The following is a 72089-nucleotide window of genomic DNA, read 5'->3' on the forward strand; positions in this document are numbered from 1 at the left end:
AAGTAAGTGTTTCGGCCATTGGGCAGAACATTTGTCTTGAATGACGAAATGTTGGTAGGTCTCTTCATTTTGCCTATACAGACGTTGCCTATGATGACCCACCCTAGATCCATGCGCTGAGCAAATGGGGCATCTGGGGGTCCACTGACTTGTCTGTGTACCCTGTGAACTCTTAGAATGTCTCTTCCTAACAGAAGAAGGATCTGAGCATCTTTGTCAAATCATATCTCATTTGCTATTACCTTCAGGTGAGGGTGATAGAAAGCAGCAGCTGAAGTTGGGATTTCTTCCCTGTTAGCGGGTATCTGATTGCACTCGACAAGTGTAGGTAGGGGTAATTGCAAGTTACCTTTGAGAGAAGATACCATGAGTCCATGAGCCGTTCTTCCAGAAACCTCTGTAGTTCCACTACAGGTACCCAAGGTGTAAGGATGAACTTCGCCTTTTATATCAAATAGATTAAACAGTTCTGATTTTGCAAGCGATCTATTGCTCTGATCGTCTAGGATAGCATAGGCCTTTAGAGTCTTTTCTGGTTGGTCCTTGCGGTATATGTTCACCAAGCATATTTTAGCACAGGACTTATCACAGCAGTCTTCTCCACAAACTTCAGTGCAGGATGAAGAAATTATGGTAGAATTAGGCACTTGGTCTGTATTCTCCCTGCCATGCGTTAACCTGGGAGGAGCATTAGCAGGTTGTACAGAGCTGGGCTCAAGCGGATGGAGGGCTTGCACATGCTCTTCGGAGCCACACTCTAAGCACTTGATGGACAAATTACAGTCCTTTGCAAAATGTTCGGTAGAAGCACAGCACCTAAACCATACCGTAAATGTCTTTAAAAGCTCCTTACGCTCTTCAAGAGGCTTTTTCCTAAAGCTGATTTGAGGGGGTGTGGCTTCTTGTGAATGGGACACTCTCTGTTAGGGTTTTCAGTCTTCCTACTCTGTCTGTCCGTGGCAACAATTGTGGTAGGAGTGGGAAGGATGTCAGTCTTTTTCACGGATACTGGGCCTCTACGGCTTCTATAGTTGCCCTGAAGACTGGTACTCTTAGGAAATGGTGAGAAGGGACTGTACTCACCGTAGGAAAAACTTGGATCATTCTTGGTCTCTGCGATTTTCCTGATGAAGTTGCAGAAGAAAGAGAATGGAGGGAAGGAAACCTTGTTCTCTTTTTTGTATGATGATCCTAGTGCAGACCATTTCTCTTGTAAACCATACCGGAGCTTGGTGACAATTGGGTTTACCCCCTTTGCAGTGTAAAGGTAACTGAGTCCAGGTAGTTTTGGGTCTACCTTGGCTAGCTGAAGCTCAAGGAGGAGGTCACTCAGTCTCTGGAACTCCTTGTTGTCCTTACCAGATATCTTTGGGAAAGTTTCCAGGCGCATGAACAAGGCATTTTCTATAGCTTCTGGACTGCCATAACTTTGCTCTAGTCGCTCCCATGCATCTGTGAGGCCTGCTGTAGGATTGTCCATGAAAACTGATCTTAATGGCTTAACACGTGCAGCAGATAGAGGACCAAGCCATCTAATCAGCAGATCCAATTCTTGAGCCGCTGTAATGCCAAGATCGCTGATTGCAGTTCTGAAAGCACATTTCCAACTTCTGTAGTTCTCAGGTTGGTCATCAAATCTTGTAAGACCAGTCTTTGTGAGCTCTCTGCAAAGTATGTACCTCACAAACTCTGCTGTCTCAGTTGTCTCTGCCTTTATGTGAGATGTTGTTGGCTGAATGGTGCTGATTGCACTATCTTTGACATTATTGTTAAAGGACACAGGGAAATATGATGCAGCAGATGCATTCAGGTGAGTTGCTTGCTTGAAGTCGGTTGTTCCAATGGTACGTTGATTCAATGCTGTAACGACGACTGGAAATTGATGACTTGCTTGCGCCTGATGCTCTGTGACATAAGAAGGAAGGTTAGGTAGGCAGGCAGGAAATGCATTGGAGTGATTTTGCGAGCAGGAAGTTGCTTGAACCTCTTTAACTAGAAGCTGTGAAGGAGTTTCTATGTTGTCAGGAGCATTGGAGACAATGGAGTGTACACTGCAGTGGCTTAGGACATAGTCTTTAGTGCATTTGAGGGGATCTTCCATATCTGCTATGTTTAGGTTGATGCTGTCTTTCTCACTTGCACCTTCGTCTGCACTGATAGCTTGCTCTAGGACCCTTAGCTTTGCCATAGCTGCATCATGTTTACACTGTTCATTCAAGATTTCTATTGTTGCTCTTTGATGTGCTGTCTTTTCTGAGTATGCGACCTGCACCTTGCTGGCTTCCACTTTGGCACGGGCATTAATAAGTCGCTCAATGAGTGTTGAGTATCTTGAACTATGACTTCTAGAAGACCTTTCGGAATGTCTGATGTGAACAGATCTGTGAGATGCAGTGTCCTGCCTGTAGAAGCTCTATCTTTGCTTCTGCTTTTAATTTGGTTTGCTGGATAAAACTGTCTCTTTCCAGATTAAGGGCCTTGAAATTCTTTAATTCCTCGGGTGAAAGTTCTGTCTTCATATTTTGTAAGACATTAAAGCGGGGGTCCACCCACACCGCCAAAAAAAAAAAAAATATTAAAAGCCAGCAGCTACAAATACTGCAGCTGCTGACTTTTAATACATGGCCACTTACCTGTCCCAGGGTCCAGCGATGTCGGCAGGCGACGCCGAGAACCCGCCATCCTAGGTGAGGGAATCAGGAAGTGAAGCGTTGCGGCTTCACTTCCCGGTTCCCTAATGCGCATGCGCGAGTCGCACTGCGCATCGTAAGTGATCCCCGCTCTCTCCTGGGAGCTGTGCGTTTCCCAGGAGATAGCGCGAAGGGACGGGAAAAGGCATAGACTCCCATGGGAGTCTATGCCGGAAGTGGGTGCAAATACCTGTCTTAGACTGGTATCTGCACCCCCCGAAAGGTGCCAAATGTGACACCGAAGGGGGGGAGGGTTCCGAAAAGCGTGAGTTCCATTTTTGTGCGGAACTCCGCTTTAATGAACTTGTCACTTGTAAGCTGATAGAGCTCATAAGAGATAGAGAGTTGTTTAATGGCGCCCTCTAGTGTCAGTAATTCACGTTCAACAGACACTGTATTTGATTCAGAAGTAATCTTTTCCCAAAAGAGCTTCAAGCTATTAAACAATTCAGTTCTTAAGGCTTCATAATTCTCCATCACTTTCCAGGTGGGTTTGACTGAGCATTTGGGTAAGTCAGTTGGCTCAGTTTCTTGTGCTGGAGTGGCTGTGTATTCACATTGAGAGCTGTGGTGACTCATGGCTGACACAGGCAGACAATGTCTGGAGTGATAAGCAGGCAGAATCTGTATGCTGTAATATGACACTCTGCGGCCTGGTCTCAGGTTATGAAGATTCCATTTGCTGCTGATTCATTCTTTCTTGCAATGGGGGCAGTAAATCTTGTCTGTATCAGTACTGTCATGCAGAAATCTTGCAATTAGGCTGTGGAACTCCCTTTTTCTACTGTTCTGACTCAACTACAAGGCAATAACTATCTTCAGCTTCAGATAGAGCTTACATGACCTGGTGATCTATTTATCCCTTGCATCAATTCAGACAGCTTAACTCAATGGATAACTCATTGTATGGAAAGACAGACGATGAATCCTCTCAAATGTTCGATTTAATGATGGGTATCCATAGGTAGAAAAACGTTGAAGTTGTAAGCCACATGTAAAGATGTTACAGCAATGAGGTATACTGTGCACAATGAATCAGAGAGAGGAAGGGGAGGAGAATATACATAATTACGATGAGAGAGAGTTCAGATAGACAGAGGGAACAAATCTTAAAGACACAGAGCATTATAAATCACATAGTGTAACACAACAAGGACCACCTTACAAGTAAGGGCTGTTGTGCGGGGGGGGGGGGCTGTGTGTGTGACTGTGTACATTTCTCTGTGTATGTGCATATCATATATACACACACACGTGAATGGTGCTGGGAGTGTGCGTGGGGGGGGGGGGGGGGGGCGCTAAGAACATACAGGTGTGAGGCGGCTGAGGCACTGAAGGACTTGGTGGGACTGCCAGTGGGTGGGACCCTGGGGCATATTGGTGGTCAGGCTCGGGGGGGGGGGGCCCAGGCCTAAATCTGTATAAGGGGCCCCACAATTTCTGATGGCTGCCTTGGGGGAGTGCATATATTATTGATATCTATACAATGAGTGCTATTCCCTATATTTAACACTGGTATCTGTACACTGAGTGGAACCAATATCAGTGTTAAATATAGGTAATAGCACTCAGTGTATAGAGATCAGTGTTATGTATAGGTTATAACACCTAATGCATGAGCAGTCACTGTCACACTGAGCCCGTTATACAATAATGCGCACACTAAGCTGCTGGCAATCACTGACCTGCACACAAGGCGGACTGCTGCTCCACACACTCTGCCACTTCCGGCTCTCTTCTTGGCACTGACTTGCTGTTCCCCACAGCAGAGATGTGGACTGTGGCCCCGCCCCTCCACTGACCACAGAGTGGGACAGTAGGCAGATTGTGTCCCTATGTAGAACCACTCAGGAAGAGATGTAAGAGGAACAGCTGCCCTCATTTGTATGGCTCCGCCATCCCTCTCATCCAAGCCAGCACAAGTCCTTCCCCCCCCCCCCCAGGGCCACTGCCTCAACCGCCAACAGGAACCTCTCACTGACCACTAAATGCAGTGTATGCACCATAGGTGTGCGCAGCCTCGTGCATTAGGGTGTGCACCCCAAAGCTGAAATACATACGTATATGTACTGATGGTGTCAGTAGGGCAGTGACAGTGTAATTTTGTTAATTTTCTTTTCCCAAAAATTTTTGGCTTGTGTAACATTTTTGGGGGGATGAAATATCAGAGGTCTAAACAGGGGGGAATATGCAGCACACAAGGCAATTAGGGTGTGCCCAGGCATACCTGGCACGCCTATGGTATGCACTTAGTGACAGGCGCAGCCACGGACATCTTTAATTTTTAAGAAAGGAAGGCACGTGGTCTAGTGCATGAATACTTAGCGAGTTTATTTAAAACAGAATGTATAGAATGAAAGTACTACCTATTTATAGATACAATAATGAGAAACTACCCATAACGGGGCTAAAGAGTGAATGGTTAGCTACCCATACAAGGGATAAATAATGGGTAATTGGCTAATGTGTTTTGAAGATTTTCCTCGTCCTCAGAGCCTAAAAAGTATTATAAAACCAGGTCTGGTCTGCTTGCTAGAATCAGTAAGATGAATGGTGTAGCACTTGATAAGTGGTTTTGACCATAGGAATATTCCTACAACAAAGGAGAATCCGCCCCTATGGTCAAAACCACTTATCAAGTGCTACACCATCCATCCTACTGATTCTAGCAAGCAGACCAGACCTGGTTTTATAATACTTTTCAGGCTCTGAGGAAGAGGAAAATCCTTGAAACGCGTTAGCCAATTATCCATTATATGGGCAACTAAGCATTCACGCGCTTGCTTTTATCTTTTCTACATATTTCAGACTTCCTAGTCAGCATAGGCAGCGGGATGTGCATGACCAACTATACAATACCACCAGGAAAAATACTACCACCTTCATTGAGGCTCACCGCACGAGAGAATTCTGTCTATACACACACCCATCCTTTTTAATATTGATTGGACCCTGGACAAACATTTTATTGGGCCCCTAAGCAATTTTGCTTCCCGATCATTATACCGGACCCCCTCCACCATACTGCCCCCATTATTAAACAGTTTCACCCGCCTCCATACTAACCCCCATCATTAAACACAGGGGTTATGGATAAGGGTGGAAAGGTGGGTTATTGTAGAGAAGGGGTTAATTGTTTAGGGTGGAGAGGGAAGCCTGGCTCAGTAAATGACACATTACTCACTAGGCAGAGCAGTCACCTAGCAGCCGCCCTCAGAGGAGCCCAAGGAAGGGGAGACACATTGCTGGGAGGGGGCGTGGCCATCATAGGAGGGGTCAGGTCCAGTAGAGAGGACACAGCTGTAGCACCTGCCATCTATGCAGTGTTCACAGTGGGGGCCCACCCAAATAGTGCTGTGGGAGGAATTTCACCATCAACACTGACTGGAGAGAGGTTGTTTGAGACCCTTGAATTATGTATGACTTGCCTTCCTGCAACCATAGGTAGATTGCTTAGGCAAGTCACTTGATTTCCCCATAAGCACATTGTCTTGATGGGGGAATCCTCCCCGCTGCACTTATGCAGGGCTGGTGCAAGGATTTTTGACACCATAGGTGAAACCTCATTTTGCTGACCCCTGACTCCACCCCCTGTGCCCTGCCCATGTATACCCCCACCTTTTTAATGAAGCGCCCATCAATGAATGTTTGCTTTCGTTCAGGAGTTGGAACACAGACACAGTCCGCCTCTGACACTATGTGCGAATGGAGTGGCAGCTGCCTGCTGATTCTGAGACTTAGTTGCTTGCTGCAGCGAGAAGAGTAGGAACACCAGTGGTTGGGCGCCCTAGGTGGCTGCCTAGTTGTAGCACCAGCCCTGCACTAATGTATTCTGACAGTGTATTAGAATACATTGATCACTGCTGCCAGCAGTAACAGTATGAAAAAAAAAAACTGGTTGTACAGAAGTCAGTCATCCCATAGATGGATAAAATGTCATCCAAAAATCAACAGGATCTAGCCAAAATTTCAATCAATTTATGGCTGGCTTTAGAAGTGCCTCTTTTAGCTTTCATTCTTGCTGCCTATAATTCAAGAGGTTCTGGGGACATTATGTAAACTAGGGAAAAGCTGGGGACTCTTTGGAGCCAATCTAGAAACGCCGATGTGGGTGGTTTTGGGATCCCTGATGTAAGGGAAGGACTCCAATGTAGAGGGGGAAATAGATGGACACAAAATTGTTAAATCACATGGCAGCAACTCAATGCATTTAAGCATCTAGAAGTGGTGAAGACAAACTTTCTGAAGTTCAAACCGAGGATAAAGAATGATGGCGGAGAAGACAAAAAAAAAAAAAAAAAAAAAGAAAAAAAAAAAAGGAGGGGAGGGGGGGGGGAATTCAAGTGACTTTATATGTGACATGGTTTTGTGCCAGATAGCCCAGTCTGTATTTAAAAACTGCTAATTTACTGGGATTGCCACACCATCTCTAGGGTTTACAGAGAATGGTCCAAAAAAGAAAATATCCAGTGAGTGGCAGTGTGGATGAAAATGCCTTGTTGATGGCAAAGGAGAATGGGCAGACTGGTTTAATATGATAGAAAGGCAACAGAAACTCATTACAACCAAGGTATGCAAAATACCATCTCTGAACGCACACCACATTGAACTGAAGCAAATGGGCTACAGCAGCAGGAGACCACACCAGATGCCACTCCTGTCAGCCAAGAATAGGAAACTGAAGCTACAATGTGCACAGGCTCACTGAAATCGGTCAATAGAAGATTGGGAAAAAAAAAAAAATTGCCTGACAAGTAGATTTCAGCTGCAACATTCAGATGGTAGGGTAAGAATTTGGCATAAGCATGGCTCTATCCTGCCTTGTATCAATGGCTCAAGCTGGTAGTGTAATGGTGTGGGGGATATTTTGACACACTTTGGGCCCCTTAGTACCAATTGAGCCTTGTTTAAACACCACAACCTGAGTATCGTTGCTGACCATGTCCATCCCCTTTATGGCTGCAGTGTATCCATTTTCTGGTGACTTCCAGCAGTATAATGCACCGTGTCACAAAGCTCAGATCTCAAAACTGGTTTCTTGAACATGACAATGAGTTCACTGTACTGCAATGGCCTCCAGTCACCAGATCTTAATCCAATAGAGCACCTTTGGGATGTGATGGAACGGAAGATTTGTATCGCGATGTACAGCCAACACATCAGCAGCAACTGCGTGATGCTATAATGTCAATATGGACTAAGATCTGAGTAATATTTAACACTTTGTTGAATCTATGCCACAAAGAATTAAGGCAGTTCTGAAGGCAATGGGGGGGGGGGGCGTCCAACCCAGTACTAGCAAGGTGCACCTAATAAAGTGGCTGGTGAGTAGAAACAGCCAGGAGTTGCTGCAGGGGTGGAAAGGCAGGGCACACCACACAAGTATTTTGATTATGTTTTTGGACATGTGTGTTATGCCAAGTCATAACACACGTAGCTATAGACATGTTTACATTAACAGTTCTAAAAAAAACTGGTTTTAAATTGCATTTTATTTGCCAAGTTCCAACACAATTGAAAAGATGCCAGAGATGACAAAAAAAAAAAAAAAAAAAAAAGTGCAAAAACTCCAAAGTGTTCAGATAACAGTTATACATGCATCATTCACTTCATTACACAAAGTGCAGCATTTACTGGGTGTTTAGGCATTGTGTTCCCTGTACGTTAGCAGCCACCATACTTTCTATATTGCAGTAAAACTTCCATAGTGCCGACTGAAAGCCAAAAATGTTTACTATCATGTTACAGTATCTTGCATCAAGTCTCTTGTAGTTGGAGGCAGTTGTATTGATCCTGAACTCCCTCTGGCTTGGCATAAAGTTTGTCATCCAGCTTAACAGCTGAGTTTTGAAGCAGGCATATACCCGGCCTCACCAAGCATTCTTAGAGTTACATGACCATTGTGGTGTATCACAAGTTCAGTAATGCTGCCATGATTTAGATCCATGCGTAGCCAAGCTTCAGGAGGAAACTGAAGAGCCCTATGGGAAAGAAGACGACAAAAAAAAAAAAGTTTAGTCATTTTCTAATGAGCAAATTTAAGCACTTTTGGGTCTAGGCAGATTAGTCTGCAGCAGAGAAAGGTGGGACAGCAGTGGAGCATATATTGTCAGACATCAATGCAAATATGCACTGATATGTAAAGAGAAGAAGCACACGACTAAGATTGAAATTGTGATATGAAAAACACCTGATGTTTAAACAAATTGATCACTTTATGACATTATGATTTTAGTTTAATTGTTGAGTTTGTTCTTTGTTGTGCTGCACTTTTGGGGTTTTGTGACCATAGACAAGACCATTTTACATTAGCCCATGCGGCATATACACTCAAATGTATAAATAGATGTCAGTCAGTACCAGTTTAACTTTGTTATGCTTAGCTGAATACAAAAAGCAAGCACTATAAAAGCCAACCTTCACCACACCTGTATTTAAAAGACAACATGGTCTTGCACACATGCCTAGGCATCATTGCACAACAACCTGCATTTGTTGCTCTAAGGCATTTTGGAAGTTGCTGGACTGTCCTAGCAGAACACTATAAAATGATCCATAGGCGTGCGCACAGGGTGTGCCTGGGCACACCCTAATCATGCTGTGCTGCACAGATTCCCCCTGCTGTTTGGCTGCAGAAGAAGGGACTGGGAAATCTGTCTTAAAAGTGAGATATCGGGGTCTGTTTAGACCTCTGATATCAAACCAATGCCCCCTCAATGGAGCTCCTGAAAAAAAAAAAAAAAAAAAAAGGAAATATATATATATATATATATATATATATATATATATATATATATATATATATATATATATATATATATATATATATATATATATATATATATATATATATATATATATATATATATATATATATATATATACATACATACACACACACACACACTTGTGTTTGAGCTTTGGGTGCACACCCTAATGTCAGTCTGCGCACGCCTATGAAATGATCCTATTTGGGAACAATCGGCTTCAATTTGGCATAGATCAAGATGATTCCTAAAATCACCACTTGTGTCCATCCACAATTGTGCATCTTACATTGTGACTTCACTGTGCGACTTTGTTAAGACTGACCCAACGTAATCGGTGTTTGTGCTCTACAAAGTCACTAGATACGCGCAGAGTGGAAAAATTTGGTTTGATTTATTCTCAAATTCAAAATTTGCAGAAGGATTTGAAATTGAAAATTTATCGCACAATTTGAATAGTAAGGAGCGGGACAGGGAGCATGGGCCTTAAAATGAGGGGCGCTTTGCATCACTTGACCCTCCCTCCTAGATTGTAAGCGCCAACAAGCAGGGCCCCGAATCCTCCTACTGTATTGAATTTCATTGCAACTGTACTATCTGCCCTCATGTTGTAAAGTGCTGAACAACCTTGGATGCCTGGTGGTTGTGGGGTCTGGGCAGAGGGGGGCCTTATTGAAATCACTTTCACCCAAATAAGACACAAACTAAGTACTCCTATTTACATGGCAGCCTGGCATCTGGGGACCCCCACAGCTACCAGCCAGGGTTGTGGGGAAAGAGGCCCTTGTCCCCATCAACATGGGGACAGGTGCTTTGGGGCACAAGCAAGCTGGGCTGCATGTTTGGATAAGGGTCTGGTATAGATTTTGGGAGGGACCCCACATGGTTTTACCTCATTTTTCATTGCTGCCATTTTCACAAGTTGCAGATATCATGCAGGTGTGACTTGAGGGTTTACATTGAAGTCTATGGCCCCCAAGTTGCATGAAAGTGGAACCAAAGTAGTGCAGTCACTACTTTAAGATTGCACAAGTGTGAATAGGGCTTAAAAGTCAGACAGATAATCAAACCACAGGATTAACTGAAATGAACACATGGAATAGCAGCTCTTAAATGAATAGTACTCTTGTGTTATCAAAATAAGTGTATAAGACTGCCGCAAACACCAAAAATACATGGCTCCAAGTGTATAATTGATGTTGCACTGGCAACAGTAACAAAAACTAAATAACGCAATCGATACAAATATTGCTTCCGAGTGTCCATAAATATCACAAAGGGACTGATGCAATGATTAGTATAAATAGTCCCAGTGACGACAAAAAAAAAAAAAAAAAAGGGGAAGAAGAAATAACTGGTGATTGGCGTCTTATATCTGATACTTCTGTGCTCACAGGCCACTCACCTTACTGCTGTAAAGTAACAGCATTGGATAAAATAGGATTTTTATAACAGCTTACCTGTAAAATCCTTTTCTTGGAGTACATCATGGGACACAGAGCCTTAATTACTTAATGGGTTATGGGCCACCTTCAGGTGTTGACACTGGTATACCCAATACAGGAATTGGACTCCCCTATACAACCCCTCCTTCCAGGAGTACCTCAGTTTTTTGTAGCCAAGCAATATACTTAAACCCCATAAAAAGAGGGGTGGGACCTCTGTGTCCCATGATGTACTCAAGAAAAGAATTTTAAAAAGGTAAGCTGTTATAAAAATTCTTTATCCTACATCATGGGACATCCCATAGGAATGTTACTTGAGGGGAGGGAGACAACCCATAGGGCACCCCTAGACCTGAGGACTAGGGATGAGCTTCGTGTTAGTTGAACCCATGTTTGACTCGAACATAGTCTGTTCGCCGAATTGCGAACGATATGGGCCGTTCGTGCCAAATTCGTGTGGCGCGTCACAGCCCATAATTAACTGTGGCATCGCAGTGCATTGCTGGCTGATGATTGGCCAAGCATGCACTATGACCCGCATGCTTGGCCAATCACAGCGCCGTCTGTACAGAGCTGTAATTGGCCAATGCCAGGGTGGCTTTGGCCAATTATGGCTAAGGGGGTTTAGTACACGCCCCACACTACGTAAGGCCGCCTGCACGGCGGCCCTGTGTAGTGTTCCGGCGTTGAGAGACAGTCATTTGATTTAAGTTAGAGAGATTAGGCAGGACAGTCAGTCGAATTTACAGTGTATTGTATGAGAAAAATTATAATATATATATATATATGTACCACATACACACCCCAGGTGTTGTATAATATATACACACTGTATTCAGTTTAGCTAGCTAGATCCATTCCTGTCATCTTTCTACTGACAGGTGTTACAGTACAGCTCCCTGAAGAAAATTGCTGGTGTTCTTCTGATCCTATTAGTACCAGTTAGCTACACTGTTTACAGTTAGTGTAGTGCGTCCTCCTCACAGTGTTCAGCTAAAGCTACCTGTAGAAGATTGGTGGTGTTCTCATACTACAGGCAGTTGATTTTGCTAGCTTCAGTGATAGAGAGATAGATATATATATATATATATATACACACACACACACACACACACACACACACACATATACATATATCCCCCAGCTTAGTGCAGCTACATCTCACTGCAGGCCATTAGTATGTCTGGAAGGCCAACAAGGAGAGGCAGACAGTCACAAGCCAATAAAAGAGGGCAAGCAGGCTCGGAGTCTAGAGGCAACAGTGCTGGCCGTGGACACGGTGCTTCCTCGGCATGTGGCCATGGGACACGCTTGGCCTTTCAGCAGCTGGCCATGTTGAGCCGCAACATGCGGAAGACTTGGTCGAGTGGATGACCATGCCCTCCTCTTCCTCACCCATGCTCAGGGTACTTTGGCAAAGCAGCTGCCAACACGGCCTCTTCCCTCGGCTCAATGGCATCAGTGACTCCTTCCCTAGCCCCACCATGTCCTCCTGAGAAGTCCCTCAAACTGTTTGACCAGTGTTGGGTACAGGCTCCTGGAGGATGCCCAGTGTTTAGAAGGCTCTGAAGATTATACTGAGCTAGATGAAGGCAGTAACATGAGCACGAACAGAGGGGGTGCCCAAAGAGGACAGCAATCTGGCAGTCATGCTCCCCCTGCTGCAGCATACTGCCAGGTTTGCTCCAGTGGAGGAGGGAGGGGATGATAAGGTCACTGACTCAACATGGGTGCCGGAGGAGGCACAATCACCAATGAGGCAGGATGCTCTCCAGGGGCCAGCCTAAGGGCAGCACACTGACTGCATCACACCGCAAAGCTCCGCATGTGCAGGGTGCTGCTGTCTCTGCTCGATATTCCAAAAGTTTTGGTGTGGGGCTTTGAGACGAGTTCATCAGATCGCACCGCTGCCATTTGCAACATATGTCTCAAGTGTATCTCGCGTGGCCAAAACATCTCCCGCTTGGGCACCACATGCTTGACCAGACATATGTTGACCTGCCATGCAGTTCGTTGGCAAGCGTATCTAAAAGACCCACACCAAAGAACAAAGAGGACCTCTCCTTGCTCCTCATCAGCTGAGATCTCCAACCCCAATATACCTTCAGTCCCCTCTGAGACCTGCACTGAGAGGAATGAAGGTGTAGAATTAGGTGTGTCACAGCCAAGTACTTGCGGGCAATCTGCTTTTGGTACACTGACGTCAGATTGTAACAGGCAAATTTCCCTGCCCCAGCTGCTGCACCGCTGAAAGAAGTTCACTCCCAGCCATCCACATGCCCAGCGGTTGAATGCTAGCTTGGCAAAATTGCTAGCACTTCAACTACTACCTTTTCAGTTGGTAGACTCTGCCCCCTTCCGTGAGTTTGTCAAATGTGCCGTTCCTCAGTGGCAGGTACCCAAATGCCACTTTCTCACGGAAGGTGATTCCGGCTCTCTACCGGCATGTGGAAGGCAATGTCCATGCCTCACTGGACAGGGCGGTCAGGTGCATATTATCACTGACTGATGGTCCAGCAGGCATGGACAGGGATGTTACCAAAGTTTCACGGCACATTGGGTGGCTCTGGCAGTTGGAAAGGATGCAGGACAAGGTGCAGTAGCGTTGGTTCTGCCAGCACACCTCCAAAAAGCCACTACTAATGATTCTGACACCTCTCTCCTCCACCCCCTCTTCTTCCTCCATGGCCTCTTCCTGTGCTTTGTCCTTGGAACCAGCGGTGCTCTGTAGGCGTTCAAGGGGCTACCCAAGTATGCAGGCCAAAAGATGCCATGCGGTGCTTAAACTGGTGTGCTTGGGGGACAGGAGCCACACTGGGGCAGAGGTTCTGTCAGCTCTGCAGGGGCAGGTTCGGTGGTGGTTGACGCCACGCCAACTTAAGGCAGGAATGGTGGTTTGCGACAATGGCACCAACCTCCTCTCTCTGACATGAACAAATGACCCATGTGCCCTGTTTGGCTCACGTCCTTAACCTGGTGGTGCAGCGGTTCTTGGGCAGGTACACGGGCTTACAGGATGTCCTGAGGTAGGCCAGGATAGTCCGTGTGCATTTCTGCCAGTCATAATGCCAGTGCTTGGGTGGCAGACCTCCAAAAAAGGAATTTAACCTGCCCAAGAACCGCCTAATCTGTGACATGCCCACCAGGTGGAACTCAAAGTTGGCCATTCTGCAGCAGCTGCACACGCAGCAGAGGGCCATCAATGAGTACCTGTGCGACTATGGCACCAGGACAGGGTCAGGGGAGCTTGTTTTTCCCCCCCACGCCAGTGGGCCATGATCAGGGATGCATGCACTGTCCTGTCACCATTTGAGGAGGCCACGAGGATGGTGAGCAGTGAGTGCATGCATCAGTGACACTGTCCCCCTTGTCCACCTGTTGGAGCACACGCTGCATGGAATAATGGACAGGGCACTTGAGGCAGAACAGAGGCAGGAAGGGGAGGACTTCCTTAGCTCTCAAGGCCCACTTTATCCAGACAGTGTTCCTGCATGCCCACCGATCACACAGGATGACGACGAGGGCTGTGTCAGTATGGAGGTGGAGCCTGGCACTCAGCATCAGCCGCAGTCTTTAAAGGGATCATTTACAGTCCCAAGAAACCCATGGACTTGTACGTGGCTGGGAGGAGGTGGCTGCGGATCATGTCGTTCTTAGTGACCCAGAGGACTCCAGATCGAATGCCTCAACAAACCTACGCTGCATGGCCTCCCTGATCCTGCAAAGCCTGCGGAAGGATCCTCGTATTCGTGGTATCAAGGAGAAGGAATACTGGCTGGCAACCCTCGATCCACGTTACAAGGGTAAAGTTGCAGACCTTATCTTGCCATCGCAGAGGGAGCAGAGGATGAAACATCTTCGGGAGGCCTTGCAGAAAGGTCTGTGCAACGCGTTCCCAGAGACTGGGAGGTTGCAAACTCCTGTTTCCGGACAGAGTGTTGCTGAGGCTTCGGTCAGTCAAAGGAGCGGTGGAGAAGGTGGCCGTCTGACCAATGCATTCAGACAATTTTTTAGTCTACGGTTCCAGCAACCATCGCCAGCGTCTGTTTTATATGGTGCAGTCAAGATCTGACTTGGACACCTTTCCCACCGAAAATCCTCATGGTTACTGGGTCTTGAGGATGGATCACTGGCCAGAGCTTGCACAGTATGCAATTGAGCTACTGGCCTGTCCTGCATCCAGCGTTCTTTCGGAACGCACATTCAGTGCTGCTGGAGGCTTTGTAACCGATCACAGGGTGTGCCTGTCCATCGACTCAGTCGATCGACTGACCTTCCTAAAAATTAATCAGTCTTGGATCACCACCAACTACCAAGCACCTGATGCAACTAAATAATTTTTTTTGAAATGTCAGATCCCTTCAAAGACTGCCTATGCTGAAGCTGAGTGACTATCCTGTTATGCTGAGTAATTATCCTCTTCCTCCTCAATGATCATGCTGATAGCTTGTAAGAACATTTTTGGTTCTGGGTGCTGCCAGTCCCACCACCAGTGGCTAAGGCCCAATTTTTCAGCCCCTGTTTAACAGGGGCGTGTAATTACAATTTTTGATGCAATTCTTTGCAGCAGTGCTAGTTCCTGCGCTCCAACTAGAGTATCTGTGAGGGCTTACAGTGTTGTGGCCACAACACCCAAGGCCCAAATTTCTGCTGAGTATATAGGGCAGGCCCCTACTTTCAAATGACTCCTACTTGTAAACAGGAGACAACAGGAAGCGAGATGAACTCTACCCCTAGGAAGGGAAATTCTCTCCTGTAAGAGTTAATATGGGAAAAACTTTTTTCCACTGATGCTTTATCGCCAATCCTTGTTTCACTAAAAAACCCAATTTTTCAAAAAACATTTGTCATTGGGACAAAACGTGAGGTGAAATCTTCTGAAGAGGAGCACAGACCGCAAAACAAATGTCACAGGGGTGATAACCCTTCCCTAGGTTTTCCAAAAAGCTTAAGAGATTTTTTGGGCTGGAGCTAAACACGTTAAAAATGTACCAGTTCAAAACTACAAACAGATTCTACTTAAACCTACAGTCCGTCTTGTTTGCACCGCCTGTATACTACTGTACAGAGTAGGGCCCACACCTCTTAATTTGGGTGCGGGGTTCCCCTTAATACCCATACAAGACCCAAAGGGCCTGGTAATGGACTTGGGGTACCCATGCCATTTGTCTCACTGATTTTCATCCATATTGCCAGGACCCGACATGACATTAAAGCCGCAAGCAGTTTTAAATGACTTTCCTTTAAAAATGACATTTTGTGCAGGGACTGTTCTAGGCACGGGAAACACATGCCACTTTACAGGCATACTATAGACACCCCCTCCCAGGTACGATATTTAAAGGAATATTTCACTTTTACTTTAAGCATCATTAAAATCACTGCTCCTGAAAAAATGGCCGTTTTAAAAAGTTTTTTTGTATTGATACATGTCCCCTGGGGCAGGACCCAGGTCCCCAAACCATTTTTAGGACAATACCATGCAAATTAGCACTTTTGATTTTGAACATTCGAGTCCCATAGACGTCAACGGGGTTCTAACGTTCGTGCAAATTTTCGGTCCGTTCGCAGGTTCTGGTGCGAACCGGGGGGGGGGGGGGGGGGGGTGGGGGGCTCTGGGGTGTTCGGCTCATCCCTACTGAGGACTTATACTGCTGCCTGCAGCACACTGCGCACAAAGGAGATATCCTCATTCCTCCTTACATCCACTTGATAAAATTGTGAATGTATGCACTGAAGACCAAGTTGCGGCCTTGCAGATCTGAGCCATGGAGGCCTGGTGACGCACTGCCCAAAAAGCAGTAACCGCTCTGGTAGAGTGCGCCTTAACTTGAAAAAGGGGGAATCTTACCCCTTAAATCATAAAAGTTTGAATTATCACTTGAAATCCACTGTCGCTAAGTGGATTCGACAACACTGCCTGTCCTTTCTTAGTCTTAGGACCCTCTGGCAGAATAAATAACACATCAGTCTTATGTATCCGAGCAGTTGCCTTTAAATATAGATTCACTGCTCTCACCACATCAAGACAATGTAGTGACTTTTCTTCCCTGGAACATGGTTTTGGAAAAATGGCAGGTTTTCACCGGAACCAAGATTGTCCTGAAACTACTTTTGGCAAAAAGCCTGGACAAGGGCATAACACCTCTGTTCTCACGAATAATCAAATATGGCCCTTTACAAAAGGGCACTTTACAAAACCCTCCTTGCTGAGGATATAGCAACCAAAAATACCAGCTTCCTTGTCAGAAGGACTAAGGGAATATGCTGTATCGGTGCAAATTGCTGCCTTTGAAACCCTGGCAAAACCAAGTTAAAGTCCCAAGGGCTTAAAGGCGATTTAACTGGCAGATTAAGCCGCATCACCCCTTGTATGTAACCCCGGATAAAGAATGTGTGGCAAGCAGTCTTTGAAATAAAATTGATAAGGCTGAGAGTAGGCCCTTAATAGTACTCAGGGCCAATTTCATCTCTACGCCCAATTGCAGAAAGGCAAGAATTCTGCCTATGATATATCTGAGGGTGCCAACCCTTGTATTCACACCAGGAAACACAAGTCTTCCAAACTCTATAATATAGTTCTGGAAGCTGGTTACCTTGCATTAATCAAATTAGAGATAACTGACCCGGAAAGCCCACATTTCTTCAGAATGTGGGTATCAATAGCCAAACCTTTAAATTTAGTGTTTATAAAGTAGGATGGAATATCAGCCCCTGTGAGAGCAGGTCTGGCCTTAGTGGGAGGGGCCACAGACCCTCCACTGCCATCTTTACAATTTCTGGATACCATGACCTTTTGGGCCATGCTGGTGCTACCAGAATTACCAGCTTTCTTTCCAGCTTGATGGGGGGGGAAAGCATCGATCAGTGAGAACTGATCCCATGGGGTTACCAGCGCTTCTGTTCCGCATGCGAGTTGATCCCTTGTCCTGGACATAAAGTTGACTAACTTAATGTTGATTCTGGTTGCTAGAAGATCTACGTACATGTTTTGGGCAAACAGCCCAAAAAATATTAGGGTGAAGAGACCATTTTCCTCCGGGAATAACTGCTGGCGACTTGCCAATTCTCTACTCCCGGAATGAAGACCGCCGATAGGCATGGAACATTCTTTTCTGCCCAAGTTAGAATATGGTTCGCCTCTGAGCGGAGAGACTCTGGTGCCCCCTTGGTGATTGATATAGGCCACAGCTGTGTCGTTGTCGGATTGGATCCTGACAGTTCTTTAAACCTGGAAGTCCAGGTTTTCAGAGCCAGATGTACTGCCCAAATCTCTAGGATGTTGATGGGCAAGGCTTTCAGTTCTTGACCACTGTCCCTGGATAGTTCTCTTTAGTACTGCTCTCCAGCCTGAAAGGCTGGCATCTGTCGAAAGGATTTTCCATTCAGCAGATTGTGTTAGTAATCAACTGAGGCTTTGGGACACTCGCATTTGCAAATCCAAAGCTTGGATAGTTTTGTTCCAAGCAGACAGGATACGGTTTTGTCTCAAATGGAACTGGGCATAGGGAACTGCTTCGAATGAAGCCACCATCTTTCCCAACAACCTCATGCAAAGGTGAATTGAGAGATTTTTTTTTAACCTGACCATCCGCACCAGCTCTTGTATGGAGCTGATCTTTGCTGGAGGCAAGAACACCCTTTTCTAGGCTGTGTCTATGATCAGCTTTTAGTGGTTTTAAGGAAGACTTCTCTAGGTTGAGAATCCAACCCAGACTTTCCAGGTAACTGGTTGTAATGCGTACACTTTGCTCCAAGCGAGCCACTGACTGGTCTATTAACAATAGATAGTCTAGGTATGCCAAGACTGTTATGCCCTGTGCCCTTAGCCTGGCTAGAGGTGGAGCCAGTACTTTTGTGAACACCCGGGGTGTTGTAGCTAGCCCAAAGGGCAAGGCTACAAATTGAAAGTGCTGTTCTACTTCAAACTGCAGAAACCTCTGGTAAGCAGGAAATATAGGGACATGCATCTGATGTCGATGGATGCCAGAGGTTCTTCCTTGTAGGAAGAAAGCCAACTTGATTGACGCCATGTGAATGGAGCAGATCTTCAGGAATGGATTTAGATTCCTTAGATCTAGAATGGGTCTGACATCCCCATTTGTTTTGGTACCGTAAACAGGTTTGAATAAAACACCAAACCTTGCTCTTCTGTGGGGATCTGTATGATCACCCCCTGAGCTAATAATCAGTCTAATGCTTGAAACAGCGATTGCCTTTTCCCTGGATCTTTGAGAACATTTGCCATCAGAAAAAAAGCTGGTGGAAACTCCCAAAATTCTAGTTTGTATCCTAGAGACACCGTGGAGAGAACCCATCTGTCCCGAATTTCCCTTTGCCAGACTTCTGAGTATTTCAGAAGTCTTCCCTCCCACTCTGGTGAGGGGGGATGCCTCTTCATGATGAGGCTTTAGCATTCTGCTGTGCAGATTTGCAGCCCCAGATCAACTGTTTCCTCCGCAGAGGAATAATCGGCTTGTTTTTCTTCTCGATCATCTGAGGGTAATACCTCATCCTGTCCCCACTGTCACCTTGGTAAGGGGTTTGAGGTGGGGAGGGGGATCTAGCCCACTTCCCATCCCCTTGGATGGAGGATGCGATTAAAGCTGCTAATCTTCCTTCTAAGCCCTGCAGGGCAGAGGAAAAATGCATCTTCAGTCATGTATACAGGGGCTGAAGTGTGAGAAGCAGTTGCACCAATCGGTTCCAAAGACTCACACTGGCTTGCCAAATCTGGCATCTCCAGAGAGGATGACAGTGTGGAGGCATGACTGGAGTTCCCAGCACCTGGGGGTGGAACTTTTGGTGCCTTAGTAGTAACCTTGGAAGCCATAGTGCTAAGCACTAAAGCAGAGGCACTCTAAGAAATGTACTATTTGCTGAGCAATAGTAAGAAAAAAAAAAAAAAAATAATAATGGCAGCATTTAAATAATGGCAGCTTAAACTGATGCCAAGTACTGTCTTTTCCTGTACTGAAAGTGCCTGTGTACACCCCTCACATGCTCCAGCGCTCCTATGTCCTGTGTCAGCTCTTCATTCAGCTGCTCTAGTAGACACATCTAGTGATAAGGGTGTCAGACTTTCTCCCCCCCAGACCTCTCAGATGTAAGCCAGATTGCCTTGCGCTTCACAAGGACGCCGAGTCTGCACATGGCGCCGACAGCTTAAGCCACGCCCCTTCATCAACCCACCCTCTTTCAAAGTAAATCTCAGCCCGGGCACACAGCATGACATCTGTCTTCTCCATGAGAAAAGGCTTCTTTGTATATAACAAAAGGCAAGTAAATGTTTCTCTAAGAAAACCGCCCCGCACCCCTCGAGGGGGGGGGGGGGGGGTTGAGGGTTGGTTCTCAGCAGTTGAGGTTATTACAAGTGTGCTGTCATACTAAGAATGTCATGAGATGAGGACTAAAGAACCCCCTCCAGCTGCTAGGACACCCACACTGTTGTAGCACAGATTGAAAGGGTATTTGTAGTCTTACTCCCTCTAGGAGACTTTAAGGCATTACAATGTTACACATTGAAAGAAAAAAGGCATAGATTGACTTTGCAGTTCCTAAGCTTCTTACCTTTTCCTCACTGCAGAATACTGCTGAAAACAGACAGATCCAAACTTCACCCATCACGGCATGCAGCGTAGTTAAACCTTCAAAGGCCAGGTCCCTTAATAGTGGTTCCACTCCTTTGACCCTGTATAGCACCCCTCAGGCCAACTTTAGGTAATGTAGCAAGACCAAAAAGTCCTGGTTCCTAGGGTCCAGCCCTCAAAGAAGCGTTACAGACAAAACTTCGTTCTTCTATGAGAGGCCCGGGTACCATCCTGTGGCCACAGTGGCGTGGATGGATCTGGTTGTGGAGGTTTTTTAAATCCAGCATGGATCTCTCCTTGAGCTCCCCAGAGCACATCTTCACTCATGACCAACATTTTAGACACTGGTGAAAAAAAAAAAAAAAAACTGGAGGTACTCCTGGAAGGAGGAGGGGTTATATAGAACTTCCTGTTGGTTATACCAGTGTCAACACCTGAAGGTGGCCCATAACCAATTACTTAAGGCTCTATGATGTACAATAAAGAGAATAATATATATATATAATCTCTTTTATGAGGGGGGGCCCCTTGTGTCTCTTAACTTTAGGGATCTCTGATGAACTCTGCCCTAGGGACTGGATGTATGGTGATACCTCCTTTGTATACCACCAAGGAGGCTAGGTGGACAACAAGAGGGGCCATTGGCCTCTGCTTTTGGTCTGAATGAAATACAGCAGGTCCTACATGGAAGGTCATGGGGTTCAATTATTTTACCGATTCCTGCAAACTTCCCTTCGTAAGACCTGTCCTCCAATCTGGTTTTCTGACGTCACCCTTGTCCGCACTCAGCTCTAGCAGATCCTAGGGACTGTACCAGGTCTGGAGAGCAGACAGGAGGAGATCTGCTAGAGCTGAGTTTGAAGCGTTGGAAAAATTTCTGTACAAATACTGTGCGACAAAAATTTGGAATGACCACCATTTGAAGCCATCTGTTTTGAGCAATTTTCTAGCAAAAAATTTGTTACATGTAGGAGAGAAGTGTCAGGATTAGCCTGGGTGTCAAGGGGTTAATTACTATAAGTAATATACAAAATTATACATTGAGAATTTACTACATTTTCAAAAACCTGTAGTCAAGCAGGTGGCTTAATGGACAAATTACTGAAGTTTGAAATTACTGGTTGGCAATTATAACTTCACAGTAAATAGATAATTTATGCTGTTATAACAAAATTGATAACAGTACCTTTTCAACAGCAGCAGATTCTTAATCCCCCCCCCCCTTATCTGAGAAACATGGAATTTTGGGTATTTGGTTTTTCCTTTTAGTTAAGAGGGCTGGACTGGAAGGGAGCATTTGTCTTTTAAAGAAATGGCTGCACTCTGTACTCGATCAAAAATTCTTTTATTCATATTGAGTACAGACTGCAGCCATTTCTTCTTTTGATTATACGCGGAGGCAAGCGAAGTTGGCACCTGTCCAGATCAGGCTTTCAAAACCTCACCTGGAGCAGCAAGTTCTCATTTGGATATTTGTCTCATACACATGCCCCCTCACATGACAGTGCAGTGAGGCGTGCCTCCACTGCAGCATTTTATTGGACAGCTTGGGCCAACGGTACTTTACCTTCAGTCCAAGACTCCAAGCTGTCCATTGAGCTCAGTGCCTATGACAAGTGAGACGGAGCTCATCCTCTCAGTTTGCTACAGAGTGTGCCAGCTTGTATGTAAACTGGCCGCTCTGTATATAGCTTCTGACAGGCTATGCAAGGAGCCCCACATCTGAAACCATAGGTCGTAGGAGCCCCAAATTTGACCAGTGGTGGGGTAGGACTTCAGCTACCTATCTGACCCCAGAACTGGTTTACGGTAATTACTAAAAGGGATGGATGGCACATGAAGTAAAAAACTCCAATGGGGAGTCATCCATATCAATATTCAGCATAGCCTTTATCTGGCCTCTGATATCTTGCCAAAAATGCCCAAGTCTTGGGCACTTCCACCATATATGCAAGTAGGTGCCCCAAAGCCTGCAGCCCCTACAACAGACATCTGAGTTTGCTGGGTAAATCCTGGCCAAGGTGGCAGGAACTCTGTACCACCAAGTCAGGCTCTGCCCATTCCAGATAAATGTAAAAAAAAAAAAAAAAAAAAAAAAAAAAAAAAAAAAAAAAAAACCTGTTTAGGGCCAAGAAGAAGAACAAAACAAAAACAAACACAACCCCCCCCCTTGACAGCACATTTATCTTCAGTATACGGACTCAACCCATCCTGGAAAAAGTGGTATGGTCCCACCTCAGTAGGTCAGCTTTGATTGTGGATAGCAAAGGGGCATAGTTGCTAGTGTATAATTGTGAAAATATGTCTGGGAGGAAAATTTTTACCTATTGCTGCTTTAATGTGATCTTATGGAAGAAATAAGTCAGGTTTCAGTTGGATGCCAACAGTTTAACAACCAGCAGGTTTGTAGAGCTTGCTAGTGCCTGTGTTGCATGACATGAGCACAGGTTTACTGTATTTTTTGCTCCATAAGACGCACCTAGGTTTTAGAGGAAAGTAAAAAAAAAAAAATAGAAATTATATATATATATATATATATATATATATATATATATATATATATATATATATATATATATATATATATATATATATATATATATATATATATATATATATATATATATATATATATAATAGCCACATCTAAAAGTTCCATGTAAAAAAAAGGTAGTTTATTGAATAAACAATGTGGTGAATTTACATAAGATCTGCCAAGCCAGTCCCTATCCACAAGTTCCAGTGGCTGTGTGACCATCCCTTTCCTCAGATGGAAAGGTCCTGGATGTGTCTCTATGACCGTCATCGTAAGTGGTGGTGCGGTAGATCCGGAGACAAAGTGGATGGATAGGGTGGGGGAGCCATGCACCATCCCAGAGATGGAGGTGGTAAACCAGGGGCTGTTGCGGATCTTCCCACAGAGACGCCGTGCAGGGGTGGTGACTCGCGATTACGTCACTCGCTGTGCTGGAGGACAGACCAGATACTGATGGAGTGGTTGGAGATGAGGCCTGCTCAATATTCACACACCTCTCCCCCCTACCCCCCCCCTCCCAATTTTTTGGGGGGAAAATATGCATCTTATGGAGCGAAAAGATACTTTATTTGTACAACAGCCATTTAGTGAATACCCTGCCCTCAACTAGCACCTCCAGTGGGGCACAAAAGCAGTCTTATCTGGGAAGAAGTGCACCCTCAGTACTGTAACCAATTTATTGCACAATGCTGTCCAGCAGTTATAGTCCAAAGTATTAGGTCTTCATGGAAGACCAGTGTAAACAGGCTGCAATGATCACTCATGATGTGCGATTACACCAAAGCAAACAGACTTCACAAGCATCTTCAAATAGAATATTTGCCATGTTTTTGCAAGAATGTAACAGAGATGGCAGATTCCCTTACCTGCATACAAGGTAGCGGATAACATTATCATGGCAAACTATGATCTCATAGCTGTTGCCTTTCTGGTCATAGTCAGCACGGTGAATGTAGCTTCTAAAAGCAGATTCTATACGTGGTCCATCTTCAAAATACTAGGTGAGAAATTTCCAGATTAGATTAAGCATTTAGCAAATGAGCAAACTAGGTTAGGAACAAAGTAGCACAAATTAGTTAAAATTCTCAAATAGATAATGCCTAGAAGGGAAGTAGTCTGTCTCTCCTTAGTCTAATGCAAGCAATACCCAGCTGGCTGTAATTTCACTGAAGCTTCAGCCTACCACCTACCTAGAGTGGGAGTCTTGTCAAATGTAGACAATCGAGGCTCACTGCAGTAAGCCACAGAACACTATGAAATCAGTGACTTCCCGCCCTGCTCTTGGGCAAAAGTGGGACAGAGAAAGGCCATACCTCAAAGACAAAGCAAGCCAATAGCCACATGCAAGAGTGTCCAATTCTTTTAAAGACAAGTGCCATCTTGCTCCCAAAATGAAGTGGTTCCATAAGCTACAAATGAGTACGGTTACAGGTCTATAGCTTCACAGTTCTGCACTGAGGTATTAAGTTCTGGGGTTAGTTTTTTTTACATGCCAAACTTATATTTACATTTGCTTTCTTCAGGTTGTCTACACGAAAAGAGTTCCTGACTCAAAGCTTACAAGTCCACAATGACTGTCACTTAAATTCAATGCAGAGAATTAAGGCTCACCACAACATCTGGTTTACAGTCAGAACTTGGATCTGGTCTAATGGGATGCCCTTCTATTAGCAAGTCAGAACCAGTTTGTGTCACACCTGTGAAAGAAAGCCAAGATTGTGATACATTTAGTACACATTACATGCATATTAGTGTACAAACCTATTGGCCAACAGCAAAATCTGGTGCATATATTCACACCACCATTTCCATCAATCACTTAATATACGTAGGGCAGCTGTACTGGAGTGTGGTTAAAGTGGTTGTAAAGTCAGGATAACTTGCATCCCCTACATTTTGTCAAGATCTAAAGTACTGTCCATTTTTTACAATTCTAATCCTAAATATCTTCTCACAGCACCGATGTGAGGTCACGTGACCTTGTTCTGCTCTCCATTGCCAATCTAAGGAACATGGAGTGAGGGGCTGAGATAAGCCTCTGTCACCCGGCCAGCAATGTCATGTGATCTCACATCAGTGCTGTGAGAAGGTATTTAGGATTAGAATTGTAAAAATTCCACAAATAAAAATACTGTTGATTTACCAGTGACGGTATTTCTAAGAGCCATTCAGCACAACCTTGGAGAGCAGCTCCACCCATTTTCCAGGAACCACATGCAGTCTTTAAATACCTCCTCTTCCACCATAGCCTCAGTTATTGCATGGTCTGACATACTGGAAAACAAAGCACAGAAAGCTACCCAACCATGACAGATACTTAAACCATTTCTAAGATAAGGGAGGGAAGCAACGTTGTCCTGAAAGGCTCTTAGAAATACTGTCACAGCTAACCAAGTCTCAAAATCGCCTTTCAGGACAACCCTGGAGAGGATAACTGAGAAACTTACCCTAGGGTGGGACCACGGCCTGCAGTACCTTCCTGCCGAAGACCTGATCTGCGGTAGACAGTAGGTCCAACCTATAATGTTGGAGCAATGTCGAGAAGTTGGACCATGTGGCAGCCTTACATATTTGTTCAGGCATAGCATCAGCTCTTTCAACCCAGGAAACTGCTGTTGATCTTGTAGAACGAGCAGCAATACCTGAGGGGGTATTTCTCCCTTAGCTTGGCAAGCCTCATTGATTGCCCAGAGTGCTTTTGGAAGCTTTCCCCTTTATGTGAACCTGAGAAACACAGCATTTGATTTTCTAAATCCTTTGATGACTAAAGCCTTGTACACACAATTGGATTTTCCGATGGGAAACGTGTGATGACAGGCTGTTGGTGGAAAATCCAACAATTTGTACACTCCATCGGACACTTGTTGGATTTTCCACAGACAAATGTTGGATGGCAGGTTTTAAAATTTTCCGCAGACAAATGTCTGTTGTCGGATTTTCCAAGCATGTGTACACAAGTTCAGACAAAAGTCCAAAGTACAAACACACATGCTCAGCAGCGGTCTTGCTAACTAGCGATCGTAATGGAGAATTAACATTCGTGATGTGGCAAATTATATAATCTCAAAATGCAGCTGCTTTCCTAGTGATACTGATGGAGTGATGGCAAATTTTCAAAGGCTTTTCCTAGTGATAAAGAAGATCTTTTTTTGGGCAAGTTACAACACCATTATCCTGTAGTTTAAGATCAAAGACAACTAATCTAGCGCTAAAATTCTCATCAGAAAGTGTATATAAGCGAGTAGAAACACAGGTGAGAAAGTCCCAAAAGGTGAAAATTCTACGATAACATGTAGTCCACCACAAAAAAAAAAAAAAAAATTGATGCTCAGAAGTGAGGTACAAAAGGCCTCAGCTGGCATGTAGAGCATCAGGGATAGTGTGTCCTCCACCCAAGATAAGGGGTATGCACTCTTACCGGAAATAGTGCAAATAGTGGACCTGTGCTTGTACCTAGAGGCTTGGCTATCATCTTACTCATCCAAATCCCTGAGGGAGGGAAAAGTACTTGTCCCCTCATCCCGAGTCAATGACCTCTGCTGTTTTAGAGGTGGGTGCCCTAGGGCTGGATGGTGGATGTTGGGGCTCAACCTGGCTTGCCGGGCTCTGGGTAAGCATAGATTTGACTGAACAACAAGTTTGTAAGCTCTTGTACTGAAGAGAGCATGTCCTTGTATTGTTGGGACATTTCCTCTTAAACCAGCTCCTGCACATTCATTTGTGGAAAAAAAAGCAGAGGGGATTCTTGCAGGAAGGGCATTTCCTCTGACCTGGTGGGTTTGAATGCTTTGTTTTTCCTAATGCTTTTTCCTGCAATAAGAATAAATGAAACTCACCTAAGGGTCCCATAACACTTTCCTGCCCTTAGTGCAAAAATAGATCAACACCAGACAGAAGGGAAAAAGGTGCCCCGAGCAGTGCAAGCCCCAGTTAGCAGCAACCACCATGTCCAAACTGCAGGGTCGGAGCAAAGTTACCTTTGACCGTGCAGCCACAGGCTCCCTGCAGGGAGGATCACACAAACAAAAGCATAAGCCCATATGGAAAAGATGATACCACCGGTTTTTAATAACCTGGTCCCTGCATCAATGAGGGCTGGAACCGGAAGTGCCGTCAACAGACCCGCCCCCTTGGCTTCTGCATGCCAGGCGATGGAACCACTTGCTGCATCACCGGATGTGACGTCACCCACCAGCCAGGACCCGGAACCGCCATGTAGGACACACCGCTGACCAGCAGCATACCACCCAGCCACCTGCAGACTCCAGGCACTCAGACACTGACACCTCCTGTGGACCATTGCTTCCCCTAAGCTGGAGAGGAGTGGGGGGTTGGGGAGGTACTGGGATGGTCACTGCACTCCAGGCAGACACCAAGTTAAGCCTTCTCCCTCCACCTTGGAGAGAACGGAGCTCCCTAGTTCCAGCATGCGCTTCCACCATGACAGAGGAAACACAATAACTGAGGCCATGGTGGAGGAGGGATTTAAAGACGCATGTGTTTCCTGGAAAATGGGCAGAGCTGTGCTCCAAGGTTGTCCTGAAGGGTGATTTTAGAAAACAGTACTCTAGATCTTGATAAAACAGACGGGATGCAAGTCATTAGGTGTTATTTTCAAGCCACTGGGAAGAGCAGCAGGAGGGGAGATGGTATCATGGATCAGCACACAGAAAAAGGCAGGATCAATCAGGCATTTTACATCACACAATGGGACAAATTACACAGCACAAGCACTGTGCTGTTTAACACGCTTTAAAAAAGGAATAGAATGTTGGGGGGGGGGGGGGGCTTTGCAGAAGCTTTAATTGTGAACTGCAGTTACTTTGGCATCCTGTAGTTATAACAAACTGCTCTAATGCTTCTTCTAAGCAAACCTGCAGGGACTTGTTGGAGTCCTTCCACACAGCGCACCCACCCCATTCTTCACTACACCCTAATCTTATATGGCAGCAGTTCTCCAGGCCCAACCTCACTCCCCCAAAACTTCCACTTCTAAACTTTTATTGGTCTATACCCAGAGGATATTCTATTTCTATATACAGGCCAATTGTTGGAGAGCTCTGAACATCACCAAAATCTGAAAGGTCTTGTACATTATGGAATTTCTTGGGGGCCTTCAGGTTCAGCATTACCAGAAGTTCCCAAAAATGGCCACCATATTGGAGGCAGTCTTCAGAAATGAAGTCGGAAGACATCTCCTCTGGACAATAAAACAAAGTGATGTCAGAAAGACTCCTGTAAACCTTCATTATGCTGCACCTGGAGAAACCTGTCATTCTGAGACAGCTGAGGAAAACAAACCATGGTATTCGTAACTGAGCATGATGCAAAAATCTAACATGTAAAAATCCAGCCATTTCACAATATACTTACCCCGAAGATGCTGGCCAATTATTTCTGAGGTCTCTTTGGCCCTTTGCAGTGTAGAGTAGGTAATCTCCTTGTATGTGTAGCCCAAATCAGCAAGGCGCTGACCAGTTAAATTGGCTTGCTCACGACCTATAGCATGAAGACAATGCAGTAAGAAACAAAGAAATTGATCCAATTGATGCATAGTTGCCAACATTGCGAAAAAATTTAGGGACACTTTTTTGGCTGTAGGCGGAGTCTTGTTATAATTAGGGGGTGGGTCATGCGTTTGTGGGCATGGCACAGGGGAAAAGTAAAAATGCGGTGCGCTAAGCATGCCGTGGCGAAAAATGGGAGTATCTTACATGAAATCATGGGAGTATCCTAAATGGATGTGGCTCAAAGGGGGTGTGGTTAGAGTCTGAGATGAATGAGGGATGAGGGACAGCAGCCCCAGATCCTACACAACAATGGAAATGTGTATTCTAGAAAGTTTAACAATCAGCAGATAAAGATACTCCAAACACCTGGTGTTAGCACTTCAATCATCCCGGCACCATGGTTGTTATGGTGTCAGGATGATTGAAGTGCATTATTTTATTGTAATATAAAATGAAATCATTCAACTCACCCTAATGCTAAATCAGTGGGATCCCTGAGCGTGTCACCTGCCATGTTGCCTGTCACCAGCAGAGTCCGTCCTTGGATCAGGTGCCCCAAGCAGAGCCCCCCTTACATCAGGTGTCCCCAGCGGATCCTGGTCTAACAGAACCCAGCTCCATCTCTCCCTGTACCATATCCAAAAGAGACCTGGGATCGCTCTGTGCAGCTGACACGGGGTGGCGGCAGATGATTACATCCTTGTGTTCAGTGGAGAGCGGGGAGGGGCCGCCAATCCCTGCAGCCAATAGGCTTCAGTGTACAATAGAATTTTCTATTTGTACATTGGAGAGAAGCCGATTGGCTGCCCCTCTCCTCTGCACTGAACACAAGGGGAAACACCTGTGGCGGCGGCCCCCCATGTTTGTGTAGCCGCTGCCTTTTTTTTTTAGCAAAAACATTCCCGATTTCCTCGGGACAAACTCAAAACCCCGGTAAAATTATCGGGACGAGGTCCCAAATTCAGGATTGTCCCGGGGGAAAATAAGCGGGACTGTTGACAACGATGTTGATGAGGGACCTGTTGGACAAGTAGGAAATCCTGTAGCCAGGTTAATACAATACAAAAAAACAACCTCAAATCTTGAGATAAGCAGCCTCTGTTCTGAAAGCATTACTTATTAGATATGTAATTCCTAGCTTTCCCAGGACCTCACTGGTGGCTCATGACCCCAACCTAGCAGAAGCTGGAGTGAAAGAACAGACCATTCCCCAATAGTAACTCAGCATCTTGCATTTAAATGGCCTGCTTTACAACCGTACTGTCACTGTCTTCTCTGCTGCTCAAGTGCAAAACCACAGTCTAAAGCTGAACTGCAGCCATCTAATCTAGCTGTCTAGCTAATCTAGCCGTTTACAGAATGGCTCCTGTATTACAGGCACAGGTCTCGGCTGCACCATGCTAATGGAGGATAAACAAATTACTGACTGGGTTTTCAAACTTACAAAAAAAAAAAAGAAAAATTGCAAGTTTTCAGTTACCAAAACACAAGAATTCATGGTTAATACATAAGGAAAAGCCAATTCGCTTGGCTCTCTGCTGGTACCATCTAGATCAATTTACCAGAATTAGAGCAGGGGAGAAAGGGATAGTGTGATTTAACCCCAGTACCTCAGCAGAAGCTTCCCCCTGTTCAAGCTTACAGGCTGACTGCTCCTACAGTCTCAAAGCCAAGATCCTATAGATCTATTGGCAGTCTGTACACAAAGGACACTCACCTGTCTTATGCACTGAAAGTAAAACCCTCCTTCAGACCCAGACAAGGGAAAAATGACCAGTTACACTTAACAGTGTTTCTGGGAAGTCTTCCAGGATGGCACCCTGAGAGATGACTGGTCCCACCTGATAGGAAACAAAGGTTAAAACACCTGCTCTTCAGTTGTGAAAAAGTATTGACCCACCTCAAATCTCCATACAAAACCAATACACCAAAAGCCTTCCTGCCATCCTGGAAGACTTCCCAGAAACACCGTTACCGGTAAGTCTAACTGGTCATTTTCTCAAGTCGTTTTCCAGGATGGCACCCTGAGAGAAGAGCAAGTAACTCAGGCCTACCTTAATGCAGGACAACAGCTTGTAGGACCTTCCTACCAGACGCCAAATCCTGAGGTGACAGCAACTCCACCCTGTAGTGTCTCAGGAAGGTGCTCTGGCTTGTCCATGTAGCTGCTCTGCATATTTGCTCCATCGATGCTCATGCCCTTCTTGCCCAAGAGGTCGCTAGAGACCAAGTGGAATGTGCCTTAAGGTTATTTTGGGCTGCCTTATCATAGGCCAAGGTAACAGTATGCTTGATCCATCTTGCTATGGATGATTTAGATGCTTGCTGACCCTTCTTCTGGACAGAAAAAAAACTAAAGTGACTGGACCTTCTAAACTCCTTTACTCTATCCAAATAAGCCAATGTTTGACATCTAAACAATGAAAAGAACTTTCTCATTCTGAGGATTGTTACAAAATGAACAAAGAACAATCTTGAGTTCTGTGGAACCTTGAGGCTACCTTTGGGAGGTACAGGGAGTCCTGCCTGAGTACAACCCTGTCAAATAGAAAAAAGGGCCTGGATGTCACCTATCCTCCCGGCTGGTGTAACCAGCAGCAGGATGGCTGTCATTATGGTAAGTAACTTAAAAGGGCTAAGAGCTAACAGCTCAAATGGTGCCCTGGTTAGGGCTTCCAAGACTAGCATTAGATCCCAAGGCAGAAACTTGCTCATCTGCAGCTGACAAAACACACACACACACACACACACACACACACACACCTTAGTTGGCAACCCCTGACCCATGCCATCCTGGATAGAGTCCAGGATGGCAGGGATCTCTTGTTGGGAAGTCCCCTTCACCTGGTACCACTGTAAGAAGACTCCCCAGACCTTGGCATAAACGTGCCTGATAACCAGCTTCCTACTCAAAAGAAGAGTGTCGATTACTCTCAGAACACGCAGAACGCCCTTTTTTGCAGGCTCTCCCTTTCAAGAGCCAACCCATCAGCCTGAAGAAGCTGGGATCTGGGTGGCAGACTGGGCCCTGGAGGAGAAGGTCCTGCCACTCTGGAAGGCGAGGGGGGACCACACACCAATTTCCCCAGGGAAGGGAACCAGGTCCTCTTGAGCCACCATGGGGCAATCAGAATCAGTCTGCCCTCTGAGAGACTCAGCTTCTGCAGTAGCCTCAGGATCAGAACCAAGGTGGGGGGGGAGGCATATGCCAAGCAGAAGTCCCAAACTTGGGCCAGCGTGTCTACCCCCTCTGAACCCCTCCGCTCGAGTGAGAAGAATCTTCAGTCTTCTGCTCCCTCTGTGGGCAAAGAGCAATCTCTGGGCTGCTGAAGTGCCGGCATACGAGGGAGAACACTTTGGGTTTCAATGCCCACTCCCCCTGGTGAATCGGCTGCCGACTGAGATAGTCCGCTTTGACATTGTATGTCCCCTTTAAATGCACTGCTGAGCGAGGGAACTTTGCTCACTCCAGGAGTTCCAGAGCCAGGGTCAGAAGAGTGAGATCTGGTGCCTCCCTGATTCAGGAAGGCCACCGCGGTTGCGTTGTTGGAAAGGATCTACACCTCCTTGCCCTTGATTCTTTCCGACTGCCAAGAGGTCCCAAAAGTTGGAGGAAGTGCCTCTGACTCTGGTTCCAGGTGCCCTGGGCGCGAAGTGCCTGTAAGTGCGCTGCCCCCCCCAACCCCAGGTGCTTGCATCTGTGGTTACCCTGAGGGGCTGGAGTTGGGCCCAAAGTTGACCCTCCTGCAACCTTTGAGGATAGAGCCACCACCCTTCCTGCCCCAGGAGGAATTGCGGGAGTCCTGGAATGGTGCTGAGCCCTTGGAACGACGGGGATACAGGATGTCAAACCGAGAACTCTCATAACCCTTCTGTAAGAGACCTTCTAATTCTAGGGAAGCTACTGCTACAATAAGGCCCTCTACCTTCCCCTGGAGCAAAACAAACTTCTGTGCTGTTGAATCCACCAGGAAGCCTAGATAGACCTTGGTCTAGGCAGGAACCAGCAAGGAATTTTTTTGGCTGATAATCCAGGGACTCCAAGGTACTCACTACCTTGTCCAGGTCGGAAAGAAGAAGATCTCGACTGGTTGTAAACCAGTATGTCGTTGAGACAGGGGATCAGTGTTACCCCTTGGAGATGGGAGGAATGCAACCACTTCTGCCAGGATCCTTGTAAACACTCTCGGACTGGCTGCCAGTCCAAAGGATAGGGCAGAGAGCTGCCAGTGCTGCACTCCCCGCTCTGAGGGGGATCGTGAACCTTAGAAAGGCCTGGTGCTCTGGAAAAATTAAAGTTACGCTTACCGGTAACGTCTTTTCCAGTAGTCTTTCAGGACAGCCACATTGAGACACCTTGGCTCCTCCTCTTCCTGGGAAACACTGCGCCAGCCCCCATAAATTTCCACCTCCCCCTGCCAGCCTCAGTTTTTTCTAGAGCACCTCCGGTTAGCTGGGGAGACACAACACGTTAATAACATACTATCACATATTACTATTGTGCCCTTTTTTAGGTCTTCCTCAAGACCCCCCAAAACTTCGGGTGGGTACTAGGGCTGTCCTGAAAGACTACTGGAAAAGTCGTTACCGGTAAGCGTAACTTTAATTTTCCCTCCCCGTCTTTCAGGACAGCCACATTGAGAGGATAGACGAGCACTTACCACTTAGGGTGGGACAACAGCTTGCAATACCTTTCGCCCAAAGGATTGCTCACTTGCTGATACCAGATCCACTCTGTAGTGTTTCACAAATGTGGTGAAACTGGACCATACGGTTGCTTTGCAAATCTGCTCTGGCGTTGCTCCAGCTCTTTCCGCCTGTGAAGCTGCCATAGCTCTAGTAGAGTGTGCTTTAATTCCCATGGGGGCCTCTACCGGCTAGCCTGTAGGCCTGACTAATAGCTATTCTGAGCCACCTGGCAATGGTGCGTCTAGACGCCTTCTGTCCCTTTCTTGCTCTGCAAAAAGAAATAAAGAGAGTCTGACTTTCTAAAACTCTTCGTCAGCTCTAAATAACGTAGGATACATCTGACGTCTAAAGTGTGAAACCTAAATTCCCTTTCACTTGAGGGATTAGGACAAAAAGTTGGCAAAATTACTTCCTATGGTACTTCGAAGCCACCTTCGGTAAAAAAGCCAGGTCAGTCTTAAAAACAACTCTATCCGAAAATACAACACAAAAGGGGGGTCTAATTGAAAGGGCCTCTATTTCACTGACCCTCCTGGCTGTGGTTACAGCCACCAAAAAAACAGCTTTATATGTTAGGTCCTTTAGAGTACACTCCTCTAAAGGTTCAAACGGGGGTTCAGTTAGAACCTGCAAGACCAGGGAAAGGTCCCACTTAGGGAAGGAAGGACCCTACACTGGTCTCTGAAAAACCTGACCACCCGGGTGTTGGTGGCCAGGGATTTCTCAAGGTATGCGCTAAGTGCTGAAACCTGGCTTTTAAGGGTACTGATGGCTAACCCCTTATCAGCCCCGCACTGCAGAAACTCCAGGACTGCTATAGGGCTCTGCACCTTAAAAGAGTTTTCTAGGCACCAAGCCTTAAAACGCCCCCAGACCTTTTGGTAGATTTGGCGCGTCTCCTCTTTTTTACTATCAAGGAGGGTAGCTACCAGTTGATCAGAAAAGCCCTTGCTTCTTAGAATCTTTTCTTCAGAAGTCAAGCGGCTAAGTGTCCCCAGGTAGCCCACTGGAAGAGAACTGCACCGTGCGACAGGAGATCCTTCCTGGACGGAAGGAGCCAGGGAGGTTCCGCCGCATACTGACCGAGAATCGAGAACCAAGCTCTCGTAGGCCAGTACGGAGCCACTAAAATTAGTGTGGCGTTTTTCTACCTGGAATTTTCTTAGAACTGCTGGCAGAAGCACCGGGAGGTGGGAAGGCGTAGCAAACTCTGAAGTGCCAACTTTGTGTCAGAGCGTCTACCCCTAACGCATTCTCCCATCTGCTGAGAGAGAAGAAGTATAGGGCCTTTGTATTGCTCCCTGAGGCAAATAGGTCTACATCTGGGAAGCCCCATTTCCTGACTAGGAGGTCGAAAACCTCCTGATTGAGTACCCAGTCTGCCTCTCTCAGCTGTGTTCGGCTAATAAAAAAATCGGCCACTACATTCTCCTTCCCTTTTAGGAACACTGCTGAAAGGGACAGAGCATTGGCTTCTACCCAGCCGAGAATTTCTGTGGCTAGGCTTAACAGAACCCCCGCTTCTCGTGCCACCTTGTTTATATAAGCAATGACCGAAGAGTTGTCGGACCGTACCTGGATATGTTGTCCCAGTAGGTCTTCCCTGAAAGTTCTGAGTGGCAGTCCCACTGCTTTTAGTTCTTTCCAGTTGGAGGACCTTCTGAGCTCCTCCTCCCTCCATGTCCCCTGCGCTAACTGAGGTCCCAGATGTGCCCCCCAGCCTCTGCCACTTGCGTCCGTAGTAATCACTCTGGACACTGGAATGATCCACAGGCGCCCCTGTGACAGATTTATCTGCTTCCTCCACCACCAGAGGGACCTTTTGACCCGAGGAGGGATAGAAAGCAGAGTGTCTAAAGACTCCTGGCTGTGGTCTCACACCTTTAGAATCAGTGCCTGCAGGGGACGGGAGTGAAGGCCTGCCCACTGGACTGCCGGGATGGCAGAAGTCAGTAGGCCGAGGGTTGACATGGCCACCCGTATTGGTACCTGCTGATTGCTCTGAAGGCATGCTACTGCTTGGTCTAGCTTCAGAATTTTCTCTGGTGGGAGAAAAATTCTCAGCCGAGTAGAATCCAGCAGGTATCCCAGATAGGAAATCTGTTGAGCTGGAATAAGGCTGGATTTTTCCAGATTTAGTAGCCACCCTAGCTCTTTCAGGGTTGTCTTTGTGAGTTCCAGATCCCTGATTAGTTGTTCTGAGGATGATGTGAAGAGAAGATCGTCTAGGTAAGCAATAATTGATACCCCCTTGATTCGCAAAAAAGCCATGGCCTCCGCCATGACTTTCGTAAATACTCGGGGTGACGAGGATAGGCCAAATGGCAGCGCCTGAAACTGCAGGTGAATAGTTTTGTCTTCTACCTTTACTGCCAGGCGCAGGAATTTTTGAAAGGCCTCCGCAATGGGGATGTGGAGGTAAGCGTCTTTCAAATCCAGTGACACCATGTAACAGTTTTGGGGAAGTAACGCCCTGACTGAATATTGATTCAATCTGAAATCTTTTGTAAACAATCACTTTGTTCAGAGGTTTCAGGTTTAGAATTAACCTGTAACTCCGAGGGTTTTCTCACCACGAAAAGGTGTGAATAAAAGCCTGTCCCTTCTTCCTTTGGAACTCTGCAAAGCACATTTTGTTGTTCTAGTTCCTTTAATGCCCCTAGGAGGGCCTCTGGTTTTGCCGAACACCTGGGGAGAAGCGTTATTAAGCTTCGACATGGAGGGGGCTTTGTAAATTCCAGACAATACCCCCTTCGTATGATCCCCAGTATAAAATGGTTGGGGGAGATTACTTCCCATAGTGGAAGGAAGGCTCCCAATCTTCCCCCCACTGTGACCCCTGAGTCACTGGGTCTTACTGGGCTGTTCAGGAGGGCGAAAAATCACTCCTCCTTTGCTCTTACCCCTTTGGCTCCAAGTCTTTTTCTCCTGTGACTTGGGAGGCCTTTTTTGTGGACGAAACCCCTTCCTGGGTTGATTTGGGGGTTTTCTTTTTACTGGGAATGCCTTCTTTTTATCGGCGGTACGGTCTAATACGGTCTCTAGACCTGGGCCGAAGAGCAGATCACCGGTCAGTGGAATGCCACACAGTTTGACCTTTGAGGCATTGTCGCCTGGCTATGTTTTGAGCCAGAGGGCTCTTCTGGCTGAGTTGGCAAGTGCCGCAGTCCTGGCTGACATGCGCACTGACTCGGCCAAAGCATCCGCTATGTATGCTACGCCTCTTAGCATAGTTGGAAAGGACGCTAAAATAGTCTCCTTTGCCGTACCTGCCTCCGGATGAGCCTGGATTTGTGTAAGCCAGTGCTCGAGGTTTCAGGCCACCACCGTGACTGCCATCTCTGGTTTCAGATTACCTAGAGTTGATTCCCAGGTCTAACAGGGAATCATTTCTCTTGTCCATGGTATCTGTCAGAGCTCCCAGATCCTCAAAGGCCAGATCTGTGTGTCTGGACACTTGTGAGAATGCTGCGTCCAATCTGGGGTTTTTGTTCCAGATTGAGGCAGGATCGTCCGAAAAAAAAGGGAATCTTTTTAGGGTCCCAGAAAAGAAGGGTTTCTGTTCGGGATCCTGCCATTCTTTTTTGACCATTTCTATTAGGACCTCATGAACAGGAAATACCTTTCTTTTAAGCCCCTGTACATCTGGTCATGGAGAGATAGGGTCTTTTTATCCTCCTTGATACCCAGGGTAGTGTGGATAGCCCCTAAGAGGTCCTCTACCTCATCAAGGGACAACTTGTACCTTGAGGGCTTCCTGCACTCCCCCTCCCTACTCTCTTCCTCCGAGTCATCCTGAGACCCGGAGGTAGCACTGTCTGGTTCCTCCCTTGTTTCCTCTCTGGAAGTGCCTGCTACTTCAGCTGAAGTGGCGGCCCCTGGTTGGGAAGATGCAGAGTCCTGTGCCAAGCGTGGGGATGTATTCTGCGATGCAGGTGAGGGTTTAAGGGGAACCTGTAACCCTTCAAACAGGGTCTGAAATAATTGGAAGGTTGAAGATAATTCCTTAACTGATGCTGCTAACCCTGACTCCTGTTCAGAAGTTCTTTCGTCAACAAGAGCATCAATACAGTTCTTACATAAGACCTTTTTCCAAGCTTCCCCTAAGGTGTCCCTACAGGAGGCACACTTTCTCTTAGAGCTATGTGGGGGCTTTTTCTCAGATTTCTGAAAAACCAATCAATATCCCCACAAAGCCTCACACAGAAATACAACCATGGGGAGATTCAAGTCCCTCCTTTAAAAATGAGGGACCTGGTCTCCCCCCCCCCCTCCTCTGCCCACCTAGATGGGGTTCCTTCCCCTCCCCCCCACTACAGGAACCATAAGGGGGGGGGGGGGGGGGAGGGAAAGCCTAGGTAGAGGGGGAACCCTTCCCCAAGGTACCCTTACCTTAGGCTGGCATCGCTGAGCGCCGTCTGAGCATCTGCTTCCGACATGCAGATGGGCGGCCTGTGGAGTCTTCACACTGCCTGTGCAGTGAACAAACTCCTCTCCAGCCTGTGCCCGGCCCTCTATCAGTGCCGCACGACCCAGAACCGGAAGTCGCGGGTCAAAGGACACACTCCCCCCCGCCAGAAATGACGTCACCCGCCGTCCGGCCCGTTCGGCTCCACTGCGGCCTGTAGGGGGGGGGGGGACAGAGATGCCTCCTGCAAACAGCCCTGTGGCTGTGAAAGAGGGCCCCCCCCAGACTTCCACCAGCGCTCGGCGAAGTGGAGGAGGCGGACGAGATGCGGCCGGTATGTAGCCTGCCGCTGCCCCAGAGACCCCCGTCTCCTAGTTAGGGACTTTTTAGTAATATAGCCCCCAGTCTCCCTGACTGTTTTAGGCCTGGTTCCCAATTCAGTGTCTCCCCACTGGGAGAAACACAAATAACTGAGGCTGGCAGGGGGAGGTGGAAATTTATGGGGGCTGGCACAGTGTTTCCCAGGAAGAGGAGGAGCCAAGGTCTCAATGTGGCTGTCCTGAAAGACGGGGAGGGAAAATAGGGACGTGAAGATAGGCTTTGAGTGTATAGATGCTTTCCATACGGAACCTTTTGTACCACAGGAACCTGTTTAAACTCCTTAGGTTTATTACAAAGTACTTTCCAGAGGGCTTTGGGACTGCAAAGATGTGGGAATAAACTTCCTGCCCGTATTGTTCTGCTGGGACTGGCACTATGACCCCGTGCTCCGCCAGCTACCTGACACCAAGAGACCCACTGCTTTCTGAGGGTCCCTGGGTAAGGGAGTTAAAAGGAAACTTGGGGGGGGGGAATTGGGGAGTGCAACTCCAATCTGTAGGATGTGGGGACTCTGAGTAATCCTTTCCCACAGAGAGAAAGTGGGAAAATCTTCCCCCCGCCCTTACGTCACTTGGTATCCTTGTAGGCAGACTTCTGGCTAGGGAAGAGAAGTCCTCCCTTCTGCTTGCCTTTTACCAACCCCCCAGCACCTGGTAACAGTACCTTCCTTTTCATCTCTAAACCAGTTTTAAGCCTGGGGGCCTCGGGGGGGGGGGGGATTTTCCCCATCCTTTTTAGGGATCATGGGAAACTTCTTGCCTTTCTCTATAGAGCTAGAAGGGGCCTGGTCCAACCCAGCTCCGAAGAGTAGGGAACCCTCAAATGGAAGACCACAGGCACTTAGAAGTGTTGTCCCCATCCCAGGTCTTGACTCAAAGCTCTCCTTGTGGAATTCAAAAGGGCACTGGCTTTGGCGGTTGTACGCACTGTTTTAACCTCTGCCAGGTAGGTCACTGCCCTACCAACCACCTCTAAAGAGTCCAAGACCTGTTTAGACTTAGAGGTTTGTGACACATGATCAATTAGTTTTGTGACCCACATGTCTGCGTTTCTAGCCACACAAGTCAAGGCCAGGGCAGGACTCTAGCCACTGCATTGGCTTCCCAGTCCTGTCTTGTGAGGATTCCTGTGCTGCGGGTTCCTGGGTCCTTCAGCTCTCAGGGGGACCCTTTCCAAATCTGCCACCCCCCTGAGAAGATGGGGAGAGCCCTACCAGACCTGAAAGCTTCACAAGTCTGCAGCTCAACTCCCAGTCTTAGAAAAAAGAAAAAAGAAAAAAAAAAAAAGGCACAATGTTAAAGGATTTGAAAGTAGATCCAAACTAAACCTACCAAGTGGTGTTAGAAGTTTTTCAGGGTCAGTTTCACCAGCCATGTTGTACTGTCCATGGCAAACAAGGAAGATAGTACGTCTGGCCCTTGCTTTATATTTTTTTAGTTTGAATTTCAAGTCCTCATTTCCTTTCAGGTCATTTAGATTGGCCAGAGACCTTGGTTCACGTCTAAGGAAAAAAAAAAAAAAAAAAGGAATGTTGGGTCAGTTTGTGCAGAACATAATTCACTTGTAGGCAGATGGTTCAAAGTCTAGCAGACAATCTTGGGACGGATCTGGTAAAATTTGGGAGTGATGTGCAGAGAACATTTGTCATTCTTTTTGGAGGGGCCTACTTGACACACAAAATGCCTGTAAACTCAGCTTCTGCATGCATTTTTTGTGTTCCAAAATATACCCCTCAACTGCATATAAACTACTATAAAGGACCCTGTGTACATGGACTGATAAGATAACAGGAGAGTTCAGGGGCGGTTGAAAAACTCCCAAATGCCCCTAAATGTCTGTTAACCAGCAGCACTGTACACGAGGCCTTAGGCTGACCATACCGAAAGGAATTGTACACCTTGACAACCACCCTGGTTATGCAGGCAGACCACCGGGACCCTTGGATCCGTGAGACACGGGAAACAGGCTTGAGTGTTTTCACAAGGTGCCTGATTTTATTGAGCAAAACAGTAGCTTATATACAAAACAGAGGGAGGGGGTGTGTTTGAGTTATACAAACTTACCCGCTTGCCGACCGCCTCACGCAAATATACTGCAGCAGAAGGGCACGTACAGGCAGACTAATGTACCTGTATGTTGCCCTTTAAGAGGTGTCCTGCGGGCGCTCAAGCTCCATGAGTCGGGTCGCGGGTCCCGCAGACTCGATCGCCACGTGGATCTCCCCGTTCTGCCTAGTGACAGCGTCACTGATCTCTGCTCCCTGTGATCGGAGCAGAGATCAGCAACGTGTCACACAGCCACACCCCCCCACAACACACTTAACCCCTACACTGCCACCTAGTGGTTAACCCCTTCACTGCCATTTACACAGGAATCAGTGCATTTGTATAGCACTGATTGCTGTATTAATGACAATGGTCCCAAGAATGTCAAAAATGTCTGATGTGTCCGCCATGTCGCAGTCACGATAAAAATCGCTGATTGCCATTACTAATAAAAAAAAAAAAAAAATAAAGCCATAAAACTATCCCCCATTTTGTAAACGCTATAACTTTTTATTATTATTAATTAACTTATTGCGATTTTATTTTACCAAAAATATGTAGAAGAAAACATATCGGCCTAAACTGAGGAAAAAACATTTTTTTTTTTATATTTTTGGGTGATATAGCAAAATGTAAGAAATAATGCGTTTTTTCAAAATTGTCACTTTTTGTTTATAGCTCAAAAAATAAACTGCAGGGGTGATCAAATACCACCAAAAGAAAGCTCTATTTGTGGGAGGGAAAAAAAAAAAAAAAAGTCAATTTTGTTTGGGAGCCACGTCGCACGACTGCGCAATTGTCAGTTAAGGCAGCGCAGTGCCCAATCGCAAAAAGTGCTCACGTCAGGAAGGGGGTAAATTCTTCCGGGGCTGAAGTGGTTACACTCAGTACTTTCTTGCGAGTTAGACTGCTGACACAGGAGGTTGCACTGGGAATCGGCTTAACCACAGTAACTCATAGGGTGTGGTTCTATGCAAACTGTTAGTTAAGCCGATTAAGGCAAAACTCATACAAAAAGTTAACTATCACTATTCATTATACAATCTTCCTTTAGATTTCCTAATACTGTGTATTAGGAGGACACACCAAAGCAACCCATTCAATTTGTATTAAATCAGGCAGGCCTTTGCACTACATAGCTGGACACACACACACACACACACACACACACACACACACTTTTAGAGCTACCATCAACTATGTAGTGCAAGGACCAGCCTTATTTGAAAAAAATTGAGTGGTTAAATTGAGTGGTTTAGATGCAGCCTCCTATTACATAGTATTGGAAAAGCTAAAGGAGAGCAAGTATGTATGTCTTTACATTTGAACACGGACTTAGAAAAGAGAAAGCATAAGAAGTTCATGGGAAGGAAAGCATGTACAATCATTTTACTTAGGGCCAGTTCACACCATAGAAACAGTCCGGATGTGTTCCAGATGCTTTTCTGCATGCACATTTGACACAGTCCAGTGCATTCCCCCCCCCCCTTTTCTTCGTTCCAGTGCATTTTACAGTGGTTCAGTACAGTCCAGGAAAAATGCAGCATGTTCTACTTTTTCCCCTGGAACTGTAAGCACTGGTGTGAACTAGGCCATTGAAAAACCATAAAACAGACTTTCCATGCATTTTTTTCTGCAAAAACACACTAGACTGCATGTGGTGTGAACCGGCACTTACATGGAATGATGCACTCTTTTCTGTAAGGCCTATAGTTACAATATATTCACATACAGCACAAAATATAAAAAGGTGATTTGGGGTTACCTGAAAGATACAATAATCCTTACAATCAAGAAATTTTAAGCGTCTACTTTGCTCACTAAGGGGCCTGCAAACTGTCCACATAGCCCCCCTATATATGATAGTAATAAAATGTAACACAACAATATGCCTGATCAAAGTTAGAAAGTGACAAAAAAAAAAAAAAAAAAAAAAAAAAAAAAAAATGAAATAAAGGGAGAACTTAAGTTGCTCCATTGATGGAGGTGCTCATCCTACATGAGAGGATATTCAAACGTGAAGTAGGACTATAGGCAAAACTTTCATTTTGGATAGAACAGGGGGTATAACCCATCAGATGGGGAAAAAAAAAAAAATAAAAATAAAAATCTGTCCCATTTCAGAGATTTCCATTCACTTCCTATCCCATAGCCAAACAGGAAGAGATGAAACCCCTGCAACTTAAGGGAACTTTAACACTGAGGGGCACTACTAGTTTTAGCAGGTCTTTACCATTATTTAAGAGGCGCTTTTCAGCCACTAGCGGGGCACATTTAACCCCTGCTGGCAGCCAAATAAAGGGTTAAAAAGCACCCACAAAAGCATCACTGCCACAGCGCTACCCATTGATTTCAATGGGCACTTTAGGAGCAGTGTATACCTCAAAGATGCTGCTTGCAGGACTTTTAACATCCCGCAAGTGCACTGCTCAAATGTGAAAGCCCTCAGGCTTTCACACTGGAGTGACAGGAGAGGCACTTTACAGGTGCCATTTTTAGCACTATAGCGCCTGTAAAACACCTCAGTGTGAAAGTGGCCTAAGAGAATCCTTGAGGACCCCCAGGTCACCAGAACTAGTGTCCCCATTGGAAGAGTTCCCCTTTTACTTCTCTGGGGACAACTCAAAATTTGGGATTTTCTTTACTTTCACTGATCATGGTAAACAGGACAATAAGGGTGATTCTCCTTCACAGGGGAGAGACAATAAAAACCTGACAGGGGTTCCAATCCCTCTCCACTCAATCCAAAAAAAAAAAAAAACAGTTTTCCTTTAGTTATATTTTAACCCTTGCTGAAATAAGTCACATGTTTTATGTAAAGCACTCACCTGTCCCAATTGGGGTCCCAACGCCTGGTGAGGGCTGGCGGCCATTGCACAGCACTTACAATTGAGTCTTCCCCACTGTGCTTCACAGCCACTGCAGCAAAAAGTGCTGCTCCACCAGCCAGGACAACCCTGCGCAGGAACATGACAACAGCTCAATAAACTTGTCAATACAACCACTGGCAAGAAGTCTGTCTGCAATCCTTATATAGTGAGGCACTGGGGGAGGAGTCTGTCTGCAGGATTATATGGTGAGAGAGTGCAGGTTTTTGGGAGGGGCAATTATCAATATCTAAAGCTGCCTTAAAGGGAACGGTCACTGAAAAATGTGAGGAGACCATTGCTGGTCTTCTACTGGAAAAGTTAGTTCTGCTATCTCTGACCTTCAAGGCATAGTCCATGTTTTCCACAAAAATTGAATATTTGTATCAACATTAATAAAAACATAATAATAATGTGTATGTGTTATAATGTGTATTTATTACATTTTTGCATTGATGCCTGCAGAGCACTGCAACTGCAATCAGTGCATGGGCAAAAGATAGGCTACTGCAAGGGTCTTCAAACTACGGCCCTCCAGTTGTTCAGGATGGGATGAGCCGAACACCCCCCGGTTCGGTTCGCACCAGAACCTGCGAACGGACCGAAAATTTGCACGAACGTTAGAACCCCATTGACGTCTATGGGACTCGAACGCTGGAAATCAAAAGGCTAATTTGCATGGTATTGTCCTAAAAAGGGTTTGGGGACCCGGGTCCTGCCCCAGGGGACATGTATCAATGCAAAAAAAAACTTTTAAAAATGGACGTTTTTTCAGGAGCAGTGATTTTAATGATGCTTAAAGTAAAAAAAAAAAAAAAGTGAAATATTCCTTTAAATATCATACCTGGGGGGTGTCTATAGTATGCCTGTAAAGTGGCGTATGTTTCCCGTGCTTAGAACAGTCCCTGCACAAAATGTAATTTTTAAAGGAAAAAAAGTCATTTAAAACTGCTTGCGGCTTTAATGTAATGTCGGGTCCTGGCAATATGGATGAAAGTCAGTGAGACAAACGGCATGGGTACCCCCCAGTCCATTACCAGGCCCTTTGGGTCTTGTATGGATATTAAGGGGAACCCCGCACCCAAATTAAAAAAGGAAACAGCAGTATACAGGCGGTGCAAACAAGACAGGGACTGTAGATTTGTTGTTAAGTAGAATCTGTTTGTAATTCTGAACTGGTACATTTTTAACGTGTTTAGCTCCAGCCAAAAATTCTATTTTAAGCTTTTTGGAAAACATAGGGAAGGGTTATCACCCCTGGGACATTTGTTTTGCTGTCTGTGCTCCTCTTCAGAAGATTTCACCTCACTTTTTGTCCCAATGACAAATGTTTTTTGAAAATTTGGGTTTTTTTGTGAAACAAGGATTGGTGATAAAGCATCAGTGGAAAGGAGAAATGTTTTTCCCATATTAACTCTTACAGGAGAGAATTTCCCTTCCTAGGGGTAGATTTCATCTCACTTCCTGTTGTCTCCTTCCATTTGCAAGTAGGAGTCGTTTGTAAGTTGGATGTTTGAAAGTAGGGGCCTGCCCTATATACTCAGCAGAAATTTGGGCCTTAGGTGTTGTTGTGGCCACAACACTGTAAGCCCTCACAGGGCCCTGCTGTGAAATATTAGATCAAGAAATGTAATTACATGTCCCTGTTGAACAGTGGCAGAAAAATTGGGCCTTTGGTGGTGGTGGTGCTGGTGCTACAACACTGTAAGTCCTCACTCGCTCTTGGTGGGCGCAGAAATGGGCCCTGCTGTGAAATATTAGATCAAGAATTGTAATTACATGCCCCTGTTGAACAGGGGCTGAAAAATTGGGCCTTAGGCACTGGTGCTTGTTAGGGAAATAATTCACCGTCTCAGACCGTCCTCGGGCATCAAGGTAATATTTATTGCATATGCAAGAGAAATGAATAGCATTATATCTTCATGCTGTCATCGTCATTTCTGAAGAGAATACTGTGGTACATGTCTTTTTAATAAGCCCTGGACACCCCCCCTTTCCTGTCTTAAAACATGCCCAGTCTCATGTATTTTCAACTTTATTCTGGACAGAACAGGAAAGGTGGAAGTGTCTGTTACAGACTGTTATCTTCATCTAACAATGGTTACAGGATACTGACTTGAAAACTCCCCAAGCCAACACAAAAATACAGGTTATATTCAGAAAACTGCATATCTAAGCATATTATATTGCTGACTCCATTTTATTACTAGTCTTTAACTTATTCCTAGATTCATAGCTTATTTCTAGGCCATGATAAACAAAATGGCGTCTTTCATAACTGACATTTAAAGTATAATTTCTCTAACATCTCCCCCCTTTTATACTAATAATGTCAATACTTCAAATATCCAGTTTCTTTTATTTTTACCAGGTATTATCATTTAGACAGATAAGTTTTTAGCGAGAGTTGTAAATTCATCATCAGGTTCCGAGTATAGTTCAGTGTCGCTCTGGAGGAGCATAGTTTTTGTTAAAGATGTGTCAATCGGTCTTTGAAGAATTCCCCTAATACAGGGAATGCAGCAACATCCACACAATGTAAGAACTGCGGCTGCCATGACAATAGAGATAAGCAAACTTTTTGCAAGATCACCCCATTTACCAAACCATTTTTTAAAGAGTCTCGTCAGGGGGTTCTCTACACCAGAGTTCTCAGCTAATTCTTCGGATAGCATTTGTAGGCCTTGTAAGGCCTTGGTGATACTTCCATCAGGTGCCGTATTGTTTGGAAAAAAAGTGCAGCAGAAGGTGCCGAACATTTTGCATACCCCGCCCCTTTCTGCCAGCAACATATCCAACGCTATACGGTTCTGCCACGCTGTCAAAGAGGTGGCGTCCAATTGTGCTGCTATACCTTTGATAGCATCTCTGGTGTAATTCACAAACCTCTGCTGGTTGTAGTAGATGTAGTTTATCCAGTCGACGTTCTTTTTGGGCTGGACCCATATGAAGAGTGAGGTGAGTCCTGCTGTTATTTGATTCTGCGCTTTAATTCCATCTGGAACTCCTCGTGGAACACCTATATACACTCGGTTGTCAAATGATCCTTGTGGTGTTTCTCGCTTAATTCGTTTAAAAAAGTATTTACCTGGTAGTTTCATTGATTTATCACTCATGGAACTATATAAAAGGGAAGCAGCAATCGGGTAAGGGCACAACTACCCTCCCATCTAGGTGGTAGTCTGGGCCTTAGTCTCTTATCTCCACACAAACACCAAACATCAGCCAATTGCTGTTTTTGTTCCTGAAACCATTTTAGTTCATACTTAATGTCTGTAGTAAGGGTTGTAGTTGCACAGTATTCAGGGGACAGGGTGCCAACATTTGTACCATTACTGTCATTGTTAGAGAAACAAGTAAAATTTCCTGGTAATGCTTGTACTGATGGGGGTATACTTTGCATTTTAGTCTTAGAGTAACTCTTTTTCTCATTTACATATTCTGACCCAGTTATATTTTATGAAAACATTCTTATTATACAAGTCAAGTCTATTTCCTCTTTAGGGAGAGGAACGGTGGCTAGTTGTGGAATATAATAAGGTTTACAATACAACATTTCATACGGTGTTAGTCCTTTAGCAGTAGGGGTAATTCTTATACTCAACAATGCCATTGGCAAACACTAAACCCATTTATTTTTCCCTGTTTCCTCCAACAATTTTCTTAGTTTACTCTTTAAGGTACCATTGTGTCTCCACTGTGCCCACAGATTGTGGGTGGTAGACACAGTGTTTTTTTTTTTTGTCAATATTGTACCATTTACCAATTTGTTGTATTGTTCGGTTTACAAAATGGGAGCCATTGTCACTGTAAATCACAGAGGGGATCCCATGAAATGGAATCACCTCTTTAATAAGTACTTTGGCTACTGACTGCCCATTTGGGTGTGTCATAGGAAAAGCTTCCGCCCACTTTATAAACAACAATAATCATAAAATCCATGCATATCGTGTGAAAGGGATAAGAGGGTTGTGGGAAATGACCTCTTAAGGGTCTTAGGGCACCTTGAGCATGGTATCTGGTACAAAGCGGACATGTGAGGCAAAAATTTCTAGAGTCATTTGTAAACCCATATGTTGTGAACACCTTATTGATCACCTGCACCATCCCTCCTTTTGAGATATGGGCTTGCCCATGGCTCAATAACGCAGCATATCTAAATAGTGATGTAGGTAAGATGGGTTTACCTTCTGTACTTGTGTATATACCATTGACCAGCGTTGCCCCTTTAGATAACCACTTTTGTTTTTCACCTGCCGGTGATGTTTTCTGCATTTCTGATAACCATGTTTTATCAATAGCTTTCCGTACCTCACCATTTTCTTGGGAACCTGTATAGTATGTGTTTTTTTGCGGTCCTGTAGCAGCTTCCCTTGCGGTCTTTGTCTGTTAGTGCATTTCCTAGAGAAATTGGATGTATTCCCTTTCTGTGTGCTGTACATTTACAAATAACCACTTGTGTTGGTTTCTGTACATTTTCTAGAAGGGCAAGGATAAGATCTCTATGTGAGATTGGTTTACCTGTGGACATAATCATACCCCTATTTTTCCATTGCTGGGCAAATATGTGTATAGTAGAAAAAGCGTATTGGCTGTCTGTATAAATATTTATTTTCTTCCCTTCCCCTAGACTATAGGCCCTGGATAGGGTAATAATTTCAGCTTGTTGTGTAGAGTAGGAACTGGGAAGGGGTCTGGCTTCAATGACCTGGTCATGCGTTACTATAGCGTATGCCGTTTGATGTACCCCTTTATCGTCCTTTTTACAAGACCCATCAACACAAAAGGTAATGTCAGCATCTAGAAAGGGAACATCTGTGAGAACCCACAATGAGGTGCTTTACCTTTGTAAATGCATCCTCTGCTTGCACATTCCACTGAATGGAATCTTTTGCAGACATTAGTGAACCATAGATGAGATCAGAAAGAGGCTCCACCTCCATAGCATAATTTGCTATCCATGCTCTACAGACATTTGCCATGCCAAGAAATGATATCATTTATTTTTTGGTATGTGATTTGGGGACTTGAAGGATGGCCTCTTTTCGGATCTCATGCAAAAGTCTACCTTCTTGAGATAAAATGTAACCCAGGCATTTCACCTTTTCTTTCCACAGTTGTAATTAGTCTTTGCTGACCTTTTGACCTTGGTCTGCGAGGAAATGCATCAGAACCATGGTAATTTTACATACATTACTACCAGAATGTCATCCACATACAAGAGAATTTAACTCACACTGGGAGGTACAAACCGAGACAAATTATTGGACATTCTTTGTGAGAAGGTAGTTGGACTTTCACAATATCCCTGGGATAAACTAGTGTATGTGTACCTCTTTTTTTTCCGTGTACATAAATGCAACCCAGAACTGACTGTCTTTGTGTAAGGGAATGGGAAAGAAGGATTACTGTTATCGATAACAGAAAATACCTTTGTTCTCTGGGTAGAGCTCGTTCAGGAGGACATGCATGTCTGGGACCACCGGGGCCCTCTGTAATACGGCCCCATTGACTGCCTGTAAATCCTGCACGAGTCTCCACCCATCTTTCTCTCCCTTATGCCTCCTATACCTCTGAATCCCTCTGGATTTTAGTTTCTCATCTGTCAGTTGGACCCAGTTCGTGATAAATTCTCCTAGCTCATGCCATGATACCTTGGGGTTCCGGGTGACCGAAACATGAGGTACAGTATCCTGACTGTATATTTGCAGAATAGGCTATGGTAGGAGACAAGCAGCCATGCTATTTCCCCTCTTATCACAGTACAGACATTTTAAGAGAACTTCAGTGTTAGTGAGACTCATTAACTGTTTCTCATAGGACTTATCAGGCCCAGAGGTCTTTCTGTAGTACATGGTGCAATAGAGGTTTGTCTGGACCTTATACCTTTTCCTCACAGACTCTTCATCAATTATTTCTACCAGGGTTTTGGGTATATTTAATCCCTCAGTTTGCAAATTCCAGGCTGTACCAGTATCAGGGCTCATTATCCATGGCTGTGATTTGTTTTTCACACAGCCGATGGGCTCTGAGACCTCCCTCCACTGGTACGACAGAAATATCAAGAGCGTGCAACATGTCTCTACCCAACAAATTAACAGGACATTTAGTCATAATGACAATTTTACACTGAGCCTATTTACCTGTCTGTGGATCTTCCACAGTAAGGCCTTCAGACATGACCTCCTGGTGCATCAACCCATTTTGCAGATTCTACATATACTACACCTTTTTCTTTACCTTTTTCATATCCAGCGGGTGTATTAGGGTCCTACAAGCCCCAGTATCACAGAGAAATGTTAGCCATCTACCCTTCACAACCAAGATTATTTCTGACTTGACTTTAGCATGCAAACAAGTTTCAACAGTGCACACATCCAAAATTTCAGATTCTTTCTCATCATTTTCTTCTGTATCTCTCTCTCTGCAGACATACTAACATCTTCTAGTCATGCTTCTTCCTCTCTGTTTGACCTACATTCTTTTACCAAATGACCTCTTTTACCTCACAGGAAACACTCCCTTCTCTTTTTTTTTTTTTTTTTCATAGTCCTGAATGTGGGGCCTTGTTCAGGTGTTTCCCATCCTTCTGTTCTCGCTCTCGTTCTTGCTATAAGAGCATTTCTCCTGTTTTCTAGTGCTGCATCATCATGAGGCAACACAATTCCCTGATTGTTTAATCCACTCCAATCTCCCACTACATGATGCCAGTCGGGACCCAGGATCTGTCTGATATTCTGCTCTATTTCCCTCCCATTAAGATGATAGTTAGCAATCATTCCCATGATACCATCCCTGATTTGAGCTATGTTGACCTTGGGATGTGGTACCCCTTCAGTAGTTTTTTTTTTAACATCCTCAAGGGTCCAGGGGCGATATACCATCATAGTGTTGGGGACTACTATACCACCTACATTTTGTCCTGCCCTAGGGTTGGGAACTTCAATTAGTGGAAATTCTTCCTCTCCACATTCTGTTTGTTCCCCTGCTGAGGGGGATATCAATTGGTTCCCCAGGTCCCCGAAAAATTTTGTAACAGTTGCTGTAAAGGGGTCCCTTGTGGACTCCTCTGGACAGCAAGAGTCATCTTGAGAGGGGGTTTAGCTGCAGTCATAGGAGAATCGGTTGCATCTGCGGGTGACCCAGGTGACCACGGGAAAACAACAAACAGTGGAGAGTCAGGTTGCATTTGGTTTGTTACGTTTTGTTCAGTCAATACTTGCTGAACTAAACTTCAGAGGACAGTCATATTATTGTCCTCCTCTTTGTTCAAAAACATAGTCTTTTTTATGGTTTTCTGAATTTAACCTATGGTTAGCCTCCTCAAGCCATTTCTTTGCCTGGGGAAGGCCTAATTTCTTCTGTTTTCTTATTTTCATGCCGGCATCATTTTTAAGCTTTCTACACAGTATTACACAATAATCCTTATTTAAAAACGCATCAAAATCATACTTTGTTTTCAAACATTTTAAGAAATGTCACATTCTCTTTGTCTAGACTACACATATACTTAACATCTTCATTCACACCAACAGATTTTCCATGGATCATACCTACTTTGTTTATCGTGCACACGGAGCTCTTTTTTTGTTAATGTCTTCTCACAATGACACAACACACGCACACAGTATCTTATCACTTGCAATCACTCACAGACTTTCTAGTCATGATATATCACTTCTAGATTACTGATCTTGTGTATTGCTAAAACACTGGTGTCTTAGAGAATTACAGAATTATGAGGAGACTGAATTCTCCCGACTGTTCTTTCATTGTTACTTCACTAATTTGTAGAGAGCATTTACAGAATTATGAGGAGACTGAATTCTCCCGACTGTTCTTTCATTCTATCAAAACATTTAATATTTCAGTCCTTGATCCAAGGGTATTTATGTGCCTGCTCAGGATTAATACACCATATGAGGCTGGCATGAACACTGCGGTCCGCCAAATGTCCTCTGTTTGTTACCTGGAAATCTATCAGGCCACACCCTTGTATCGGGGGGGGTTCTTTATCTGGAAGTATTTTTGATCCAAGGGTATTTATATGCCTAGAAATCTATCAGGCCACACCCTTGTATCAACGGGGGGGTTCTTTATCTGGAAGTATTTTTGATCCAAGGGTATTTATATGCCTAGAAATCTATCAGGCCACACCCTTGTATCAACGGGGGGTTCTTTATCTGGAAGTATTTTTGATCCAAGGGTATTTATATGCCTAGAAATCTATCAGGCCACACCCTTGTATCAACAGGGGCTTCTTTAGGTTTTGATCTAGGAGTATTTATGTGTCCCCAAGGGATTTTCTGCAGTTTACAAGGCTGTCTGGATCTAAGATCCAATCGACAAATTTCCTTTATCTGCACCCGGATATTAGTATGGGACCATACCCCTATATCAAATGACAATTAACCAGAAGAAACAAACAAGAACACACAAGAGAGAACACCCGCAGTGCTCGACTGCCGCCAGGTCGCCCTGAGCGCGTCTTCCCAAAACGCGGGCTAGTCACTAGGTCTGCCCATCCAGGATGGCCACAGACGGATCTATACGGGGAATAGGTGACCACTTATTTCCCCTCAACAAGAGTAAAGCAGATAGGACAGAAACAGATAAACATTCAATCAATCTCTATATTGTATGTATATATTCAAATCCCTTATTCATCAAATTCCTAATCAAGTCTAACACAAAAGGTTAATAATAAAATAAAAATAAAAATCTTACCTTGTCCCGAGAGCGGTCTCTTGTGCTGATCCGGTAAGTCGCTGCCCGGGAGGCACTAGTTCAGCGGACCGGCCTCTTTTTAACATCTAATTTGAGATGGAGGACTTACAGTTTTGCCGTACGGTCATCGGTCACTGTTGGCCAGTGCGTCTCGGGGAAATTGGACTCCCGGCTCGAAAGACCAAATTGTTAGGGAAATAATTCACCGTCTCAGACCGTCCTCGGGCATCAAGGTAATATTTATTGCATATGCAAGAGAAATGAATAGCATTACATCTTCATGCTGTCGTCATTTCTGAAGAGAATACTGTGGTACATGTCTTTTTTATAAGCCCTGGACACCCCCCTTTCCTGTCTTAAAACATGCCCAGTCTCATGTATTTTCAACTTTATTCTGGACAGAACAGGAAAGGTGGAAGTGTCTGTTACAGACTGTTATCTTCATCTAACAATGGTTACAGGATACTGACTTGAAAACTCCCCAAGCCAACACAAAAATACAGGTTATATTCAGAAAACTGCATATCTAAGCATATTATATTGCTGACTCCATTTTATTACTAGTCTTTAACTTATTCCTAGATTCATAGCTTATTTCTAGGCCATGATAAACAAAATGGCGTCTTTCATAACTGACATTTAAAGTATAATTTCTCTAACAGTGCTGGTGCCACAACACTGCAACCCCTCACAGATACTCTAGTTGGAATGCAAGAACGAGCCCTGCTGCAAAGTATTGCCTCAAAAATTGTAATTACACGCCCCTGTTAAACAGAGGCAGAAAAATTGGGCCTTAGGCACTGGTGCTGGTGCCACAACACTGCAACCCCTCACAGATACTCTAGTTGGAACGCAGGAACGAGCCCTGCTGCAAAGTATTGCATCAAAAATTGTAATTACACGCCCCTGTTAAACAGGGGCTGAAAAATTGGGCCTTAGGCACTGGTGCTGGGGAGGGACGTACTGACGTCACCACGTTGCCATATTGAGGACGGGAGTTTGTTTGTATGCCGGCCGGCGTTGTGTTTTTAGTTTGCTACACTGTAATGCCCCGTACACTATCGTCATCATTCTTTACCATATGTGTACTGCAGAGCCCCGGGTATGGATGGTCTAATGGATCCCCGCAGCTCCATGCCAGGAAGTCGGTTCTGTGATCAAATCAGTCTGCCATTATAGAGTCTGCTATCTGGTAAGCAGGACTTTCATGCGGTTTGCTGCACTTTGGTATTCCTTTTAATTTATGCTCTGGTGGTCAGTTATATGCCCATGTTTACTTAATTTCTGGTAAGCGGCTTCAGATACCTTCCTTTTTTTCCATCTGTTATCTGGTGGTCAATCACATGCCTCTTTGGTTTCTAACTCTGGTAAGCGGCTTTTTTGGAAGATTTTCTGCACCAGTTCTCCATATAGGAGATTTTTCACTTTAATGCATGCTTTTTATGTCACTCACTTTACAATTCCGTTTGTGCCTATAGGCACTGGATGGTTTATGATCTATATGATTTTATCACTGGTGGAGTGTCACATATATATAAAAAAAAAAACTTTTTTCTTTAATACCACTTAATTTGTATCAGTATTACGCTATGTTATCCTAAAAAAATTTTTGGGTACAACCTTCGTGGATCTGATTCGGCTTGCAAGTGCGATTCGTCCAGGACGTATCCGGAAAGGTTCCCCAAAGGCCCAGGCTGGGTTTATAGCTACCTGTTTTATTTGGCTTGCTATCTGGTAAGCATTTCATCTAACAGGAATTTGCGTTGAACTTCTCCTGAACTTCTACTATCAGCTACTGAATATTGAAAATATTTTTTCACATTATATATTTTTTTCACCATTTATTTTTGTTCACCTTATCTGGTGTTGGACATTTAATTACAAGGACTATTTATTAATAATTTAATTTTGATCTATCATTTTTTAATGCGCGGCTTTTTATATATTTCTTTTACTACTGGTGCTGGTGCCACAACACTGCAACCCCTCACAGATACTCTAGTTGGAACGCAAGAACGAGCCCTGCTGCAAAGTATTGCATCAAAAATTGTAATTACACGCCCCTGTTAAACAGGGGCTGAAAAATTGGGCGTGGCAGCGCCAAGAACCAAAAATGTTCTTACAAGCTATCAGCGTGATCATTGAGGAGGAAGAGGATAATTACTCAGGATAGTCACTCAGCATCAGCATAGGCAGTCTTTGAAGGGATCTGAGATTTCAAAAAAAATTATTGCGATTACATCAGCATCAGGTGCTTGGTAGCTGGTGGTGATCCAAGACTGATTCATTTTTATGAAGGTCAGTCGATCGACTGAGTTGGTGGACAGACGCACCCTGTGATCGGTTACAAAGCCTCCAGCAGCACTGAATGTGCGTTCCGAAAGAACGCTGGATGCAGGACAGGCCAGTAGCTCAATTGCATACTGTGCAAGCTCTGGCCAGTGATCCATTCTCAAGACCCAGTAACCCAGAGGATTTTCGGTGGGAAAGGTGTCCAAGTCAGATCTTGCCCCTAGGTATTCCTGCACCATGTAAAACAGACGCTGGCGATGGTTGCTGGAACTGATCATACCTTGGGGCTGTGGACTAAAAAATTGTCTGAACGCATCAGTCAGACGGCCACCTTCTCCACCACTCCTTCTTTGACTGACCGAAGCCTCAGCAACACGTTGTCCAGAAACAGGAGTAACCTCCCAGTCTCTGGGAATGCGTTGCACAGACCTTTCTGCAAGGCCTCCCGAAGATGTTTCATCCTCTGCTCCCTCTGCAACGGCAAGATAAGGTCCGCAACCTTACCCTTGTAACGTGGATCAAGGAGGGTTGCCAGCCAGTATTGGTCCTTCTCCTTGATACCACGAATACGAGGATCCTTACGCAGGCTTTGCAGGATCAGGGAGGCCATGCAGCGTAGGTTTGCTGAGGCATTCGGTCCGGAGTCCTCTGGGTCACTAAGGACGACATGGTCTGCAGCCACCTCCTCCCAGCCACGTACAAGTCCATGTGTTTCTTGGGACTGATCCCTTAAAGACTGCTGCTGATGCTGAGTGCCAGGCTCTACCTCCATACTGACACAATCCTCCTCCTCCTTATCCTCTTCCTGTGTGATCGGCAGGCACGCAGAAACACTGTCTGGATAAAGGGGGCCTTAAGAGCTAAGGAGTCCTCCTCTTCCTGCCTCTGTTCTGCCTCAAGTACACTGTACAGAGCTCGCAAAAAACTAACTTGTAGCTTATTTAGCTGCCTGCGGTAGTGATAGGATCAGGAAAACACCACCAACCTTCTACAGGTAGCTTTAGGTGAACACTGTGCAGAGCTCGCAAAAAACTAACTTGTAGCTTATTTAGCTGCCTGTGGTAGTGATAGGATCAGGAAAACACCACCAACCTTCTACAGGTAGCTTTAGGTGAACACTGTGCAGAGCTCGCAAAAAACTAACTTGTGGCTTATTTAGCTGCGTGCAGTAGTGCTAGGATCAGGAAAACACCACCAACCTTCTACAGGTAGCTTTAGGTGAACACTGTGCAGAGCTCGCAAAAAACTAACTTGTAGCTTATTTAGCTGCCTGCGGTAGTGATAGGATCAGGAAAACACCACCAACCTTCTACAGGTAGCTTTAGGTGAACACTGTGTAGAGCTCGCAAAAAAAATTATTTGTAGCTTATTTAGCTGCCTGCGGTAGTGATAGGATTAGGAAAACACCACCAACCTTCTACAGATAGCTTTAGGTGAACACTGTGCAGAGCTCGCAAAAAATAACTTGTAGCTTATTTAGCTGCCTGCAGTAGTGATAGGATCAGGAAAACACCACCAACCTTCTACAGGTAGCTTTAGCTGAACACTGTGCAGAGCTCGCAAAAAACGAACTTGTAGTTTTAGCTGAACACTGTGTGGAGGACGCACTACACTAACTTGTAGCTTTAGCTGAACACTGTGAGGAGGACTCACTACCCTAACTTGTAGCTTTAGCTGAACACTGTGCAGAGGTCACACTAAACTAACTTGTAGCTTTAGCTGAACACTGTGAGGAGGACGCACTACACTAACTTGTAGCTTTAGCTGAACACTGTGCAGAGGTTGCACTATACTAACTTGTAGTTTTAGCTGAACACTGTGAGGAGGACGCACTACACTAACTTGTAGCTTTAGCTGAACACTGTGCAGAGGTCGCACTACACTAATTTGTAGTTTTAGCTGAACACTGTTCAGAGGACGCACTACACTAACTTGTAGCTTTAGCTGACCACTGTGCAGAGGTCGCACTACACTAACTTGTAGTTTTAGCTGAACACTGTTCAGAGGACGCACTACACTAACTTGTAGCTTTAGCTGAACACTGTGCAGAGGTCGCACTACACTAACTTGTAGTTTTAGCTGAGCACTGTGAGGAGGACGCACTACACTAACTTGTAGCTTTAGCTGAACACTGTTCAGAGGACGCACTACACTAACTTGTAGCTTTAGCTGAACACTGTGCAGAGGTCACACTACACTAACTTGTAGCTTTAGCTGAACACTGTGAGGAGGACGCACTACCCTAACTTGTAGCTTTAGCTGAACACTGTGCAGAGGTCACACTAAACTAACTTGTAGCTTTAACTGAACACTGTGAGGAGGACGCACTACACTCACTGTAAATAGTCTAGCTGCCTGACTGTGGTACTAATAGGATCAAAAGAACACCAGCAATTTTCTTCAGGTAGCTGTAAATACTGTAACAAGACAAGCCTGCCTGTCAGTGGGAAGATAACAGGAGCGGATGTAGCTAAACTGAATACAGTATATATATATATATATATATATATATATATATATATATATACAACACCTGGGATGCATAGATATACACAATACACTGTAAGTGCAGCTAACTCACTGACTGTCCTGCCTTATCTAGCTAACTCAAATGAAATGACACTGTCTCTCTCTCTAAGCATGCCGGAACACACTACACAGGGCCACCGTGCAGGCGGCCTTATATAGTGTGGGTCGTGTTCTAAACCCCCTGAGCCATAATTGGCCAAAGCCACCCTGGCTTTGGCCAATTACAACTCTCTCTACTGACGGCGCTGTGATTGGCCAAGCATGCGGGTCATAGTGCATGCTTGGCCAATCATCAGCCAGCAATGCACTGCGATGCCGCAGTGAATTATGGGCCGTGACGCGCCACACGAATTTGGCGCGAACGGCCCATATCGTTCACAATTCGGCGAACGATCGAACAGACGATGTTCGAGTCGAACATGGGTTCGACTCGAAAACGAAGCTCATCCCTATTCAGGAATTACATTTACCATCATGCATTGTCATGTCTGTGAATGTCAGAGTTTTACAACGCCTCATGGGATGTGTAGTTCCGCAATAGCTGGAGGGCCGTAGTTTGAGGATCCCTGGCGCTACTGCGTTGTTTATCTCCAGCTTCAGGTTGGTACAGAGGTATGGATATCCAGTCATGGGGAAGTAAACAATGGACTGCAGGTGCGCTGATCTCACGGAAGCTATGCTTCATTAAGATCTGCAAGTCCCACTGCCACGGTGGAAGAAGGAACTTGTAGTCTTCTCATTTATAGATCTCTGTGCATGAATGACACAGCTGTATGGGCAAAGCCACACAGAGCCATCATTTTTTTTTTAAAAAGCAGGACATTGCATGGAGAAGAACCCCATGATTCTGTTATGTGGGGTGCATTTTAGGGGCCAGGTAATGTGACAGTATTTTATGTTAAACCCTTATTATGGGTGCAATGTGAAACATGGTTTTAAAGCTGGACTTCCAAGATGATAGAAGATAAACTTTACTCACAGCCCACCACTCCTTAAAGTGATTGTAAAGTCTCGTTATTTTTTTCATAAAAATAAGAAACATGGTATACTTACCTGCCCTGTTGCAGTAGATTTACACAGAGCAGCCCGGATCCTCCTCTTCTCGGATCCCTCTTCTGTGATCCTGGCCTCTCCCTCCTGTTCAAGCAGCTTGCTATAGGGGCACCCGAGCTGAGTCACAGCTCCCCGCGTCCATTCAGACATGGATCCCTAGCCCGGCCCTGCCCCCTTCTCCCCTGATTGGCTAGCTGACTTTGATTGACAGCAACGACAGCCAATGGCGCCACTGCTGTGTCTTAGCCAATCAGGAAGGAGAATCTCGGACAGGTGAGATACTCGTGGACATCGCTAGACAGAAAGGGACCTCAGGTAAGTATTGGGGGGCTAAGGGGGCTGCTGCACACAGAAGGCTTTTTATCTTAATGCATAGAATGCATTATTATAAAAAAAACCTTCTGACTTTACTACCCCTTTAAGCTTCCAGTGCTTCCAGAAAGAGCAGGTGACATCACCATGTTTCACCACTGACTTCATGGGAAAGCGGGGTGGTACAGACCCCACAAAAATTCACTCCTATAATGTGCATCTTTCCCAGGAGGAATGGTGATATCATTTACACCCTTCTGGAAACATCAGAAGCTACGCCAAGTTATTTCTTTATCAAAAAGTTTTTAAAATTTTATAGAAGGTCCCCTTCAACAGTTTTGAATTTACAGCCCTTGGAAAGTATGTGACAGGTGATCTAAAAATTAAGTCCAAACTCTCAATTTGCATACTTGCTGGTGATCAGTGACTCAGAATGCATTGATGCCAAGTGGATCAGCATGAAAGCCAAGCATCTAGCATTTTCAGGTAAGTTCAGCAATGGCTTACTAAATATCTCTCTTAGTATGGATTTCTGTTCCATAGTTGCCAACATTGTTAAAAAAAATTTAGGGACACTTTTTTGGCTGTAGGCGGAGTCTTATTATATTATTATAATTAGGGGACATGCATTTGTAGGCGTGACATAGCGAAAAAAGAAAAATGCGACATGGTTTACGTGAAATAGTGGGCGTGGCTTATGTGGGCGTGCTTCAAATGGGGATGTGGTTAGAGTCTGAGATAAATGAGAGATGGAGAAAGAAAGGGGAAAAGAGGGAGGGAGGGAGAGAGAAAGAAGAAAAGAAGAAGGGAAGGAGAGAGAAGGAAGGAAAGAGGGGTGGAGGGACAGTAGGCCCAGATCCTACACCACAATAGAAATGTGTATGCCAGAGTTTAACAAATCAGCAGATAAAGATACTCCAAACACCTGGTGTTATCATCCCAGCACCATGGTTGTTGTGGTGTCAGGATGATTGAAGCGCATTATTACTACTATTATATTGTAATATAGAATTAAATCATTCAACTCACCATAATCCAGAATCAGTGGGACCCCTGAGAGTGTCACCTGCCACATCACCTGCCACCAGATGCCATCAGGTGCCCCCAGCAGAGTCCGTCCTTGCATCAGGTGCCCCAGCAGAGTCTGCCCTTACATCAGGTGCCCCCAGAAGCAGAGGCCCTCCTTACAGATCTGTGTCCCTGACAGCGGAGCCACTCCTTACATCTGGTGTCCCCAGCAGCAGAGCCCTCCTTTACATCTGGTGTCCCCGGCAGCGGAGCCCTCCTTTACATCTGGTGTCCCCAGCAGCGGAGCCACCCCAGGAAATTTATCGGGAAGAGCTCTGATCAGGACGAGGCAGGGCAGTGTACAGAGGTCAGCAGGTTGCAGGGCAGTGTACGGAGGTCTGCAGGTTGCAGGGCAGTGCACGGAGGTCTGCAGATTGCAGGGCAGTGTACGGAGGTCTGCAGGTTGCAGGGCAGTGTACGGAGGTCTGCGGGTTGCAGGGCAGTGTATGGAGGTCAGCAGGTTGCAGGGCAGTATACGGAGGTCAGCAGGTTGCAGGGCGTTGTACAGAGGTCAGCAGGTTGCAGGGTGGTGTACGGAGGTCAGCAGGTTGCAGGGCGGTGTATGGAGGTCAGCAGGTTGCAGGGCAGTATACGGAGGTCAGCAGGTTGCAGGGCGTTGTACAGAGGTCAGCAGGTTGCAGGGCGTTGTACAGAGGTCAGCAGGTTGCAGGGCAGTGTACGGAGGTCAGCAGATTGCAGGGCAGTATACGGAGGTCAGCCGGTTGCAGGGCAGTGTACATCAGCAGTGTTGACATGTGTGCCAGTGCCACTGTGACCCTTGCTCTCTATTTATAGAGCAACACCACAGCCAGGTCAGGGTTTAGGAACAGTCTATGGTGAGAAGGCAGCACATACCTGGTCCTGCTGGCCAGCCAAGTTTCATCCACGGGCTGTAAATATAGCCTTCTACCGCTCCCAGCAGGTACTACTGTTGTGGAAAATTTTATATTAATGTATTGTCATAAGAGTCTCTCAGTGTCTGTTCTCTCACAAAAATAAAAAGAATACAGGGGCGCACCAGCCTTGTGCATTAACTTTTAAAACATTTATTAAATAAAAATAGTAAAAGAAATAACTCACAAGCAATTGGTGGAGGAGGCACAACATAAAATTGCACCAGTAGACAGCCTGCGATTTGGGATGAGCGAAACCTTCCAAGGGTCGTGGAGGAACGCACAGACGTCACAATCCGCTAACGCGTTTCGAGGGGAGAGTCCCCTCTTCATCAGAGCTATGCAGTGCACTTGGCAATTTTATGTTGTGCCTCCTCCACCAATTGCTTGTGAGTTATTTCTTTTACTATTTTTACTTAATAAATGTTTTAAAAGTTAATGCACAAGGCTGGTGCGCCCCTGTCTTCTTTTTATTTTGGTTTCTACTAGGATCCCCATCCTTGAGGGCAGCAAGGCCTGTGTCTACGTATTATATATGGTGATCCACCTATGCGCAGGAGTTGCTTTTTTTTCTCTTTTGCTACTCTGTTCTCTCACAGCCCGCTCTAAAGAGCTGACTGGGGCAGACTGACGCTGGTTGAGACCTGTTAGGTAGTGGAAAACTTCCTGGTGTTTGGAGAGAGGTGTTTGCGGAGAGAAGACATGTCCGCCAGCAAAGGGCCCCTGTGCAATGCACAGAACGATCGTCTGGTGGGGGTGTGTTCGCTCTGCAAAGACATTATCGGTTTAGCGGTTGTTTGCTCGTGTCACCCCGGTATGCCTGATCAACATATTTGGGGTGCCATGACGTACACCTGCAGATAATCTCCCATCCATGAGGAACTCTATTCATCGTTATTTGGTTGTATTTTGTTGAGTTGTTAAATCCTTATATGGTCATTCACATCCTGTGTTCATTTCCTGTGAGGTCACAAGCTTTGTAAGAGGTGTTTGGCTGTTGGAAGCCCAACCCTCGAGTTTTGGGACTTCCTGTTATGTTAATAAAGAGCCAGGACTCTGCTCGGTGGGGGGGGGGGTTCTGACAGAGGGATGCTGGAGCTGAGATCGTAAGGATGTGTTGTGTCTGTTTGTGGGGAAGGGGCACACACCAGAGGAGGGCTACATCTAGGGTTGCCACCTGTCTGGGATTCACCCGGACAGTCAGGGTTTTGAATTATGTGTCCGGGTTTCAGGTGGACTGCAATCCGGACACATTATTCACACTGGGCTGTGGCTCCCCAAGTAACCAAGATAGTCACACACAAATCTGTTGCTGTCCGGGAGCTGTGGGCAGCTGTTTGGGGGCAGGTTTGGCATCACTGTGGGGGCAGGGTGATGATGTCAGCATAAGCAATGTGGCCACACCCACTGTTCCCTGCGGCAAGCTAGACACACCGTATTACTATATTCCTTAGGGCACCCAAAGGTGTCCCAGGCTGCTAAAGAGTTCGGGTTTGGCTTGAAGAAAAGGTGGCAACCCTACATCAGAGGATGGCATACGATCAGAAGGTGAGATGGTATTATATAATAAGATGGAAATGGGTGCTTATTAGCACAGGAGATATGGCTGTGTGCATAGCTTACAGCCAAATTTCCATTTCACTACCCCTCGGAGTCCCCAACATGCAGACAGCATGACATAGGGCGGGATCAGAGCAGCAGTGACGCTTACGGCCCCGCCTGCTCATTCCTCGCTAGAGAAGCACGGCGGCTCGCTGCCTGTCTCTCTGAGTCCCACAGCGTGCATGTGCCGAGATGATCCGCCTATTAGTATAGCGTCATGACACACTGTGTGTCACGACGCTATTCTAATGAGCGTATCATCTCAGCTGGCCATGCCCCCCACTGACCAATCTGCAGTACTTCCTGGAGGAGGTAGGGGTGACAGAGCGGCATGGGGGCGGGACAAAAGCCAATTTTCAGGACAAATGCCGGGACATTTTCGGGATTGTCCCGGCAAATTCGTGACTATTGGCAAGTATGCTGTTCATGAGGCTGGAATCACCTTTCTTTGTGAACAGTTGCATCCAGGGCGATCATCTGTCTGTTAAATGCTCCAAGGTACAATTACATCTATCTGCCTGTCATTGTTTTGTATAGGCTAAGCAGCCTCAAAGGAATGACAGGCTGACAGTGGACACATCTGTGGCCACAACTGTTGATACACAGGTGATTCCAGCCTCATGTGTCTGCTTGTCCGGCGTAATCACCTGTGTGAAAGAGGCCTTATTGTAGGTAGAGTGAAAGAAGCCGGTCATACATGGATCGAAATTCGGCCAGTTCAGCAGGGACCAACTGAATTTTGATTCATGTATGGGCATTGTACAGTTTTTTCCTAAACGATCAGTGCACTGGCTATAGCCAGTAACACTAATCATTGTATTCTGATGGCTGGGAAGGCCCCCCACTGTGAGAACACAATAGAACACAATAGCACAGTGGGATTGATTCCCCCATCCACCTTGAATGTGTGTATGGGGGAATTGGCACATTTTTTTCCGTTCAACCCGCTGGTTGAATGAAAAAAAAATGTATAATGTATGGCCTGCTAAGAGCCTATTTAAACGGGGGGGGGGGGGGGGGGGGGGGGTCTCGGTGAGAATCTGTGATTCTTGCTGGCAGGAAACTACCTCTATGCACTTTACTCGAACAGTTGAAGCCAGTGATGGCATGGCCAGATTTGTACATTGTGCAAATGAATTGCCAGCGCTGCCACTGTTTGCATGGAACCACTTGAGATCCAGTAGTTACGTACAAATGGGGGGTCTGACCGACCCTGGTTGCAGACAGGGATGGTCGTTCTGGGTGCAGGTAATTGTCCACTTTGAATATGATATTGGTCCTACACTATGCTCCTAATCCCAACCCCACAGCTTCAGAACACTAGATACAATGTCTTGAAAAATTATTCATGCCCCTTGAAGTTTTCCACATTTTGTCATGTTACAACCAAAAACATAAATGTAATTTATTGTGATTTTATGTGATAGACCAACACAAAGTGGCACATAATTGTGAAGTAAAAGGAAAATGATAAATGGTTTTCAAAATGTTTTTACAAATAAATATCTAAAAAGCATTTGCATTCAGCTCACTTTACTCTGATAGCCCTAACTAAAACCTAGTGGGACCAACTGCCTTCGGAAATCACCAAATTAGTAAATAGAGCCCACCTGTGTGCAATTTAATGTCAGTATAAATACAGCTGTTCTGTGAAGCCCTCGGAGGTTTGTTTGAGAACCTTAGTGAACAAACAGCATCATGAAGGCCAAGGAACACACCAGACAGGTCAGGGATAAAGTTGTGGGGAAGTTTAAAGCAGGGTTAACCACATGCTGACCGGGCCATAGCCGAAAGACGGCTACAGCGTGGTCGGCTTATTCTGGGAGGGCGTCCATGGACGTCCTCACAGAATCGCGCTCCCGCACCCGGCGCGTCATGGAACAGGGTAAAGGGCCAATGACGGAGCAATCACTTGTCAACAAACCGGAGCATGGCCGGTGCAGCTCCTCCCCTCTTCTTGCACCGATCGGTACAGTGTGCGAGGAAAGGAGGGAGCCGGGTGCAGCACCACTGTGGGCTGTCTCTGGAGTGCGCACAGTGCTGATCTGTGCCCATATGTGCTCATACATGCCTCATACGTGCCCATCCATGCTCCATATGTGCTCATCCATGCTCCATATGTGCCCATCTATACTTTATCTATCCCTGGCTCATCCGTGCTCCATCTATCCCTGGCTCATCCATGCTCCATCCATCCCTGGCTCATCCGTGCTCCATCCATCCGTGCTCATCCATGCTCCATCCATCCCTGGCTCATCCATGCTCCATCCATCCGTGCTCATTCATTCTCCATCCATCCCTGACTCATCTGTGCTCCATCCATCCCTGGCTCATCTGTGCTCCATCCGTGCTCATCCATGCACAATCCCTGGCTCATCCAAGCTCCATCCATCCCTGGCTCATCCATGCTCCATCCATCCCTGGCTCATCCGTGCTCCATCTATCCATGCTCATCCATGCTCCATCCATCCCTAGCTCAACTGTGCTCCATCCACGGTCATCCATGCTCCATCTGTGCTTATCCATTCTCCATCCATCCCTGGCTCATCTGTGCTCCATCCGTGCTCATCCATGCTCAATCCGTGCTCATCCATGCTCAATCTGTGCTCATTCATGCTCCATCATTGCTCATCCACGCGCCATCTGTGCTCATCCATGCTCCATCTATCCCTGGCTCATCCACGCTCTATCCATGCTCATCCTTTATCCATGCTCCATCCGTGCTCATCCATGCCATCCATGACTCATTCATGCTCATACATGCCTCATTTGTGCTCATCCATGCCACATCAGTGCTCATCCGTGCCACATCAGTGATCATCCGTGCCACATCAGTGATCATCCGTGCCACATCCATGCCACTACAGTGCCCATCAGTTTCTCACAAAAGTGTAATAGGTAGTCAAATTAGATTTTAAATATATGTCCCTGATGGTGCTCCTTGCATGTTGGACCTCTGTATGTGGCCAGGCTGTGGAAAAGTCTCCCACATGTGGTATCGCCATACTCAGGAGAAGTAGCAAAATATATTTTGGGGTGTCATTTTTCGCTATATACATGCTATGTGTTAGAAATATCTTATAAATGGACAACTTTCTGTAAAAAAAAAATGCGTTTTCATTTTCTTTCCACGTTTTCCAAAAACTTGTGGAAAAAAATGACATGTTCAAAAGACTCATTATGCCTTATAAATATATATGTTGGGGTGTTTACTTTCCAAAATGGGGTCATTTTGCAGACGTTTCCATTGTCCTGGTGCTCCAGGGCCTTCAAAAGTGTAATGCCCCGTACACACGGTCGGACTTTGTTCGGACATTCCGACAACAAAATCCTAGGATTTTTTCCGACGGATGTTGGCTCAAACTTGTCTTGAATACACACGGTCACACAAAGTTGTCGGAAAATCCGATCGTTCTGAACGCGGTGACGTAAAACACGTACGTCGGGACTATAAACGGGGCAGTGGCCAATAGCTTTCATCTCTTTATTTATTCTGAGCATGCGTGGCACTTTGTCCGTCGGATTTGTGTACACACGTTCAGAATTTCCGACAACGGATTTTGTTGTTGGAAAATTTTATATCCTGCTCTCAAACTTTGTGTGTCGGAAAATCCAATGGAAAATGTGTGATGGAGCCTACACACGGTCGGAATTTCCGACAACAAGGTCCTATCACACATTTTCCGTCGGAAAATCCGACCGTGTGTACGGAGCATTAGAGGTAGTCAAAAAATTAAATGTGTAATTTATGTCCCTAGAACGCCTGACGTTGCTCCCTGCATGTTGGGCCTCTGTATGTGGCCAGGCTGTGTAAAAGTCTCACACATGTGGTATAGCCATACTCAGGAGGAGTAGTAGAATGTGTTTTGGGGTATAATTTGTGGTATGCATATGCTGTGTGAGAGAAATAACCTGTTAATATGACAATTCAGTGGAAAAAAAAAAGAAATCTTCATGTTGCAAAGAATTGTGGGAAAAAATTACAGCTTCAAAAAACTCACAATGCCTTTTACTAAATACCTTGGAATGTCTACTTTCCAAAAAGGGGTCATTTGGGGGGTATTTGTACTTTCCTGGCTTGTTAGTGTCTCAAGAAATTACATACTGTCAGTACATCAGGTGTGATTAGGTGAGATCAATTTTCAGTGATTGGCACCATAGCTTGTAGACTCTATAACTTTCACTCAGACCAAATAATATACACTGATTTGGGTTATTTTTACCAAAGATATGTGGCAGTATAAATTTTGGCCAAAATTTATGAAGAAAAATTACTAATTTACTGATGTTATAACTGAAACAAAGAACTTTTTTTTTTACAAATTTTTTAGATTTTTCATTTATAGCGCATCAAATAAAAAAACTAGTGGTGATCAGATACCACCAAAAGAAAGATCTCTTTGTGTGAAAAAAAGGACAAAAAATTAATATGGGTAGCATGTTGCCTGACAGTAATTGTCATTCAAAATATGAGAGCACTGAAAGCTGAAAATTGGTCTGGTTAGGAAGGGGGTTTAAGTGCCCAGTGGTTAAGTTATAAAAAAATATCCCAAGCTTTGAACATTTCACGGAGCACTGTTCAATCCATCATCTGAAAATGGAAATAGTATGGCACAACTGCAAACCTACCAAGACATGGCCGTCCACCTAAACTGACAGGCTGGGCAAGGACACCATTAATCAGAATAATCATGGTAACCCTGGAGGAGCTGCAGAGATCTACAGCTCAGGTGAGAGAATATGTCCACAGGACAACTATTAGTCTTGCATTCCACAAATCTGGTCTTTATGGAAGAGTGGCAAGAAGAAAGACTTTATTGAAAGAAAGCCATAAGAAGTCCCGTTTGCAGTTTGCGAAAACCCATGTGGGGACACAGCAAACATGTGAAAGAAGGTGCTCTGGTCAGATAAGACCAAAATCAAACTTTTTGGCCTAAAAGCAAAACACTATGTATGGTGGAAAACTAACAATGCACATCACCCTGAACACACCATGCCCACCGTAAAACATGGTGGTGGCATCATAATGTTGTGGGGATGCTTTTCTTCAGCAGGGACAGGGAGGCTGGTCAGAGTTGATGGGAAGATGGATGGAGCCAAATACAGGGCAATCTTAGAAGAAAACCTGTTAGAGTATGAAAAAGACTTGAGACTGGGGTGGAGGTTCACCTTCCAGCAGGGCAATGATCCTAAACATACAGCCAGAGGGGGCGTGGCTGGTATGTGAGACAGAGCTTCGATCCTGACACCATCCTAACCTTCTCCTGGGACCTGCCTTTCTTGGCCCGGCTTTCCCAAACCGCCATCCTGGGCTCTAAGAAGACCTCTGGCACACCGCGGGCTCCCCTGCTGTCCTCTGGCAAGCTCTGTTCCTCCCGTAATTCACAGAGCACTCCCCACCTCTCTTCCTCGTTGGCCGCCATCTTGGACACGAGGCAGCAGGCAGCTACAATGTCTGTCAGCACACAGACAGCCCCGGAGCCTGGGAGTTCGGCTGGACCCACCTCAGCAGACATCCTGGAGGCAATCTGAGCCTGTAAGGATACCCGGACAGTCAAAATTGATTACCTGGCGATGGACATCGGCCTGATCCACCATGACATGGACAAATTCAGGTCCAGGGTCTCAGAGGTGGAAGATCGTATCTCCAGGCTAGAAGACTCCACCATATAAGACTCCAGAGAACTCCATGCTTTGCAAATACAGATAAATGCACTGCAAGTAAAGCAATAGATACAGAAAGCTGTCTCAGACGCAACAATATCCGCATCCTGGGCCTACCTGAAAAGGCGGAAGGCCCCAGACCTGCTGAGTTTGCACAGACATTCCTTACACAGTTGCTGGACCTTCCTGCTATGCCATTCACATTTGTCATGGAAAGAGCTCACAGGGTCCCCCCAGTGCCTCCAATTCCTGGCACGCCTGCAAGACCCTTCCTGCTTCAGTTGCTTATTTATTGAGACGGCAACTGGATCCTGGCAATGCCATCACTCCTTCACCGAGGTTCGCAAGAGGCTTCGGGAGCAAGGTCTCAAGTTCAACCTCTGGTACCCGAGTAAGCTCCATGTGGTGGACAGTGACAGGACCAAGTTCTTCAAATCTCCAGAGGCTGCAGTGGCTGGATGGTCGATGGCTGGATGGTCGATGAAGTGCATGACACACATGGCCTATGGGGTCCAAGTTACAGCAAGTATAATGGCCTACACCCTTTATATGGTTCTCCTTTTGCTTTGTTGCTCTTTGTTGTTTGACTTGTCTTCACTGACTCACACTATATGGCCTGATGTCCCTTCTAGCTCTAACGTTTGCTGAGAGCCCCTTAACTATATCCCAATGCCGGGTTTGCATATTACTGCTCATTTATGAAGGAGCCCAACATGTGAAGTGAGGTTGCCATATTGCTTTACTTCCCCTTGAGGTCTTCTTTCATCATTGACGTTACCTCAGGGCACAAAGAGCTGGTCTTCCTAAGACTCTCCTTGCTGACTTTCCCTATTGCCCTCTCCACTGACTCTACTCTTCAGTTGCCAGTTGGAGCCTTACTCTGTGAAGTTGCAGAACTACACCTTTCGTTTCAATGGTTTTTATTTCAAGTTTTCACAATTTCCATAGGAAATAAAAAATACAATGTAAGTAAACAGTTTCATGGTGATATTTGCAGCATCACACATTATAATATATATAAACTTTTCTATAAAATGGTACTAACATTTGCCACCTTAGATACAACTTGTTTTATTATTTCTAGGTTAGTTCTTTTCGTGTGGGCTCTATGCCTAGACAAGTGTAACGTTTTTTTATCTCTGCAATATGACCCTCATTAATTTGTTAGGTTAAGTTTAGTTAGATTTGAAGAGATTGTTAAACATAAAGAGTGATATGTTGAGAGAGAAGTAAAGGAGTTAAGGGCTATTTCACACGGGGTGGATCAGTGATCAGTGATGATCCGCCCCATGAACACCCGCTTGCTCAGCGAGGATCACTCCGCGGATCCCCCGCTGAGCAGGAAGATGACGGACCTGTCAGAGCGCCGCTCTCCCCTATGGGGGATCGGATGAAGACGGACCGTAGAGTCCGTCGTCACCCGATCCGATCCGAAAACGGATGGAAAAGTAGGGTTTTCCTCCGTTACACTTTTCGGATCGGAGCGGGTCGGAATGGCAGCGGACATGTCACCGCTGACATCCAACGCTCCATAGGGATACATGTATGTCCGTTTTTCATCCGAAAACAGAAGGATGAAAAACGGACATATGGATCCTCCGTGTGAAAGAGCCCTAAGAGTACACCTGCCACTCTGCATCACACGGTTCCTTTTCCCATATAGATTTAATTTATGCTACACAATCAGTCTTGTCCAAAGTTAAAGATGTCAAGATACTGCCCAGAGGAATATCAGATCATGCCCCCCTGTTGGTGAGCATGGGTGACCCGGGCTCCCCAGCCAGGCTTCGGAGACTCTCGCAGTTTTGGATTTCAGACCAGGACGTAGACTCCCAGTTTAGTAAGGTGATGGAGGGCTGCTGGGCAGACAACCCGGGCAACACCTATGGAAGTATGGGACGCCTTTAAGGCATTCACACGGGGACAATACCAATCCATTATAGCTGCAATTAGGAGAGATAGGCGATCTGCCTTGGTTAAAGCAGAGACTGCAGCTACCACTAAAGAGGCACTCTATATTAGAACACGTGACCCCCAACAATACATCACACTGCAAACCCTGACCAGAGAGGTTCTTTCCCTTCTCACTTCCCTAACTCAGAAAAAGTTACTTGCACAATCCCAACGTATATGCGAGCAAGAGGAGGGGTTAGGCAAACTTCTTGCTTGGCTCTCTAGAGAGCAATCGGGGGGGATCAGTGTCCCTCATATCCTTGGCCCTAGTGGGGACCTCCTCTATACGTCGGAGGAAATTAACTGCTCCTTCGTCACTTATTACCAAACACTCTATACATTACAGGTGACATTTAGAGACGATGAATTGACAACTTACCTGCACGAGGTGGACATTCCTGTCCTCACTGACATGTATAGGAGGAGACTGGACAGGCCCATCACCCTGGAAGAGACACTTAAAGCACTTAAATCAATGCAGCCGGGCAAGACCCCTGGACCTGACGGGATACCTGTAGAGCTATATAAACAATACCCTGACATACTGGCCAATAGACTCCACAAAATGCTGACTGCGGCTGAAGACCTACAATCACGTCCACACTCCATGAGGGAAGCAGTCATAATCGTAAACCAGGAAAAGATCCTTCTTTGTGCCCCTCCTATAGACCAATTTCACTGCTAAATGTTGACACTAAAATATTGGCTAAAGTATTGGCAAACAGACTGAATACGGTTATTACAGAGTTAGTGCACCCCGATCAAACGAGATTTATGCCCGGTAGAGGCACTGATATAAATCTCAGGAGACTATTAACCCATATAGCCAGAGCAGCGGCAGAGGGGGAAGGACTGGTGGCCTCCCTAAATGCCGAAAAGGCCTTTGACTCCATTGAGTGGAGATACCTCTGGGTCGTTCTGGCTAAATTTGGGTTTGGTCAAAAATTCATTGTGTGGGTTAAATTGCTGTACACTGCTCCCCAGGCCAGAGTATATACCAATGCCTGCCTCTCGGAACCATTCCCGCTGAGCCAGGGTATGAGACAGGGCTGTCCCCTGTCCCCGGGCCTGTTCGCCCTGGCCATAGAACCTTTGGCCGCCCTCATTAGAGCGGATCCCGAGGTGCAGGGTATACAAGTTGGGACTATCCACGAAAAAATTTCTCTATATGCAGACGATGCCATACTGTACTTAGCTGACTCAACCACCTCCCTTCGGAAAGTACTGGCTCTATTTAATCGCTTTAGCGAATTTTTGGGAATACGTATCAACTGGGATAAATCTGAACTGTTTTCACTCCATCCCTCTGCAGCCAAACCTAACTCCCAGATGCAGCTTAAGTGGTGGAGAAAATTAAATATTTGGGGATAAAAATCACTGCAGACTTAGGGGACTATGCGGCCTGAAATCTCCAACCCCTTGTGCAACAGGTCACTACCAAATGTGCGGCATGGCATTCCCTGCCCCTGACACCTGTAGGTAGGGTTAACCTACTGAAAATGGTGCTCCTGTCCAAGTTTCTGTATTTCTTCAGAAACACCCCGATTCACATTCCAAGGGCTTTCTTCAGGAGACTGGAAGGGCAGCTGGGGTCCTTTGTCTGGGCTGGGAGGCCTCCCAGAGTAGCGAAACAGATACTATATCTCCCCCTCTCTAGCGGTGGTTTGGCGCTCCCCAATTTTCAAATTTATTATTGGGCAGCCTTCTTGGTCACTGTTCGGTTGTGGTTCTCCCAGCCCAGAGAGAACCCGGCAGTTACACTGGAGGTGGCTGTGCTGGGGTCGTATGCCACACTTAGCAACCTCGCATTCAGAGGCAGACAGGCTGATCCCGCTGTTACAACCCCTATGAAAACCACAATAAAAGCTTGGCAGGAGGCTAGGGTGATATATGCAAAACCCTTTCACGTATCCCCTCACAAACCCTTATGGGGAAATCCTCTCCTGCCTCATCTTAACTCCTTGCCGGACCCCTCAGTGTGCGCTGGGAAGGGGATAACGACTCTCCAACACATAGTTAGAGAAGGCAAACTTATGTCCTTCTAGGACATGAAATCCCTGTACTCGATACCGTCGAAGTGGACATTGCGATACTGGCAGCTGAGGCACGCCTTTAAGGCCCAATTTGAAGTGAAAATAACACTGGAGTCAGACTCAGTGGAGCGACTTTTGATCTCCAACACAATGGGACAACCTTTATCCTCTCTCTACCTCTATCTGACAGTAGCTTATGACACCAAGCTTACCGGCTCCTTTGACAAATGGAAGACTGATATACACACCCTAGATGACGTGAAATGGCAGGAGTGTGTCTCCACATACATCCCGTCACTGATAGCGGCAAGGGACAGATTCATACAACTCAAATTCTTACACAAGGCCTACTTCACCCCGCAAAGATTAGCCCAGATATTTCCTCAAAGGGTACCTCTTTGCCCCAGATGTAGACAGGTAATAGGCTCATTCTGGCACCTGGTCTGGACATGCCCCAAGATTCAACCCTACTGGAAACAAATAGCCGATACCTTGAGTGATGTGTCCGGAACTCGAGTCCCACTGGACCCCCTGACCCTTCTTCTGAGTCACCTGGAGGAGGTTCAGGGGGACAAATACACCAAGCTGTTCTTGACATTCTCCCTGTTCTATGCCAGAAAAGAAATTCTCCTCAAATGGAAGTCAGTGGAACCACCCAGTCGGGGGTCCTGGACCCTTTCTGTAAACACGGTACTACCCCTTTACAGGCTTACTTATTAAAGTAGACAATGCCCTGCAAAGTTCGATAAAGTGTGGTCGGGGTGGATTGATGCCAACGTTGAGTATGTCTGAAGAAGTCCGGAATTACCCCTAGTTTTGTACCTGTGGCACTGACTTTACCCCCCCCCCCCGATTTGGTTCAACCTTCCTTTCAGATATCCAGAATAGGAACTTAGCTAGATAACATGTACACTAGCATGCTGAACGTCAACCCTGGCTAATAATAGAAACTGGCTGACTCTGTAACTGTAAGAATTTGATGCACAAATCTAGAGTCATAGAATTGTGTTGAAGTTTAACTTGACCACAGTACAT

The 72089-nt window shown here is 45.6% G+C and overlaps 1 protein-coding gene across 1 annotated transcript; it reads right to left on the minus strand.

The window, feature by feature from the left end:
- Positions 1-8336: 8336 nt before the first annotated feature.
- Positions 8337-43032, minus strand: LOC141140964 (serine/threonine-protein phosphatase PGAM5, mitochondrial-like). The gene is made up of 6 exons (XM_073628549.1): positions 42890-43032; positions 39348-39517; positions 28402-28527; positions 24640-24725; positions 23895-24025; positions 8337-8671 (listed from the first exon to the last, which is right to left on the minus strand). Exons 1-6 carry the CDS (start codon positions 43030-43032, stop codon positions 8524-8526), a joined length of 804 nt encoding a protein of 267 aa, XP_073484650.1. The 3' UTR covers positions 8337-8523.
- Positions 43033-72089: the final 29057 nt, after the last annotated feature.

The sequence above is a fragment of the Aquarana catesbeiana genome, linkage group LG01, assembly GCF_042186555.1.
Source record: "Aquarana catesbeiana isolate 2022-GZ linkage group LG01, ASM4218655v1, whole genome shotgun sequence".
In the NCBI taxonomy this organism is placed as follows: domain Eukaryota; kingdom Metazoa; phylum Chordata; class Amphibia; order Anura; family Ranidae; genus Aquarana; species Aquarana catesbeiana.

Bases quoted from the DNA above. Each gene is read 5' to 3' on its own strand.
- LOC141140964 (XM_073628549.1), bottom strand. From the start codon at position 43,032: ATGTTCCTGCGCAGGGTTGTCCTGGCTGGTGGAGCAGCACTTTTTGCT. The intron at 28,528-39,347 runs GTAGGTTTAGTT...TTCATGCTATAG, and splicing joins AAAACTTCTAACACCACTTG to GTCGTGAGCAAGCCAATTTA. The intron at 8,672-23,894 runs GTAAGGGAATCT...TCTTTCCCATAG, and splicing joins ATCCGCTACCTTGTATGCAG to GGCTCTTCAGTTTCCTCCTG.